Source organism: Heterodontus francisci, chromosome 40 (genome assembly GCF_036365525.1).
Source record: "Heterodontus francisci isolate sHetFra1 chromosome 40, sHetFra1.hap1, whole genome shotgun sequence".
In the NCBI taxonomy this organism is placed as follows: domain Eukaryota; kingdom Metazoa; phylum Chordata; class Chondrichthyes; order Heterodontiformes; family Heterodontidae; genus Heterodontus; species Heterodontus francisci.
In genome coordinates this window covers 36,445,003-36,517,091 of record NC_090410.1, presented here as the reverse complement: position 1 = coordinate 36,517,091, position 72,089 = coordinate 36,445,003, and the positions used below count along the sequence as shown (strand labels likewise).

The 72,089-nt window shown below is 45.4% G+C and overlaps 1 protein-coding gene across 1 annotated transcript; it reads right to left on the bottom strand.

Moving 5' to 3' along the window:
* Positions 1–60,742: 60,742 nt before the first annotated feature.
* Positions 60,743–63,396, bottom strand: LOC137353190 (probable G-protein coupled receptor 139). The gene is made up of 2 exons (XM_068019238.1): positions 63,282–63,396; positions 60,743–61,647 (listed from the first exon to the last, which is right to left on the bottom strand). Exons 1-2 carry the CDS (start codon positions 63,349–63,351, stop codon positions 60,743–60,745), a joined length of 975 nt encoding a protein of 324 aa, XP_067875339.1. The 5' UTR covers positions 63,352–63,396.
* Between the last annotated feature and the right edge of the window lie 8,693 nt (positions 63,397–72,089).

Sequence of the window (72,089 nt, the reverse complement as noted above, 5' to 3'; positions counted from 1 at the left end):
TCAACCTCTCTTTAAAAGACTCCCACGTATCAAATGTGGATTTACCTTCAAACAGCTGCTCCCAATCTACATTCCCCAGCTCCTGCCGAATTTTGGTATGGTTGGCCTTCCCCCAATTTAGCACTCTTCCTTTCGGACCACTCTCGTCTTTGTCCATGAGTATTTTAAAGCTTACGGAATTGTGATCACTATTCCCAAAGTAGTCCCCTACTGAAACTTCAAACACCTGGCCGAGCTCATTCCCCAACACCAGGTCCAGTATGGCCCCTTCCCGAGTTGGACTATTTACATACTGCTCTAGAAAACCCTCCTGGATGCTCCTGACAAATTCTCCTCCATCTAGACCTCTAACACTAAGTGTTGGGAAAATTAAAATCTCCTATCACCACCACCCTGTTGCTCCTACATCTTTCCATAATCTGTTTACATATTTGTACCTCTATCTCACGCTCGCTGTTGGGAGGCCTGTAGTACAGCCCCAACATTGTTACCGCACCCTTCCTATTTCTGAGATCTGTCCATATTGCCTCACTGCTCGAGTCCTCCATAGTGCCCTCCTTCAGCACAGCTGTGATATCCTCTTTGACCAGTAATGCAACTCCTCCACCCCTTTTACCTCCCTCTCTATCCCGCCTGAAGCATCGATATCCTGGGATATTTAGTTGCCAATCATGCCCTTCCCTCAACCAAGTCTCAGTAATAGCAATAACATCATACTCCCAGGTACTAATCCAAGCCCTAAGTTCATCTGCCTTACCTACTACACTTCTTGCATTAAAACAAATGCACCTCAGACCACCAGTCCCTTTACATTCATCATCTGCTCCCTGCCTGCTCTTCCCCTTAGTCACACTGACTTCTTTATCTAGTTCCTTACAAAGATTCATCAGATGTGTTACTGAGATGATGGGACTGTCCTATGAAAAGAGATTGGGGAAACTGGGCTTGTATTCGACAGAGTTTGCAAAAATGAGAGGTGATCTCATTGAAACCTTAAAAATACTTCGAAGGATAGACAGGGTAGATGCAGCTAAGATGTTTCCCCTGGTTGGGGAGTATAGAACCAGGGGACACAAATTTCAAAATAAGGGGGAAGCCACTTAGGACAGAGATGAGGAGAAGTCTCTTCACTTAGAGGGTTGTGAATCTTTGGAATTCTCTACCCCAGAGGGCTGTGGAAGCTCAGTCATTGAGTATGTTTAAAGCAGAGATTGACAGATTTCTAAATACTAATGATATAAAAGGATATGGGTATAGTGTGGGAAAACGGCATTGAAGTGGATGATCAGCCTTGATCATGTTGAATTGCGGAGCAGGCTCATTGGGCTGAATGGACTACTCCTGCTCCTACGTTCCTATATAAAGAAAGAGTAGAATTTATCCAGGTTCAGGTCTTGGCTAAATGTTGGAAGAGTGTCAGGGTTTGAAATCTAATCACACTCGCACTGTGTGCAGTGCAATGAGGAAGTGGTACAGTCACAGGTGAAACAGACGGTAGCTCAAAGTGAACCGATCCAGCAGCAGCAGAAACTGCTGGAAATGTTACAAAATCAGCTAGCATCCTCTACTGCCACTCTGAGGAACAGGCGCTTAATGCCGTACAGGCTGGGGCAGCTCAGCAGTGGTTGGAGCTGGCGGAGAGGCATATTGTCACTCTCATGCAGGAAAACACCCAGTTAACCCAGAAGTTAGAGGAATCATGGGGAGTCCTTAGAGAGCTACAGGAATGACCCCACCGAGAGACAGACCAATGCACAGTGCAGGTCCACCATTCAGTGACTGCGGAACCAGATGGGGAAGCAGCAGACGGTTGTAGCAGCCGTCACGAAAGCAGAGTATCACATGGGATATACTGAGACAGGACAGGAGTCCTCAGTGGAGGATGATGATGGGGAAGGAGAGCCTTTCCCTGTCTGTCCTGCTAAGTTAACGACAATACGGAGGAGGCGGGGTAGACCCGAGAGAAGGGGAGAAGGGGAACCAGGATCACCCGTCCCTCCTGAGGAGGAGGTTACTGAGGCTACTTCCATGTTATGGAGATTTCAAAGCATTAACTGATCAATTGGCCCCAATCACAATTACAACTTTCCTCTTAGAGTTCGCACAGCGTTTAATGTCCTTTAAAATTTATAATCCCTAGTTGACTGAAAATACCATGCTATTGACTGGCAATGATTAGATAGATAAGAATGGAACCAGGTGAGTTCAGTCCCAACCAGCTGGACAACAGTGGAGAGACATTGAAGGAGTCCGGTGTGTTCAAAAGTGTCAAAGGGTGCAGGCAGATCGAGAAGGACGAGGAGGGATAGTTTACCATTGTCACAGTCACATGGGATGTTTTTGTGATGTTGATGAGGTCCATTTTGTTACTGTGCAAGAGGAGGAATCCTGATTGGTTGGATTCAAACATGGCGTTCCAGAAAGACGGGCACGGATTTGGGAGGTGACAAAACGTTCAAAGACTTTGGAGAGGAAAGGGAGTTTGGAAATGGGGTGGCAGTTTGCAAAGAAGGAGGGGGCAAGACTTGTGTTTTTGAGGAGAGGGTTGACGACGGCAGATTTAGAGGAGAGACAGAGATAGAACCTGAAGAGAAGGAACTGTTAACAATGTCAGCTAACATGGGGAGCAGGAGGGGAAGTTGGGTGATCAGCAGCTTAGTGGGAATAGATTTGAAGGAAAACAGGTGGGCCCCATCTTCAAGATGAGCTCAGTGAGGGCATGACGGGAGCTAGGATAGACATGAGAGAAAGATGTGAGATCAGAGTTATGAGGGGGGAAGCTGTAGACCAAGTTTGGGCCAGTGGAATTGGTCGAGGCATCTGATCGGATCGTTTCATCTTTGTGACAAAGAAATCCATGAGCTCCTCACACTTACTGTTGGAGATGAGGGTGGAGAGACAGTGGTGTGAAGTTTAAGAAGCCGGTGTGCGGTAGAGAAAAGAAGACAGAGGTTATCTTCTCATTGCAGGATGATACAGGAATAGTCAGCAGTTTCAGCAAATGAGAATAGGACCCAATAGAGCTTTATGTGACCTGGCCGTGTTGCTAAACAAGTTGTCTGTCATATCCTATCAATTCTGCATCCCTCGGAATTATGGGAGCTGAGATAAGGGCTATACCAGGGGAAATGACCAGAGTGAGAGAGAGAAATGGATTTATTTGGAGCGAGGTTTTCAAAGATTGATGTGAGGGTGCAGTTGAGCAAATCGGTAGCTGTGGAAATGTTATGGAAAATGAAGTGAATTTGGGATGGTCCTTTTTCCGGGGCGGAGAAAGAAGGAGGTAGGGTTGGGGTGCAGGAGGGGGATGTGGGTGGAGAGTGATACAAGGTTGCAGCCATGAAGATGATTTGGGAAGTTTACATGGAGAGAGAGATTTAAGGAAGATTGGAGGGCAATGAACTCAGAGGAGGGAGAGAATGATGAGTTGAGATGGAGATTGAAATCACCGAGAATGAGATGTCATTCAATGCAGAGGCTGAGGGAGTAAAGCAATGAAGATATCTCAGTGAGAATATTTTCATCGTCCATGGGAGGACTGAAGAGAATGAGGATTTTGATTGAGAGGTGAGAGGGGTGGAGCAACGGGAGTTGGTGAAAGGAGAAGAAAGTGCAAGAGGAGGAGGGGGTCAGGCCAAGGTGTGATCTGGTGAAAAGTGCCACACTGCCACCACGTCAATCTCGATGGGAATTGTGGTGGAAGGTAGAGCTAGGTGGGGGTGCTTCATTTAGAGTCATCGAGTTATACAGCACAGAAACAGGCCCATCGGCCCATTTTGTCTGTGCCAGCCATTAAGCACCTATCTATTCTAATCCCATTTTCCATCACGTGGCCCATAGCCTGATATGCTTTGGCATTTCAAGTGATCTTTGTAAATATTTTAGTTTAGTTTTGTTTAGTTTAGGGATACCGCACTGAAACAGGCCCTTTGGCCCACCGAGTCTGTGCTGATCATCAACCACCCATTCATACTAATCCTACACTAATTCCATATTCCTACCACATCCCCACCTGTCCCTATATTTCCCTACCACCTACCTACACCAGGGGCAATTTATAATGGCCAATTAACCTATCAACCAGCAAGTCTTCTGGCCCGGAGGAAACCCACGCAGACGCAGGGAGCACTTGCAAACTCCACACAGGCAGTACCCAGTATTGAACCTGGGTCGCTGGAGCTGTGAGGCTGCGGTGCTAACCATTGCGCCACTGTGAGGGTTCCTGCCTCTACCACCTCTTCAGGCAGTGTGTTCCAGATTCCAACCACCCTCTGGGTGAAAAAAGTTTTCCCCTCTAAACCTCCTGCTCCTAACTTAAATCTTTGCCTCTTGGTTATAGATCCCTCCGCTAAGGGAAGAAGTTTCTTTCCATCTATCCTTTCAATGCCCCTCATATTTTTGTATACCTCAATCAGGTCACCCCTCAGCCTTCCCTGTTCTGCGGGAAACAAACCTAGCCTATCCAGTCACTCTTCATAGCTGAAATGCTCCAGCCCAAGCAACATCCTTCTCAATCTCCTCTGCAACCTCTCCAGTGCAACCACATCCTTCCTATAGTGTGGCAACCAGAAGTGTACCCAGTACTCCAGCTGTGGCCTAACTAACACTTTATGCAGCTCCATCATAACCTCCCTGCTCTGAACTTCTCTGCCTCAGCTAATAAAGAGAAGTATCCCATATGCCTTCCTCACCACCTTATCTACCTGTGCTGCTGCCTTCAGTGATCTATAGACAAGTGCACCAAGGTCCCTCTGACCCCTCTGTACTTCCTGGGATCCTACCATCCGTTGTATGTTCCCTTGCCTTGTTCGTTCCCCAAAAATGCATCACCTCACACTTCTCAGGATTAAATTCCATTTGCCACTGTTCCAGCCATCTTACCAGCCCATCTATATCGTCCTGGAATCTAAGGCTTTCCTCCTTACTATTTACGACACCACCAATTTTCGTGTCATCTGCAAACTTACTGAACATACTTCCTATATTCACGACTAAATCATTAATGTACACAGCAAACAGCAAGGGTCCCAGCACCGATTCCTGTGGTACACCACTGGTCACAGTCTTCCACTTGCAAAAACAATCCTGGACCATTACCCTCTGCCTCCTGCCACTAAGCCAATTTTGGATCCAATTTGCCAAATTACCCTGGATCCCATGGGCTCTTACCTTCTTAACTAATCTCCCATGCGGAACTTATCAAAAGCCTTACTGAAGTGCATGTCGACTACGGCCTTACCCTCATCTACACATCAAGTCACATCCTCAAAAAATTCAATTAAATTTGTTGGACACAATTTCCCCTGACAAAGCCATGCTGACTAGCCCTGATTAATCCCTGCCTTTCCAAGTGGAGATTAATCCTGTCCCTCAGAATTTTTCCAATAGTTTCCCTACCACTGATGTTAGACTCACTGCCCTTTAATTACCTGGTTTGTCCCTGCTTCCCTTCTTGAATAATGGTCCCACATTCGCTGTCCTCAAATCCTCTGGTATGTCTCTTATGGCCAGAGAGGATTTGAAAATTTGTGTCAGAGCCCCTGCTATCTCCTCCCTTGCTTCACATAACAGCCTGGGATACATCTTATCTGGGCCTGGGGATTTATCCAGTTTTAAGCCCGCAAAAACATCTCATACTTCCTCTCTTTCAATGCTGATTTGTTTAAGTATATCACAATCCCCCTCCCTGCTCTCTACCCTACATCATTCTTCTCCACAGTGAACACCAGGGGATGTGTTTGGCCAGGATGTCAATGAAATCATCCACAATAACGTCATGGATGGAAAGGGCCTTGATATTTTGGTGGGAGATGTGTAGCGGGATGGTGAGAGCTTATCCGCTGGCTGAGTCTATAGTGGGAGGGGTGAGTTGGATGATAAAGATATTGGATGATTCGCCCTCAGCGGGTGCACTGGGTGGGAAATTCAGTGAATGATTAGAATGGGTCAATTGGGATTGTTGCTCGACAGGGGCGAGAGTAACAGGGTAGTTGTTATGGGGGAATTTATCTTTCCAAATATCGACTGGAAATACTATAGTTCGAGTCCTTTAGATGGGTCAGTTTTTGTCCAGTGTGTGCAGGAGGGTTTTCTGACACAGTATGTAGACAGGCCAACCAGGGGCGATGCCACATTGGATTTGGTACTGGGTAATGAACCAGGTGTTAGATTTAGATGTAGGTGAGCACTTTGGTGATAGTGATCACAATTCGGTTAGGTTTACCTTAGCGATGGGCAGGGACAGGTATATACCGCAGGGCAAGAATTATAGCTGGGGGAAAGGAAATTATGAAGCGATTAGGCAAGATTTAGGATGCGTAGGATGGGGAAGGAAACTGCAGGGGATGGGAACAATCGAAATGTGGAGCTTATTCAAGGAGCAGCTACTGCGTGTCCTTGATAAGTATGTACCTGTCAGGCAGGGAGGAAGTTGTCGAGCGAGGGAGCCGTGGTTTACTAAAGAAGTTGAAGCGCTTGTCAAGAGGAAGAAGAAGGCTTATGTTAGGATGAGACGTGAAGGCTCAGTTAGGGCGCTTGAGAGTTACAAGCTAGCCAGGAAGGATCTAAAGGGAGAGCTAAGACGAGCAAGGAGAGGACACGAGAAGTCATTGGCGGATAGGATCAGGGAAAACCCTAAGGCTTTCCATAGGTATATCAGGAATAAAAGAATGACTAGAGTTAGATTAGGGCCAATCAAGGATAGTAGTGGGAAGTTGTGTGTGGAATCAGAGGAGGTAGGGGAAGTGTTAAATGAATATTTTGCGTCAGTATTTACAGTAGAGAAAGAAAATGTTGTCGAGGAGAATACTGCGATTCAGGCTACTAGGCTAGATGGGATTGAGGTTCACAAGGCGGAGGTGTTATCTATTTTGGAAAGTGTGAAAATAGATAAGTCCCCTGGGCCAGATGGGATTTATCCTAGGATTCTCTGGGAAGTTAGGGAGGAGATTGCAGAGCCTTTGTCCTTGATCTTTATGTCGTCATTGTTGACAGGACTAGTGCCGGAAGACTGGAGGATAGTCAATGTTGTCCCCTTGTTCAAGAAGGGGAGTAGAGACAGCCCTGGTAATTATAGACCTGTGAGCCTTACTTCAGTTGTAGGTAAAATGTTGGAAAAGGTTATAAGAGACAGGATTTATAATGATCTTGAAAAGAATAAGTTCATTCGCGATAGTCAGCACGGTTTTGTGAAGGGTAGGTCGTGCCTCACAAACCTTATTGAGTTTTTCGAGAAGGTGACCAAACAGGTGGATGAGGGTAAAGCAGTGGATGTGGTGTATATGGATTTCAGTAAGGCGTTTGATAAGGTTCCCCATGGTAGGCTATTGCAGAAAATACGGAAGTATGGGGTTGAAGGTGATTTAGAGCTTTGGATCAGAAATTGGCTAGCTGAAAGAAGACAGAGGGTGGTGGTTGATGGCAAATGTTCATCCTGGAGTTTAGTTACTAGTGGTGTACCGCAAGGATCTGTTTTGGGGCCACTGCTGTTTGTCATTTTTATAAATGACCTGCAAGAGGGTGTAGAAGGGTGGGTTAGTAAATTTGCGGATGACACGAAGGTCGGTGGAGTTGTGGATAGTGCCGAAGGATGTTGTAGGGTACAGAGGGACATAGATAGGCTGCAGAGCTGGGCTGAGAGATGGCAAATGGAGTTTAATGCGGAAATGTGCGAGGTGATTCACTTTGGAAGGAGTAACAGGAATGCAGAGTACTGGGCTAATGGGAAGATTCTTGGAAGTGCAGATGAACAGAGAGATCTTGGTGTCCAGGTGCATAAATCCCTGAAGGTTGCTACCCAGGTTAATAGGGCTGTTAAGAAGGCATATGGTGTGTTAGCTTTTATTAGTAGGGGGATCGAGTTTCGGAGCCACGAGGTCATGCTGCAGCTGCACAAAACTCTGGTGAGACCGCACCTGGAGTATTGCGTGCAGTTCTGGTCACTGCATTATAGGAAGGATGTGGAAGCTATGGAAAGGGTGCAGAGGAGATTTACTAGGATGTTGCCTGGTATGGAGGGAAGGTCTTATGAGGAAAGGCTGAGGGACTTGAGGTTGTTTTCGTTGGAGAGAAGGAGGAGGAGAGGTGACTTAATAGAGACATATAAGATAATCAGAGGGTTAGATAGGGTGGATAGTGAAAGTCTTTTTCCTTGGATGGTGATGGCAAACACGAGGGGACATAGCTTGAAGTTGAGGGGTGATAGATATAGGACAGATGTCAGAGGTAGTTTCTTTACTCAGAGAGTAGTAGGGGCGTGGAACACCCTGCCTGCAACAGTAGCAGACTCGCCAACTTTAAGGGCATTTAAGTGGTCATTGGATAGACATATGGATGAAATGGAATAGTGTTGGTCAGATGGTTTCACAGGTCGGCGCAACATCGAGGGCCGAAGGGCCTGTACTGCGCTGTAATGTTCTAATTCTAATTCTAATTCTAATGAGCGATCGCCGAGTACCTCGATGTCCACTGTGGAGGATGCTGAGAGAGATAAAGTGGGAAGCTGTAGGTTTATCCAATAAAACAGAGACATGGGGGAAGTGATCAGGGGACATGTTGCATATTAGTTTAATTTTATTCCATATGTATGATTAGCGTAAAGGAATTTCTGCATATGGCAGTTGTTCTACTTTTACAAAAGGTACCTTAAATTAAATGCAAGCTCAATCAAATCAAATCAGTTTGTCTTTAAAACAATGTGATTACAGAGACTGAGTGGAGAGAGGCTGGGTTCACATGTGTTCTATATGTAAAAATGTTCCATTTTCCTCATTATTTGAAATCTTAAAAAGTACAGTGAAGGGATATTTCACCCCATTCTTCAGTTCCTCTCTAAACTTACTCAGGGTCACAGAGTAAATAAAAGTGTTTGTGCAGCAACTCAGGAGCTGAAGCACAACCGCAAGGTGATTGACAATGGGTGACATGTCTTTTGAAGCATTCCGGTACAGCAGACTAATTCTAACAGACATCATATTCACCAGTAACAGAACCCATAGAAGGATAAAATTCCCCGATATCATAAAAAGTGAAGTGATTGATTTTCTTCTGTTAACTGTTTCTGGATCACTGTGACTCTCCTCACTGACCCGGTCCCGAAGTCTCTTGCGAATTCTGATGGTCACTAGAATGTGTCTGACAGTTAAAACATTGAGCATCAGAATTAGAATAAATGGTACACACGGGGTGAAAATATAATGTCGAAATTCAATTGCTACCCATACTGGTGAAAGCAGAACACTCCAGGGAAGAATGCAGAACCAGGGGCCTCGAAAACGGGTATAGCTGCTTGAAAGCATAAAGTACCAGAAAATATTCTTTACACAGAACAGCACAGACATTGTTCCAATAATCACAGCCGCCAATTTCTCAGTGCAATATTTAGTTTTCAGTTTCTGGCAGCAAATGGCCACAAATCGATCAAAGGTGAAAGCGACAGTGAACCAGATAGAACAGTCCGTTGCTGCATAAAGTAGGACAGCGTGGATATTACACAATGGAATATCAAGCAGAAATTGGAACTTTCTGTGATAACTAATGGGAATTTGCCTCAGTATCAGATCGAAGATAATGACCAGTAGATCTGCCGCTGCCATGGCCACCAAGTAACGGGTGACACAGTTGGAGAGACCACACTTTCCCCGAGACAGGATCACAATCGTCACTAAGTTAACTGTAAGGAAGAGGAAAAACAGGAACATTATACATCAGGATGGGAGCAGGAATATCAATATGGTGGATACATGGGTATAATAAATTGAAAGCTCACTACATAACACGATGGAATACCTTGTATTTGAAATTTATGATAAAAATAAGGCTTCGCACCAACTATCAGTAATGATTTGAGAAGTTCATATCTGAAGAGTTCAATAAATAAACACAAAAACAAAATGCTTATGTTCATTCATAAATGTGCAGTGTTAAAATATGGTCTCCCTTGGTGCGCACAGAGTAAACACACAGGTGCCTTGCAAAACCAAAGAGATCAATTCTCAGCCTGATCAGTCACAATAGGAACTCACACCGGTGATATGTGGGAAATCAGGGACGATTCCAGTGTCCCTGACAACCATGTGTGCAGGAAGTGTATCCATCTGCAGCTCCTGGCTACATGCATTACGGAGCTGGAGCTGCGAGTGGATTCACTGTGGAGCATCCGCAATGCCGAGGGCATCGTTAAATGAATATTTTTCGTCAGTATTTACAGTAGAGAAAGAAAATGTTGCCGAGGAGATTACTGAGTTACAGCCTACTAGGCTAGATGGGATTGAGATTCACAAGGAGGAGGTGTTAGCAATTTTGGAAAGAGTGAAAATAGATAAGTCCCCTGGGCCAGATGGGATTTATCCTAGGATTCTCTGGGAAGCCAGGGAGGAGATTGCAGAGCCGTTGTTGTTGATCTTTAAGTCGTCATTGTCGACAGGAGTAGTGCCGGAGGACTGCAGGATAGCAAATGTTGTCCCCTTGTTCAAGAAGGGGAGTAGAGACAGCCCTGGTAATTATAGACCTGTGAGCCTTACTTCGGTTGTGGGTAAAATGTTGGAAAAGGTTATAAGAGACAGGATTTATAATCATCTTGAAAAGAATAAGTTCATTTGCGATAGTCAGCACGGTTTTGTGAAAGGTAGGTCGTGCCTCACAAACCTTATTGAGTTTTTCGAGAAGGTGACCAAACAGGTGGATGAGGGTAAAGCCGTGGATGTGGTGTATATGGATTTCAGTAAGGCGTTTGATAAGGTTCCCCACGGTAGGCTATTGCAGAAAATACGCAAGTATGGGGTTGAAGGTGATTTAGAGCTTTGGATCAGAAATTGGCTAGCTGAAAGAAGACAGAGGGTGGTGGTTGATGGCAAATGTTCATCCTGGAGTTTAGTTACTAGTGGTGTACCGCAAGGTTCTGTTTTAGGGCCACTGCTGTTTGTCATTTTTATAAACGACCTGGATGAGGGTGTAGAAGGGTGGGTTAGTAAATTTGCGGATGACACGAAGGTCGGTGGAGTTGTGGATAGTGTCGAAGGGTGTTGTAGGGTACAGAGGGACATAGATAGGCTGCAGAGCTGGGCTGAGAGATGGCAAATGGAGTTTAATGCGGAGAAGTGTGAGGTGATTCACTTTGGAAGGAGTAACAGCAATGCAGAGTACTGGGCTAATGGGAAGATTCTTGGTAGTGTAGATGAGCAGAGAGATCTTGGTATCCAGGTACATAAATCCCTGAAAGTTGCTACCCAGGTTAATAGGGCTGTTAAGAAGGCATATGGTGTGTTAGCCTTTATTAGTAGGGGGATCGTGTTTCAGAGCCACGGGGTCATGATGCAGCTGTACAAAACTCTGGTGAGGCCGCACCTGGAGTATTGCGTGCAGTTCTGGTCACCGCATTATAGGAAGGATGTCGAAGCTTTGGAAAGGGTGCAGAGGAGATTTACTAGGATGTTGCCTGGTATGGAAGGAAGGTCTTACGAGGAAAGGCTGAGGGACTTGGGGTTGTTTTCGTTAGAGAGAAGGAGGAGGAGAGGTGACTTAATAGAGACATACAAGATAATCAGAGGGTTAGATAGGGTGGATAGTGAGAGTCTTTTTCCTCGGATGAGGATGGCAAACACGAGGGGACATAGCTTTAAGTTGAGGGGTGAAAGATATAGGACAGATGTCAGAGGTAGTTTCTTTACGCAGAGAGTAGTAGGGGCGTGGAACGCCCTGCCTGCAACAGTAGTAGACTCGCCAACTTTAAGGGCATTTAAGTGGTCATTGGATAGACATATGGATGTAAATGGAATAGTGTAGGTCAGATGATCGGCGCAACATCGAGGGCCGAAGGGCCTGTACTGCACTGTAATATTCTAATTCTAATTCTAATTCTAATCGTGGATTGCACGTTTAACGAGGTGGTCACACTGCAGGTAATGGCCGTACAAGCAGTAAAGGGATGGGTGATCACCAGATGGAGTAGTAGGTGCAGGCAGGTTGTGCAGGGGTCCCCTGTGGCCATCCCCCTCTTAAACAGATATATCACTTTGGATACTGCTCGGGTGGGGGTGGGTGCATGGCATCCCTGGGAAGGCAGCAACAGCCAAGCTCGTGGCACCATGGATGGCTCTGCTGCACAGGCGAGGTGGAAGAAGAGTGGCAGGGCTGTAGTGATAGGGGATTCAATCGTAAGGGGAACAGACAGGCATTTATGTGGCCGCAAATGAGACTCCAGGATGGCATGTTGCCTCCCTGGTGCTAGGGTCAAGGATGTCTCGGACTGGCTGCAGGATATTCTGAAAGGGGAGGGTGAACAGCCAGTGGTGGTGGGACATATTGGCATCAACAACACAGGTAGTAACAGGGATGAGGTCTTGCAAAATGAATTTAGGGAGTTAGGAGCTAAATTAAAAAGCAGGACCTCAAAGGTAGTAATCTCAGAATTACTTCCTGTACCACATGCTAGTGAGTATCGGAACAGGAGAATAGACCAGATGAATGCATGGCTGGAGAAATGGTGCAGGAGGGAGGGATTTAGATTCCTGGGACATCGGGACCAGTTCTGGGGAAGGTGGGACCTGCACAAGTGGGATGTGTTACACCCAGGCAGGACCAGAACCAATGTCCTCGCGGTGGCGTTTGCTCGTGCTGTTGGGGATGATTTAAACTAGAATGGCAGGGGGATGGAAACCTGAGTGCGGAGGCTGTGGAGGAAACAAGGATGGAAAGGAAAGACAGAAAACTAAAAAGCAGAAGTGGAAAACATAGAAATCAAGGGCAAGACACAAATAGGGCTACAGTGCAAAACAATGCTCAGGTGACTAAGAATGTTAAAAAGACAAGCCTAAAGGTATTGTGTCTCAATGCGCTGATTATTCGCAATAATGTAGGTGAATTAAGTGTGCAAATAGATGTAAATGGATACAATATAGTTGCGAATATGGAGACATGGTTGCAGGGTGACCAAGGATAGGAACTGAACATCGAGGGATATTCAATATTTGGGAAGGTCAGGCAAAAAAGGAAAGGAGGTGGAGTAGCATAATTAGTAAAAGAGAAGATCAATACAATAGTGAGGAAGGATATTAGCTCAGAGAATCCTGATGTGGAATCTGTATGGGTGGAGCTCAGAAACACCAAGGGGCAGAAAACGTTGGTGGGGGTTGTTTTCAGACCACCAAACAGCAATGGTGATGTAGAGGATGGCATTAAACAGGAAATTAGAGGAGCATGCAACAAGGGACCAACTGTATTTCTGGATGACTTTCATTTCCGGACAGATTGGGCAAACCAAATGAACAATAATGCTGGAGAGGAGGAATTCCTGGAGTGTGTACGTGATGGTCACTTGGACCAAAGGTTGAGCAACCTACGAGAGAACAGGCCATCCAAGAGTGATATTGTGTAATGAGAAAGGATTAATTAACAATCTTGTTGTGCGGGGTCCCTAGGGGAAGAGCGACGATAACATGGGAGAATTCTTCATTTAGATGGAGAGTGACAGAGCTGATTCTGAGACTAAGATCCTGAATCTAAATAAAGGAAACTATGATGGTATGAGACACGACACGAGTTGGGTCTGATAGTTTGGGGAACGCTACTTAAAGGGTTGACAGTGGACAGCCAATGGCTAGCATTTAAAGAGTGCATGGATGAATTACAACAATTGTTCATTCCTGTTTGGCGCAAAAATAAAACAGGAAGGGTGGCTCATCCGTGGCTTACAAAAGAAATTCGGGATAGTATTAGATCCAAGGAGGAGAAATATAAAATGGCCAGAACAAGCAGCAAACCTGAAGATTGGGAGCAGTTTGGAATTCAGCAAAGGCGACAAAGGGATTGATTAAAAAGGGGAAAATAGAGTATGAGAATAAGCTTGCAGAGAACATAAAAACTGACTGTAAAAGCTTCTAAATGTGAAGAGAAAAATAGTGAAGACAAATGTGGGTCCCTGACAGTCAGAAACGGGGGAATTTATGATGGGCAACAAATAAACGGCAGAACAATTAAATACATACTTTGGGTCTGTTTTCAAAAAGGACACAAATGACTTCCCAGAATTGTTGGGGAACATAGGGTCTAGTGAGAAGGAGGAACTATATGAAATCAGTATTAGCAGGGAAATGGTGTCAGGGAAATGAATGGGATTGAAGGCCGAAAAATCCCCAGGGCCTGATAATCTACATTCCAGAGTACTTCGGGAAGTGGCCCTTGAAATAGTAGAAGCATTGCTGGTCATTTTTCAAAATTCTGTAGACTCTGAAACAGTTCCAATGGATTGGACGGTACCTAATGTAACCTCACTATTTAAAAAAGGAGGCAGAGAGAAAACAGGGAATTATAGACCGGTTAGCCTGACATCAGTAGTGGGGGAAATGCGAGAGTCCATTATAAAAGATGTAATAGCAGAGCACTTGGAAAGCAATGAAAGGATCGGACAAAGTCAACATGGATTTACGAAAGGGAAATCATGCTTGACAAATCTACTGGAATTTTTTAAGGATGTAACTGATAGAATAGATAAGGGAGAACCAGTGGATGTAGTGTATTTGGACTTTCAGAAGGCTTTCGATAAGGTCCCACACTGGAGATTAACATGCAAAATTAAAGCACATGGGATTGGGGGTAGGGTACTGAAATGGAGAGAGAACTGTTTGGAAGACAGAAAACAAACGGTAGGAATAAACGGGTCTTTTTCCGAGTGGGAGGCAGTGACTAGTGGGGTAGCGCAGGGATCGGTGCTCGGCCCCCAGCTATTCACAATATATATTAATGAAATGGATGAGGGAATTAAATGTAATATATCCAAGTTTGCAGATGACACGAAGCTGGATGGGAGTGTGAGCTGTGAGGAGGATGCAGAGAAGCTCCAGTGTGATTTGGACAGGTTGAGTGAATGGGCAAATACATGGAAGATGCAGTATAATGTGGATAAATGTGAGGTTCTCTATTTTGGTGGCAAAAGCAGAAAGGCAGATTATTATCTGGATGGCAATAGATTGGGAAAGCGGAAGGTGCAGCGAGACCTGGGTGTCCTTGTGCACCAGTCGCTGAAAGTAAGCATGCAGGTGCAGCAGGCAGTTCAGAAGGCAAATTATATGTTGGCCTTCACAGCGAAAGGATTCGAGTACAGGAGCAAGGATGTCTTGCTGCAATGATACAAGGTGTTGGTGACACCACATCTGGAGCATTGTGTGCAGTTTTGGTCTCCTTATCTGAGGAAGGACGTTCTTGCTATGGAGGGAGTGCAGCGAATGTTCACCAGACTGATTCCTGGGATTGACGTATGAAGAGAGATTGGGTCGATTAGGCTTGTATCCGCTGGCGTTTAGAAGAATGAGAGAGGATCTCATAAAAACCTGCAAAATTTTAACAGGACTGGACAGACTAGATGCAGGAAGGATGTTCCCGATGGTGGGGGAGTCCAGGATGAGGGGTCACAATCTAAGGATAAGGGATAAGCCATTTCGGACTGAGATGAGGGGGGATTTCTTCACCCAGTGAGTGGTGAACCTGTGGAATTCTCTACCACAGAAAGCAGAGGCCAAATCATGAAATATATTCAAGAAAGAGTTCGATATAGTTCTTCAGGCTAAAGGAATCAAGGGATAAGGGGAGAAAGCGGGAACAGAGTACTGAGTTTGGACAATCAGCCATCATTGCATTGAATGGCGCTGCAGGCTCGAAGGGCCCGAATGGCCTACTCCTGCTCGTAGTTTCTATGTTGTCACCATTTGAATTATCTCCTCAAAAAAATCAGTTAGATTTGTTAGATTTTACCTATTCGTTAAAAATTCCATGCCGTTTCTTCCCAATTTCCTCAAATTGCTCTTAATGCTCAGTTACTCTGTCCTTCATTTCTGTGGTGGCAAACGAGACTCCAGGATGGCATGTTGTCTCCCTGGTGCTCGGGTCAAGGATGTCTCAGAGCGGCTGCAGGACATTCTGAAAGGGGAGGGTGAGCAGCCAGAGGTCGTGGTTCAGATTGGTACTAATGACATAGGCATGAAAAGAGATGAGGTCCTGCAAAGTGAATATAGGGAGTTAGGCAGAAGGTTAAAAAGCAGGAGATCTGGGGTTGTAATCTCAGGATTACTCCCTGTGTCACGTGCTAATGAGGATAGGAATAGGAGGATTAGGCAAATGAATGCATGCTGAAGAGCTGGTGTAGGCAGGAGAGCTTCAGCTATTTGGATCATTGGGATCACTTCTGCTGCCGAGTGACCTGTCCAAGAAGGACGGGTTGCATCTAAACTGAAGGGAGACCAATATCCTTGCGGGGAGGTTTGCGAGCACTACTCGGGAGGGTTTAAACTGGTCTTGCAGTGGGGTGGGACCCAAAGGAGTAGTCTCTCAGATGAGATAGTTGAGGCAAATGTAGAAGTTGAAGCAAGCAAGTCCAGTAGGCAGGCCGGGAAGAGGCAGGACAGGGAGCGTGGAAGGTCTGGTAGGCTGAACAGCATTTACTTTAATGCAAGAAGAATTCCAGGTAAGGCAGATGAACTCAGAGCATGGATTGGTACATGGGATTGTGATATTATAGCTATTACAGAAACGTGGTTGAGGGATGGGCAGCTCAATGTTCCGGGGAACCGATCTTTCCGGTGTGACAGAGGTGGAGGTAAGAGAGGAGGGGGAGTTGCACTATTGATTAGGGAGGACATCACAGCAGTACTTAGAGAGGATATTCCGGGGGGAATGTCCAGCGAGGCCATTTGGGTAGAACGTAGAAATAAGAAAGGGTTGATCACTTTGATGGGATTATACTATAGGCCCCAAAATAGTCAGAGGGAAGTGGAGGAGCATATATGGAGGGAAATCACAGATAGGTGCAGGAATTATAGGGTTGTAATAGTAGGTGATTTTAACCCCTAATATTGACTGGGACTGCCTTAGTGCTAAGGGATCAGATGGGGAAGAATTTGTTAAGTGTGTCCAGGATAGTTTTCTGAAGCAGCGGCTAAAGAAGGGGCTATACTCGAACGCCTCTCAGGAAATGAGGATGGGCAGGTGGTTGATGCGTCAGTGGGGGAGCATTTTGAACCAGTAACCATAACTCTATTAGCTTCAAGATAGTTATGGAAAAGGATAGGACTGGTCCTCAGGTTGAAGTCCTAAATTGGGGGAAGGCTAATTTCGATGGCATCAGACAGGAACTCTCAAAAGTTGAATGGGAGAGCCTGTTTGCAGGTAAAGGGATGTCTGGCAAGTGAGAGGCTTTTAGTAGTGAGATAGGAGGAGCTCAGTGCCGGCATTTTCATGTTAGATGGAAGGGCAAGACAGGCAAGTTTAGGGAACCTTGGTTGACGAGAGATATTGAGGGTCTGGTCAGGGCAAAGAAGGAGGCATATGTCAGGTATAGGCAGCTGGGATCGAGCAAGTCCCTCGAGGAGTATCGGGGATGTAGGACTCAACTTAAAAAGGAAATTAGGAGGGCAAAAAGGGGCCATGAGGTTTTCCAGGCTGCAGAGATAAAGGAGAATCCTAAAAGATTCTGTAAGTATATTAAGAGTAAAAGGGTAGTTCGGGAGAGAGTAGGTCCCCTGAAGGACCAGTGTGGCATTTATATGTGGAGCCACGGGAAATGGGCGAGTTCTCAAATGAATATTTCTCATGCGTATTTACCGTGGAGAATGTCATGGAAGCTGATGGGTTCAAGGGAGGGAACACCGACATCCTGGAGCATATCAACATTACAAAGGAGGAGGTGTGGGAGGTTTTGAAGCGCATTAAGGTGGATAAATCCCCAGGGCCTGACCAGGTGTATCTTAGGATGCTATGGGAAGCAAGTGAGGAGATTGCTGGGGTCCTGGCAGAGATTTTTGTATCATCGTTAGCTACGAGTGAGGTATCGGAAGACTGGAGGATAGCTAATGTTGTGCCTTTATTTAATAAGGGCAGCAGGGATAAGCCAGGGAACTGCAGGCCGGTGAGCCTTATATCAATGGTGAGAAAGTTATTGGAAGGGGTTCTGAGAGACAGGATTAATATGCATCTGGAAAGGCATGGTCTGATTAGGGATAGTCATCATGGCTTTGGTGCGTGGGAAATCATGTCTCATGAATTTGATTGTGTTTTTCGAGGAGGTCACCAAGAGGATTGATGAGGGCAGGGCGATAGACGTTGTCTACATGGACATTAGCAAGGCCTTTGACAAGATCCCGCATGGTAGGCTGGTCCAGAAGGTTCGAACACATGGGATCCAGGGTGAGCTGGCAAATTGGATAGAAAATTGGCTCGGTGATAGGAGGCAGATGGTGGTAGTGGAGGGTTGTTTTTCAGATTGGAGGCGGGTGACCAGTGCTGTGCCGCAGGGACCGGTGCTGGGCCCTCTGTTGTTCGTCATATATATTAATGACTTGGATGTGAATGTAAGGGGCATGATTTGTAAGTTTGCAGATGACACCAAAATTGGTGGCATAGTAGACAGTGAAGAAGGTTGTCTCAGGTTACAACAGGATATAGATCGACTGGGAAAGTAGGCAAGGGAGTGGCAAATGGAATTTAATGCAGGCAAGTGTGAAGTGATGTATTTTGGGAAGTTAAACCAGGGCAGGACATATACAGTGAATGGCAGGGCCCGGGGGAGTGTTCTTGAGCAGAGAGACCTTGGGGTGCAAGTACATAGTTCCCTGAAAGTGGCAACAAGGGGAGACAGGGTGGTGAAGAAGGCATATGGCATGCTTGCCTTCATCGGCCGAGGCACTGAGCACAAGAGTTGGGATGTCATGTTACAGTTGTACATAACGTTGTTTCGGCTGCATTTGGAGTCCTGTGTGCAGTTCTGGTCGCCACAGTACAGGAAAGCTGTGATTAAGCTAGAGAGGGTGCAGAAAAGATTCACAAGGATGTTGCCTGGTTTGGAGGGCTTGAGTTAGAAAGAGAGATTGGATAGGCTTGGTTTGTTTTCACAGGAGTGAAGGAGGCTGAGAGGGGACATGATGGAGGTATATAAAATTCTGAGAGGCATAGATAGGGCAGATAGCCAGAGTCTGTTTCTCATGGTCGGAGTGACTGAAACTAGAGGGCATAGATTTTAGGTGAGAGGGAGGAGCTTTAAAGGGGATCAAAGGGGTAAATGTTTGACACAAAGAATAGTGGGTATCTGGAATGAGCTGCCTGAGGAGGTGGTGAAGGCAGGAACAATAGCGACATTTAAGAGACATCTGGACAGGTATTAGAATGAGAAAGGCATAGAGGGATATGGAATTAATGCAGGCAGGTGGGATTAGTATAGATAGGCATTATAGTCGGTATCGACACGGTGGGCCGAAGGGCCTGTTTCTATGCTTTCCGACTCTATGACTATTATTGTTTTCTAATATACTTCTCTTGCTTCTGTTAATTTTAGTGAGTTCCAGTCCTTGATTCATTGTGGAATGTGAGCTATATTATCCTCTTGCTCTGCTGTGAAGACTGACACAAGGCAATTATGCAACAAGCCTGGAATTTCCTTCCTTTCATTGTCTTTCACATCAGCTTTTTTCAGCTTTTACTTATCTTTTTTTTTACCGTTTTTGTTGTTCTTCATCTTTCTGACTGTTTCCTCGACCTACTCTATTCTTTAAATTTTTGTGTGTTCTTTCCTTTAGCTTTATGTTGTCTGTGACCTCTTTTGTCGACCATTGTGACCCTGGCTCCTGCTCCTGATCAGTGACACTGGGATACAGGGCACAATTTAGTGCAGCCATTTGGAGCGGGCATGGAGGTGGTGGTGGGGGAGTGGGTGGGTGGTAGAATAGTATTGGACAAGTCTCCCCCGAAATCTGACATTGCAACATCGGTTCTGCATCGAGTCAGTGTTGGGAAAGCATCAAGGCAGCATCACCGCCCCGATGCAACAAGAATGTACAACATGTTGTTTCAATGCATTTGCCTGTAATTTTTATGATTCAATGTGGGGCTTGGGATTAAATGGACCATGGATGGCCCTGACTGGCCTTCAGGACACAGGCCAAGATGGGGACTCTGTGCCGCAATGGATAGGCAGCCATGATCAGCACTGCACAGGGGATGAATGGGAAGTGGAGCCCATTGCTAACTTACAGTGCTGTACACTCTGCATGGTGGGGCAGAGTCTCGGGTGTTGAGCATGGGTTGGCACGGTGTCAGGTGATCTGCAAGAGGGTGCTGGGTATTGGATGTTCAGCAAGTGGATGGTGGGTGTTGGTGGCCTGCAAGTGGGGCTTGGTTTTGGGTGGCAGTATAGGGTGCTCAAACTGCTGGGTGAGAGGGTCGGCTACCATCAAGGGTGGGCACTGAGGCCCATTAGGCAGTCTGCCAGGAGAAGTAGCAAAGGGAAAACTGCCAAAGCAGCGGCGTCTCTGCAAGGACAGCGCTCTGGAGGTCTACTTATCACCTGGTCTGGGTCTCATACACCCTGTCTTTTTGGACCCCTGTGTTATGATGAAATGCCTCTGATGGAAGGAGGGCCAAGAAGCAGCTTCACCTGCCTGTGAAGCTCCACGAAGAGAGCAGGAGCAGCCGACGATGCCAAGAAGGAGTAACCTGCGCTAGAGAGTGTACTGCAATCGAGTCAGCAACCTCCCAATGACCAAGCGGCATTGTCAGTGACGACTACGACTCTCCAGGGAGGCAGGCACCATCTTATGCACCCTCTTGTCAGACGAGTTACGACCTGTGGGATTTGGTGGGCAGCTTTTGCATCTCGCATTGAAAATCACCACCGCACTTAACTTTTACTCATCTGGATCATTCTCCAAGGCTCCACTGGGGACATCTCCCAGGCAATATCCCACCACTACATCAAGGAGGTGACCAATGCCCTGTTCAAGAGATCCGGTGACTGTGTGGGTTACTGAACCACCCTGACAGTCAGGCAGAGAGATCTATTGGATTCAAAGACATTGCTGGATTCCCTCAGGTACGAAGTGTGATCGACTGCACACATGTGGTCATTAAGGCTCCAACTGACCAGCCAGCCTCCTCCTTCAACAGGAAAAGCTTCTATTTGATCAACATTCAACTGGTCTGTGACCACCGAAAACAGATCTTTCAGGTGGGTGACCACTTCCCGAAAAGCACCCACGATGCCTACATATTTCAACAGTCACAGGTACCACAGCATTTCAGGCCCCTGCTCACCTTCAGGGATGGATTCTAGGGGACAAGAGCGACCCATTCAAGATATAGATTTTCAGCGCCTGTGAGGAAACCTCGCACTGCAGCAGAGGAGAGGTACAACAGTTACCACCACTCCACCCGAGTGACCACCGAGCAGCTCCTTGGGCTGCTGAAGATGAGATTCCTTTGCCTGGATCGATCTGGTGGAGCCCTGCAGTATGTCCCAGTGAGGGTCTCGCATATCGTGGTGGTCTGCTGTGCTCTGCACATTCCAGCAGTGAGGAGGAGGGAGGCCTTGCATGACGAGGGCACATGAACGCCATTCCTCCACTGACGAAGAGGACGTGGAGGAGGGTGATGGACAGGCAGCACTGGATGTTGAATCTCTTGTACCGGAGGCCAGGAACATTGAGCGATGCATCAAGGAGGCAAAGGACAATCTCATACTTACCCAGTTCCAGCCACCATGATGGTCACTCACAGAGAGAACAATAAAGACTGACCTCAATGCATGTAGTCTGTCGCCTCCTTTCCATTGGTGTTCCGTGCCTAGTGCCCAGCTGAAACACACACTAGTGCCCATGGGAGATCATATTTAAATGAGGCTGTGCTTACATTGGCATTTCACTGAGGGGGAAGGGGGAAGTCAGCAGCTCACAATTAGGGAATGATAGAATGATCACTTTTACACAATGAATGTTAATGAATTGAACAAAAGAACTTTATCTGAAGCATCACATGTCAGATATCAAACACCCGTGAACCCCCCATGTGAGTCGAAGTGCTCTGCTTTTTACGATTGCGAGTGCTTCTACGAGGTGTGAACCCATCGTCAGTAGCTGGGCTGGAGACAGGCTGCTGATCAGGCTGCCCCTTGGCCTGTGATGACTTTAGCAGCCGTCCTCTGTTTACCTGAGGCTTGGAAGGTCCCGGCTGCTCCAATCCCGACCCGACCTGAGCCCGCCCCGACTCGGCCCGACCCGAGTCCGACCCGTCCATCTGTTTACTTACCTCCCAACACGGAACCTCCACGAAGCTGCCGCGCGTGCGTGATGATGTCTTGGTGACGTCACTCACTCACTGCGCAGACTCAGTTTCATCCCAGATTCCCAGCTCAGGTAAATTTTTTATTTTTAATACTTACCTGCACAGCACTGACCCTGCGTGTCCGGCCGGACCCGACCCGACTCGCCTGAATTGAAGAGAGTGTGTTAATAAACGCTACTTCTTTGATTTAAAATTTACAACTGTGTTGTTGTGACTGTCCTTTACTTGTCAGGGTTTCAGGGAGGGAAAAATTCAATCACGAATCTGTTTAAGGACAGGTGGTTGGAACAACAGAGAAATTTGTTCAGGAAAAAAAGATTAACTACCTGTTCATAACATGAGTAACAAAAACCCAACAGGAAAGGTGCATCAACCATGACAAACAAAAGAAGTTAAATATTGCATTCGGTCAAATGAAGTGGCTTATAAGGTCACCAGAAAAAATGGTCAGCCCGAGGATTGGGAGCAATGTAGAATCGAACAAAGGAGGACCAAGAAACTGATAAAGGGAAAAGAGATTATGAATGCAAGCTGGCTCGAAACATAATGGAGGATTGTAAAAGCTTCTTTAGCTACGTGAAATGAAAAAGATAAGAAACGCCGACTGTGGGTCCATTGTAGACGGAGACAGGAGAGTTTGTGGTGGAGAATGAGGAAATGGCGGAGAGACTAAACAATTGATATGTGTCTGTTTTCAGAGAGAAAGACACAGAAAATTTCCCAGAAATATTAGGGAACCAAGGGACTTGTAAAAATGAGGAAATACAAGAAATTAGTATCAATCAAGAGGTAGTACTTGAAAAATTAACAGGATTGAGAGTTGATAAATCCCCTGGACCAGATGGGTGACATCCCAGAGTGTTGAAGGAGGTGGCCATATAGATAATGGATGCATTGGAGGTTATTCTTCAAAATTCTATAGATTTTGGGTCTGGTTTCATTCCTTGTTGAAAGTAGCAAATGTAACCCCACTAATTACAAAGGGAGCAAGAGTATAAACATAGATCTGCAAATCAATTAGTTTGACGTCAGGAGAAGGGAAAAGGTTAGAATCTGTTGTAAAGGATGAGATAACTGGACACTTGGAAAATAATGATTTTTTATTCATTCTTTCTTGCGATACGATGTCACTGGCTAGCCCGGCATTTATTACCCATCCCTAATTGCCCATGAGAAGGTGATGGTGAGCTGCATTCTTGAACTGCCACAATCATTGGGCTGCAGGTACACCTACATTGGGCGGCACAGTGGTGCAGTGGTTAGCACTACAGCCTCACAGTTCCAGGGACCTGGGTTCGATTCTGGGCACTGCCTGTGTGGAGTTTGCACGTTCTCCCTGTGTCTGCGTGGGTTTTCTCCGGGTGCTCCGGTTTCCTCCCACAAGCCAAAAGACTTGCAGGTTGGTAGGTAAATTGGCCATTATAAATTGTCACTAGCATAGGTAGGTGGTCGGGAAATATAGGGACAGGTGGGGATGTTTGGTAGGAATATGGGATTAGTGTAGGAGTAGTATAAATGGGTGGTTGATGGTCGGCACAGAATCGGTGGGCCGAAGGGCCTGTTTCAGTGCTGTATCTCTAATCTAATCAAAAGTGCTCTTCGGAAGGGAATTCCAGGATCTTGACCCAGCGACAGTGAAGGAACGGCGATATAGTTCCAAGTTTGGATCGTGTGTGGCTTGGAGGGGAACTTGTAGGTGGTGGTGTTCCCATGCATCTGCTGCCCTTGTTCTTCTCGTTGGTAGAGGTCACAGGTTTGGAAGGTGCTGTTGAAGGAGCTGTCGTGCATTACTGTAGTGCATCTTGTAAATGGTACACACTGCTGCCAGTGTGCGTCGGTGGTGGAGGGAGTGAATGTTAGTGAATGGGGTGCCAATCAAGCAGGCTGCTTTATCCTGGATGGTGTCGAGCTTCTTGCATGTTGTTGGAGCTGCACCCATCCAGGCAAGTGGAGAGTATTCCATTACACTTCTGACATGTGCCTTGTGGATGGTAGACTGGCTTTGGGGAGTCAGGAGGTGATTTACTTGCCACAGGATTCCGAGCTTCTGACCTGCTCTTGTAGCCATAGTATTTATATTGCTATTCCAGTTCATTTTCTGGTCAATGGTAATCCCCAGGATGCTGATAGTGAGGAATTCAGTAATTGTAATGCCATTGAATATCAAGGGGAGATGGTTAGATACTGTTTCATTTGAGATCGTCATTGCCTGGTATTGGTGTGGTGCGAATGTTACTTGCCACTTATCAGCCCAAGCCTGTATATTGTCCAGGACTTGCTGCATTTCTACATGGACTGCTTCAGTATCTGAGGAGCCACAAATGTGCTTAACGTTTTGCAACCCTCAGTGAACAGCCCCACTTCTGACCTAATGATGGAGGAAAGGTCATTGATGAAGCAGCTGAAGATGTTTGGGCCTTGGACACTACCCTGAGGAACTCTTGCATTGATGTCCTGGGGTTGAGATGACTGACTTCCAACAACCATTGATTTCCCCCCAATTGCCATTTTCTCCAGTTTTTCTCGGGCTCTTTGATGCTGCACTCAGTCAAATGCTGCCTTGATGTCAAGGGCAGTCACTGTCACCTCACTTCTTTTGTCCATGTTTGAACCAAGGCTCTAATGAGACCAGGAGTTGAGTGGCCCTGGCCAAACCCAAACTGAGCAGGATATTGCTAAGCAAGTACTGTTTGATAGCACTGTCAACAACACCTTCCATCACTTTCCTGACAATTGAGAGTAGCCTCTTGCCGTGATGGAGCTCGGACTAGAAGGCTTGTTTTGGGAATCTTCTTTCAGGAATGCAGACAATGTGACCGTTGTTACCCTCAGTGCTTCCTTCAAGTGGAGTCGTACTGATTCAGCAGCTGACGGGGTATGGGGGGCGCTAGATGATAATCAGCAGGTGGTTTCCTTGCCTGTGCTTGACTAGACTTCCTGGGGTCCAGAGTTGATGTTGAGGACACCCAGGGAAACTCCCTCCCGACTGTATACCACTGTGCTGCCACCTCTGCTGGGACAGGACATACTCGGGGATAGTGATGGTGGTGTCTGGGACCTACAATTCCATGAGTATGACCAAGACAGGCTGCTGCTTGACTAGTGTCTGTGGGACAGCTGTACCAATTTTGGCACAAGCCCCCAGATGTTAGTCAGGGGAACTTGGCAGGGTCGACAGGGCTGGGTTTACTGTTGTTATTTCCGGTGCCTCGGTCGATGCTGGGTGGTCTGGTCTGGTTTCATTCCTTATTGACTTTGTAGCAGTTTGATACACTGAGTGACTTGTTCGACCATTTCAGAGGGCATTTAAAAGTCAACCACATTTCTCACTTTTAATTATAGATTTTTATTAATTGAATTCAAATTCTATCTTCTGCTGTGGTGGAATTTGAACATATGTCCCCAAAGCAATACCCTGGGTGTCTGGGTTATGTGTCCAGTGACAATAACATTACGCCACTGCCTCCCCTTTATGCATGGGATATATTTGGGCAGAGTCAACATGGATTTATAAAAAGGGAAATCATGTTTGATAAACCTGTTGGAGTTTTTGAAGGATGTTACTTGGAGAACAGATAAAGGAGTTGCAGTATGCTGATGACACTTGCGCATGTGCACACTCAGAGGCTGAACTTCAAACCCTCGTCGATGAATTCACACAGGCAAATGAAAGAATGGGCCTTAAGCTAAACATCCAGAAGACAAAGGTCCTCTACCAGCCTGCTCCCACAGTGCAACACCACCCCCGACTATCAAGATACACGGCGAATCACTAGATAATGTGGATCACTTCTCATACCTTGGGAATCTCCTCTCAGTAATGGCAGACATCGATGATGAAACTCAGCATCGCCTCCAGTGTGCCAGCGCAGCCTTCTGCCATCTGAGGAAAGGAGTGTTTGACGACAAAGACTTCAAATCCGGCACCAAGCTCGTGGTCTACAGGGTCACAGTGTTACCTGCCCTCCTGTCTGCATCGGAAACATGGACACTGTACAGCACACATCTCAAAGACCTGGAGAGATATTACCAGCAATGCCTCTGCAAAATCCTACAAACTCAGTGGCAGGACAGGCACTGCAATGTCAGTGTCCTCTCTTCGGTCAACATTCCCAGTATTGAGACACTGGTCAATGACTATTCAGTTACATTGGGTGAGCCATGTTGTCTGCATATCTGACACAAAGAACTCCCAAAACAAGCTTTCCAATTCGAGCTCCGTCATGGCAAGAGGCTACCAGGAGGGCAGAGGAAACGCTACAAGGATGTCTTTAAAGCCTCTCTGAAAAAATGTGACATCTCCACTGATTCGTGGGTATCTCCTGCCCAAGACTGCCCAAAATCGCGAAGAAACATCCGAGAAGGTGCCAGCCAGTTCGAACAACCCGACATGCCCAGGCAGCGACCAAGTGCAAACAGCGGAAGGAACGTTGGGAAATTTGAGCATCTCATTCACTCGCCTCACCAAACACCACCTGCCCCACATGTGGCACAGTGTGTGGATCCAGAATTGGACTATTCAGTCACCTTAGGGCCCACAACCCTGGAGTGGAGGAAATTACCCTCATTCCTGAGGGATTGCTTAAGAAGGCAGTAAAGGAGAACCAGTGGATGTGGTGTATTTGGATTTTCAGAAGGCTTCTGATAAGGTCCCACACAGGATGTTAGTAAATAAAATTAGAGTGCATGGGAATTGGGGGTAATATACTGGCATGGATTGAGAATTGGTTAATTGACAGAAATATTCCATCTGCCACATTCTTGCCCATTCACTCAACCTGTCCAAATTCCCTTGCAGCCTCGTTGCATCCTCCTCACAACATACATTTAGGGAAATAGGGAAGGGTGTAGGTCTGGAGAAAGTAAAAGAGATAGGGTGGGGTTGTAGGGGATGGAGGAGGTTACGGAGATAGGGAGGGATGTAGGGGCTGGAGGAGATTACAGAGAGAGCGAGGAGCATAGAGGCTGGAGGAGGTTAGAGTGATAGGGAGGAGCGGAGCGGCTGGAGGAGGTTACAAAGATAGGGAGGGATGCAGGGGCTGGAGGAGGTTACAGAGATAGGGAGGGGTGCAGGGGCTGGAGGAGTTTACAGAGATAGGGAGGGATGCAGGGGCTGGAGGAAGTTACAGAGATAGGAAGGAGGTTACAAACATTACATACTGGCAAAGGTTACATTTCAAGCAAAAAAAGCATGCTTTGTCTTTCACCACACAATTATCAGACCCTCTTTGCCTTTGCCCCATGACCTCGTTGTCAGTTAATATCTCCGGCCCCCTGTCAGATCACACATCCCTTTTTTTCTCTTTTCCCCCACTTTCTCTTTATTTGCCTAAAACCTATTACATTTCTGAGCTTTGCCAGTTCAGATGAAATGTCACTGACCAGAAACATTAACTGTGCTTCTCTCCACACAGATCCTGTCTGACCTGCTGAGTATTTCTAGTACCTTCTGTTTTTAAATCAGATTTCCAGCAGCCACAATACTTTGCTTTTATTCTGCAAGGTGGGTGAGTAGGAACTCATTTCAATTCACATTCTGAGCATCATGTGATAGAACTCACAAAGTAAAGGTACAGAGACTCCCGATAACATTTAAAGAAATGGCTATCTGACACCCTGACTATGGAATTACCTATAACAACTTCATTTCTGCCCTTTTCTGCTCCCTCCTGTACAGTCCCACGCCCATTGGTTCCATGGTCTGAATTGCACTCCTTCAAGATGTTGTCACTCCCAGTAGTCTCCAAAGCTGAGTACTAGTTTGTGAGTAGCTCACACCCTGAAGACTCCTGAACTTTCTGCCTCTTTCTAATCTTCTGGATGGCCACCCATCCTGAACTCCTACTGCCTGTGGGGTGACCAGATCCTGGACCATACAATACAGGAAACTGTCCTGCTCCCTGATGCTCCGCACTGATTCCAGCTGTCCCTCAAGCTCTCAACTCCTGAGCTTGAGCTAAAGCTATACATGAAGTTGCCCAAGGCGCATGAAGTGTCCTGAAGTTCCCACATGGAACAGGAATTGCAAGCAACAGGTCACAGCTGCCCATCCATGATCTAAACAAAAACCCGCTATTCCCTTTTTGAACAAACTATTTCGTAGCCTGTTTAAATTATCAATTGTAATTAATACCTCTCGTCCTGCTCTGTGCTTAAAATCATATTGCAACACTTACTTAATTTTCCAGCTCCTAATTTGAACCAATAACCACCCCAAACCCCCTCTGCTTGTCTCTGTCTCTCTCACTCTGTCTCTTGACTGCAAATCTTTTAAGCTCCCCTTATATTACAAAGCTGTTCTGATGAACAGTCACTATCAAGGGGCTGATGCCGTAACTGATGCTGAGATCTGCTCCCTCGGGTTTGAGAATGTATCAGGATGGAAGTGGGACAATATTAATCTGGTGCTTTCCACCTGTGAGTGAGAACTGAATAGATTGCACTGAGTTTAAGAGGAGGATAGTCAGGCAGGTTTTATTGAATAGATTTTCACTTGCTTGAGAGAATATGAATCAGAAAATGAGAAACAAATGTACTTCACACCTTATTCCATTTACAATCTATTGAAAGTAAAATCAGTTGGAATGATTTATCACCAATTGCAAAGTTATATCGTTAATCTTACCCAGCAAACCTTAAATGATCTTAAAAGCCATATTTGCACCATATATCAATGAATCAGCTCCTGTGAGGCATACACAGTGATAAATGTGGTGGGAGAACATACCCTCCACCAGGAATAAAACCCACCTGATTATCCTCGCCTTAAACTCAATGCAATGAATATCAGGCTGGTTCTGTAAAGGACGTGCAATCCTCCTTCATCACTTTTTATTGCACTGCCCTCTTCAGGTGCTGTTTAACACCCAGATGGCAAAGAGTAAAATCTACTCCCAGGACTCAATGCAGAGAGCAGACTGTTCATCAAATAAATCACCCAGTAACATTGTCGAGGGAACAATGTAATTTCAGTCACACAGCAAGGAAAATAAAGTGAATACATAGACTTGTTGGATGTGGAAACTTGCATAATGAAGACAATGCTTACAGTTAAATATCATCTACAAAATGAAATAGAAATATAGTTACTTACAAGGAACCGAACAGCACTGACAGTCAGGAACAGAGTTAACGCAGTTACAGTATTAATATCTGGGCATAAAACTTACCAGCGACACCAATAATGGCGAGGGTGAGATAATAAATATCCTGAAAATCCTGAAGAATCCTCATGACCACATGTTCTGGTGTATGAATCCGATTCATTCTTTCCATTTCTGTGGAATATTGAGCCCGGTTTGTGCTGAAGACCAAACTCTTACTGATTCTGTAACTGAGCGAAGATCCTTATGTAAGGCAGGAGAAATCCCCATTGACATAATTACGAGGCAAGGAGGCTGACATTACTTACAGTGACTGAACAAAAAGATTCAATTAATTTCTTTTGCACAACACATTGAAATAGCATAAATTATATTTCGCCAGATATTGCACAATGGAAAGTGAATCTCCCCAGAGTCCAGGGAAGAACAGACTGGGTGAAATCCACAGTCTGACAGCATTGGGTGTAGTGAGAACAGGTTTATTTACATGTTTTCCGATATTCCTGTGATGTAATGTGTTCTGCAATTTCAGTGAATTTCTATCCAATTCACAGTGTGGACTTTAAACTCAGCCAGTGAGACCAAACCATATGGTACAGCCCCCGAGAATATTCTTTACTCATTTCTGGAGATCCAGTTCAAACATCATTTCATTTTCATAGCCCTTAAAATTCTGTCATACTCCCACACCCTAAAGATTGTACATATGGGATCCGGAATTGCACCAAGAAATACACAATCATTGACCCTACACATAGTCATATATGGCCATGTAGCTGCTCCCAACATTGAAACATTCCCGAGGATTCCCCACAAGTACTGATTCCCATCCAGAGACCATGTGATTAGATTCCAAGAGCCCAATCTCTATAAATGGTGATGCAATCACTGGTAACAGAATAAATCCTTACAATTACATCGGACTTACTCAAAATGGTGGCACAATTCCTGGGAAACAATCCACAATTACTAACTGTTCCTGTAAACGCTTGTAAAGATCTCACTGTCAAGTGTTTCTTATACTTATTCTCTCATTTCCAGAGGCAGAGTGCAAATAATTCACATTTCCAGAGATCTCCACCAGACAAAGTCCTAATTCCTGAATTTTAACCAGTTAGAGAAACTGGGATGGTTTTCAATGGAACAGAGAATGGTTAGTGTAGATTTAACAGAGATGCTCACAATCATGAAGGATTTTGACAGAATCGAGAGGGAGAAACTGTTTCCACTGGCAGGAGGGTCAATAACCAGATGACACAGATTTAGAACAATTGGCAAAAAATCCAGGGAGGATATGAGAAGAAATTTGATGCAGTGATTTGTTGTGAGCTGGACTGCAGTATCTGAGAAAGTAGGAAGCAGATCCAAAAATAACTTTCCAAAGGAAGTGGATATATATTGAAAAGGAGATATTTGTTTGGCTATGGGGGAATAGCAGCAGAGAGGTAATAATTGAATCTCTCTTTCAAAAAAATGGCACAGACTCCTTCTGTACGGAATGATAAAATGACTGCCTGTAAACAATTTACATTTGTATGGCACCTTAATCACAATGAAACATCCCAAGGCGCCGCACAGGAGCATTCAAAACAACATTTGACACCGAGTCACATAAGGAGATATTAGGTCAAATGACAATAATCTTGGACAAAGAGGTGGGTTTTAACAAGTGGCTGAAAGGAGGAATATGAGGTGGCGAGGCAGATTGATTTAGGGAGGCAATTCCAGAGCTTAGGCCCTGGCGACTGAATGCATGGTCACCAATGGTGGAGTGATTAAAATGGGGGATTCTCAAGAGGCCAGATAGCACAGATATCTTGGAGGTTTTGTGGGATGGATGACATTACAGAGATAGTGAGGGGTGAGGCAGTGAAGGGATTTGAAAACAAGAATGAGAATTTTAAAATCAAGGTATTGCTTGACTGGGAGCCAATGTAGATCAGCGAGAACAGGGGTGATCGGGGAACGAGACCTGGTGCGAGTTACGATACAGGCAGCAGGGTTTTGGATGAACTCAAGTTTAAGGGGAGTAAAATGTAGTAGACCTGCCAGGAATGCATTGCAATGGTCAGTTCTAGAGGGAACAAAGGCATGAATGAGGGTTTCAGTGGCAGATGAGCTGAGACAGGGGTGAAATCAGGTGATGTCACAGAAGTGGAAATAGCCACGGGTCCTCGCGATGCCTGCATTTTGGTGGAATATGTGGAACATTCCTTGTTTCAGTCTAACTTGGGCCCCCTCACTCACCTCTTTTTCTGGGACATTGATAATATTCTGGGAGCGGAGCCAACCTGCGGGGAGAACTCTGAGCGTGAAAAGTGGATAAATAGAGCTCGAGGATTACGGCCTGGACACATACTGTCCGGGAGCAGAGTGGAGAGGAGTGAACCTGTGGGGAGAACGCCGAGCGAGAGAAGAGGATAAATAGAGCCCGAGGATCATGGCCTGGACACTTACCTTCCGGCAGCGGAGAGCAGTCCAGACGCACCGGAGTTTTGAAAAAAAGAAGGAAAAAAGTCAACAGTGACATCACATGAAAGTTGCAAGATGATTGGTTGGTGAGCAACTGCTGTTAGGGAATCACTCGAAATAGCTGGGTAAGTAACCAAAGTAAAGAGAAAGGTCTACAGTTTTTTATATATATAGGAGGTAGTTTTTTTTTGGGATTCAAGGTCCCTAGTATAAATAATCTAATTTTTGGGTAATTTAAAGGAGTAAATTAAGGGTAAGTCATAGAGTCATACAGTTCTACAGCACCGAAGCAGGACCTTCAGCCCATCGTGTCTGTGCCAGCCATCAAGCACCTATCTATTCTCATCCCATTTTCCAGCACTTGGCCTGGAGCCTTGTTTCATGGCACGGCAGCTCGTCAGCGTGGAATGCTCCTCTTGTGCAATGTGGGAAGTAAGGGGCACTGCCAGTCTCCAGGGCAAACACCTGGAAGTGTCTTCAGCTGCAGCGACTTGAAATCCACATTTCAGATCTGCAGCGGTGGCTGGAGACACTATGGAGCATCCGCGAGGTGGAGATCATCGTGGATAGCACGTACAGGGAGGTGGTCACAGCACAGGTAAAGACTTCTCAGGCAGAAAGTGAATGGGTGACTACCAGGCTGAGTAGTAGGCGCAGGCAGGTAGTACAGGAGCCCCCTGTGGTCATCCCCCTCTCAAACAGATATACCGTTTTGGATACTGTTGGGGGAGATAGTTTCTCAGGGGAGTGTAGCAAGACCCAAGTCTGTTGGCACCACGGGTGGCTCAGCTGTACAGCAGGGGAGGAAAAGGAGTGGGAGAGCTTTAGTGATGGGGGTTCTATTGTAAGGGGAACAGATAGGCATTTCTGTGGCCGCAAACGTGACTCCAGGATGGTATGTTGCCTCCCTGGTGCGAGGGTCAAGGATGTCATGGAGCTGATGCAGGACATTCTGAAGGGGGTGGCTGAACAGTCAGAGGTCATGGTACACATTGGTATTAACAACAGAGGTAGAAAGAGGGATGAGGTCCTGAAACCAAATAAAAGCACACAGAAAGATAGAAACGGAGGCGCAACACGGGTCCATGTTCGCGGCCGCAGACGCAAAAGAAGCAGCAGAAAAGGCCCAAGACGCAGTGATGGGGCCAGAGGAGATGAATATACAGAAAGTGCAGGCAGAAGCAAGTGTAGATGAAAGAAAGAAATGGGAACAGGAAGGGGCAAGCCAGAACGATGATGGGGTGTGGAGAAAGGGATCATTAGTTGTAGCACCAGAGTGTATACGAAATTCCCTCCTGAAACTGTACCATGAACCAGATCACAATGGGTGAGACAGTATGCTTGGCCGCCTCCTCTGAGATTGGTGGTTGCCCAGAATTGGCAGGGATGTGGCCAAGCACTGCCAACGATGTATTATTTGTGCACAGCACAACCCAGGTAAACCAATAAAGGTCTGAATGGTACATCAGCCACGTCCCAAGGGACCCTGGGAGAACATTCAGATAGACTTCACCGGACCCCTGCCCCACAGCTGGGGAAAGAGATCCTGCCTGGTGATCATTGATCAGTTTACCCCATGGGTTGAAGCATTCCTGACCAGTGCACACACTGCAGAGCTTCGATCTGATCCGTTGGTTATGGGATCGCTTAGCTCTGTCTATCACCTGCTGCTTAAGCAGTTTGGCATGCGAGTAGTCCTATGTTGTAGCTTCACCAGGTTGACACCTCATTTTGAGGTATGCCTGGTGCTGCTCCTGACATGCCACCCTGCACTCTTCATTGAACCAGTGTTGGTCTCCTGGCTTGATGGTAATGGTAGAGTAGGGGGGGGTATGCCGGGCTTTGATGTCACTGATTGTGGTTGAGTACAATTCTGCTGCTGCTGATGGCCCACAGTGCCTCTTGGATGCCCAGTTTTGCATTGCTAGATCTGTTCGAAATCTATCCCATTTAGCACGGTGATCGTGCCACACAACACGATGGATGGTATCCTCAATGTGAAGGCAGGACTTCATCTCCATAAGGACTGTGTGGTGGTCACCCCTACCAATACAGTCATGCACAGATGCATCTGCGGCAGACTGATTGGTGAGGACGAGGTCAAGTATGATTTTCCCTCTGGTTGGTTCCCTCTCCACCTGCCTCAGACACAGTCTAGCAGCTATGTCCTTTAGGACTCGGCCAGTAGTGGTGCCACCAAGCCACTCTTGGTGATGGACATTGAAGTCCCCCACCCAGACTACATTCTGCGTCCTTGTCACCTTCAGTACTTGCTCCAAGTGGTGTTCAACATGGAGGAGTACAGAGTCATCAGCTGTGAGAGAGCAGTGGGTGGTAATCAGCAGGAGGTTTCCTTATCCATGTTTGACCTGATGCCATGAGACTTCATGAGGGCCAGAGTCGATATTGAAGACTCCGAGGGCATCTCCCTCCCTACTTTATACCACTGTGCCGCCACCTCTGCTGGGTCAGGACCAACCCGGGGATAGTGATGGCAGTGTCTGGGACATTGTCTGTAATGTATGATTCCGTGAGTATGACTATCTCAGGCTTGACTAGTCTGGAGGACAGCTCTCCCAACTTTGGCACAAGCCCCCAGATGTTAGTAAGGAGGACTTTGCCGGGTCGACGTGGCTGGGTTTCCCGTAGTCGTTTCCGGTGCCTAAGTCGATGCCGGCTGGTCCATCCGGTTTCATTACTTTTTATTGACTTTGTAGCGGTTAGATACAACTGAGTAGCTTGCTAGGCGATCACAGAGGGCATTTAAGAGTCAAACACATTGCTGTGGGTCTGGAGTCACATGTAGGCTAGATCAAGCAAGGACAGCAGATTTCCTTCCCAAAAGGACATTAGTAAACCAGATGGATTTTTACAACAATCGACAATGGCCATCATTAGACTAGAATTCCAGATTTTTTATTAATCGAATGCAAATTCCACCTTCTGCTGTGGTGGGATTCGAACTCAAGTCCCCAGCGCAATACCCTGGGTCTCTGGGTTAATAGTCCAGTGACAGTACCACTATGCCACTGACTGCCCTTTCTCAACTACACTTCCTCACACCCAACTTCCTGTAAGGACTCCATTCCATTCTCCCAGTTTTACTGTCTCTGTTACATTGGTTCTGATGATGTAACTGTCCATACCAGTGCTTCTGATATGTTGTCCTTTTCTGCCAACCGAGGATTTCTCCCACTGTGATTGACAGGGCTCTTGATCATGTCCACCCCACTTCTCACACTTCTGTTCTCAGCCCTTCACCTCCTTCCCAGAGACATGACAGGATTCCCCTTGTCCTCACCTTCTACCCCACCAGCCTCCATATTCAATGGATCATCCTTCACCATTTCCTCCAATTCCAGCGTGATGCCTCCACCGAAGATATCTTCCCCTCCCCTTTCAGCATTTCGAGGGGACTGTTTTCTCTGCTACACCCTGGTCCGTTCCTCAATCACCCCCAACACCACCTCCCCACCCACTACGCAAGCACAGGAGATTAACATCTGCCCTTTAACCTCAACTCTCCTCAATGTCCAAGGCCCTAAAACACTCCATCCAGGTGAGACAGTGATTTAAAAACAAGAAATGCTGGGAATACTCAGCAGGTCTGGCAGCATCTGTGGAGAGAGAAGCAGAGTTAACATTTCAGGTCAGTGAGCCTTCTTCAGAACTGGCAAATATTAGAAATGTAAAAGGTTATAAGCAAGTAAAGCGGGGGTGGGGCAAGAGATAACAAAGGAGAAGGTGTAGATAGGACAAGGTCACAAAATAGCTGACCAGAAGGTCGTGGAGCAAAGGCAAACAATATGTTAATGGTGTGTTGAAAGACAACGCATTAGTACAGATAAGGTGTTAATGGACTGAAAATTGAACAGCCGCAAGTACAAACATGAAAAAAAGTGGGTAAGCAAACTGAACAAACTAAGACGAAATAAAATAAAACAAACACAAAAACATAAAAAAAAGGAAAAAGAAAAAATAACAAAAATAAAAGTAAAATGGGGGGCCCGTCATGCTCTGAAATTATTGAACTCGGTGTTCAGTCCAGCAGGCAGTAGTGTGCCTCGCAGTAAATGAGATTCTGTTCCTCGAGCTTGCATTGATGTTCACTGGAACATTGCAGCAATCCCAGGACAGAGATGTGAGCATCAGAGCAGGGGAGAGTGTTGAAATGGCCAGCAACCGGAAGCTCAGGGTCCTGCTTGCGGACTGTGCGGAGATGTTCCGCGAAGCGGTCACCCAGTCTGCGTTTGGTCTCCCCAATGTAGAGGCGACCGCGTTGTGAGCAGCGAATACGGTATACTACATTGAAAGAGGTACAAGTAAATCGCTGCTTCACCTGAAAGGAGTGTTTGGGGTCTGGGATAGTGAGGAGAGAGGAGGTAAATAGGCAGGTATTATACTTCCTGCGACTGCAGGGGAAGATGCAGTGGGAAGGGGATGAGGTAATGAGGTAATGTAGGAGTGGACCAGGATGTCACGGAGGGAATGATCCCTTCCCTGACAGGGAAAGGGAGGGGAAGATGAGTTTGGTAGTGGCATCACACTGGAAGTGGCGGAAATGGCAGAGGATGATCCTTTGGATGGGGTGGAAAGTGAGGACGAGGGGAAACCTGTCGCGGTTCTGGGAGGGAGGGAAAGGGGTGAGGGTAGAGGTGTGGGAAATGGGCCAGACATGGTTGAGGGCCCTGTCAACCAAATTGGGGGGAATCCTCGGTTGAGGAAAAAGGAAGACATATCAGAACTGTCATGGAAAGTAGCATCACCAGAGCAGATGCCTTGGAGACAGAGAAACTGGAAGAATGGAATGAATTCCTTACAGGAGGCAGGGTGTGAAAAAGTGTCGTTGAGGTAGCTGTGGGAGTCGTAGGGCTTATAATGGATATTAGTAGACAACCTATGCCAGAGATGTGGAGAAGTCGAGGAAGGGAAGGGAAGTGTCGGAGATCGACCATGTGAAGGTGAGAGAAGGGTGGAAATTAGAAGCAAAGTTGATAAAGTTTTGCAGTTCTGGGCGAGAGCAGGAAATGGCACCGATACAGTCATCAATGTACTTGAAAAAGTGTTGGGGGAGGGGGCCTGAGTAGGACTGACACAAAGAATGTTCGACATATCCCACAAAAAGACAGGCATAACTAGGACTCATGTGGGTACCCATCGCAACACCTTTTACTTGAAGGAAGTGAGTGGAGTTGAAGGAGAAGTTGTTCAATGTGAGAACAAGTTGAGCCAGGCGGAAGAGGGTGGTGGTGGATGGGGACTGGTTGGGCTGCTGTTCAATGAAGAATTGTCAAAATGACTTAGGACGTCAGAAGAGTCACGGATGTAGGTGGAAAGAGACTGGACCAGCGGAGAAAAGATAGGAAGAAATAAGCTCAGAGGGGCAGGAGCAGGCTGACACAATGGGTCTGCCGGGACAGTCCTGTTTGTGGATTTTGGGAAGGAGGTAGAAGTGGGCTGTCTGGGGTTGCAGGACTATGAGGTTGGAAGCTGTAGAGGGAAGATCTGCAGAGGAGATGAGGTCAGTGACAGTCCTGTGGACAGTAACTTGATGTTCGGTGGTGCGGTGATGGTCCAGAGGGAGCTAGGAAGAAGTGGCTGAGAGTTGGCGCTGAGCCTCTGCAAGGTAGAGGTCAGTACGCCATACAACAACAGCACCACCTTTGTCTGCAGGTTTGATCACCATGTAGGGGTTAAACCTGAGAGAACGGAGTGCCTCAAGTTCAGAGGGGGACAGGTTAGAGTGAGTGAGGGGGGCAGAGAAATTGAAATGACCAATGTCTCACTGACTGTTTTCAATGAAGAGATCAAGAGTGGGTAAGAGGCCAGGGGTAGGTTTCCAGGTAGAGGGAGAATGCTGGAGGCGGATGAATGGGTCTGCTGACCGGGGGGGAGGACTCCTGGTCAAAGAATTGAGCCCAGAGACAGAGGCGACGGAAGAAGAGCTCAACGTCATGCCGAGCGCGAAATTCATTGAGGTGGGGGAGTAAGGGGATAAAACTGAGACCTTTGCTGAGTACAGAACATTCAGCGTCAGAGAGGGGGAGGTCAGAGGGTATAGTGAATACATGGCCAGGGGTCAGATCAGAAGGGGTGGGATCATAAGGAAGTGAAGGGGAAGAAGGATTGGAGGGCCATTAGTCCCCATCAACTACTGGAGCTTGCATTCGTTAACAACTGAAAGGAAAGAAAAAGGTTTTTTGTTAATGCGTCAGATGCGACAAAGGATGAAATAAAACTGTGGAGTAGAACAGCTTTGAGATAAGGTGAGACGGTGCTGCTGGGGAGAGAGGTTCAATGTGTGCATGTGGCGGTGCATAGCACTGAGTGTGGATCTCAGGATGCAGCGAGAATAGCAGTCCGAGGAACATTGCATTTCTCGGAGATACCGGTAATCCTGGGTGGATTCAAAACATGACGGGTGAAACTGCAGTTGGAATCCACGTGGAATAAGTCGGAGCTGGAGACAGTACTGAGGAAGATGTGGCTGTGAAAACGAGTTTTGGTAGACACTTCATCAAACACCAGGAGGAAATACAAAGCAATGAAGGTGAACAAGGTAAAAGAGACAAATGAAAATCCCTTCGGAGAGAAGAGCAGAACTTCTTCAAGGTAAGCATTCCTGAAAGAGAAGTGGCAGTGAATTAAACACTAAGATAAAAGCAAAATACTGTGGACGCTGGAAACAGTGATTTATGTGTACTTCTTTCAATTTAGTATACTGTGTTCACTGCTCACAATGCTGTCTGCTCTACACTGGGGAGACCGATGACAGATTGGGTGATTGCTTTGCAGGACACCTCCATTCTGTCTGCAAGTGTGACTCCGAGCTTCCGGTCGCCTACCATTTTAATTCTCCACCTTGTTCTCACACTGACCTCTCTGTCCTTGGCCTACTGCAGTGTTCCTGTGAAACTCAATGGAAGCTCGAGGAACAGCATTTCATCTTTTGTTTAGGCACTTTACAGCCTTCCAGACTCAACAGTGAGTTCAACAATTTCAGACCATAATCTCTGCCCTATTTCTTTTGATTTTTCTTTGCATGTTTCGGTCTTACTTTTGTTTATCTCTTTTTTTTGCTTTCTGATGCAGCTGTTCATCATTCTGACATTCAAACCTCCGCTAGACACATGTTTTGTTTCTTTACTGGTCCCATTACCACTCTCTTTGGCTCTGCTCCACCAAGTGTTTATCATTTAATCTCTCATCTTCGACCTTATCACAGACCATGCAATTTGTTCTTTTTCAATCTTCCCCATTTCACCTGCTTAAAACCTATTACATTTCTAACTTTTCCCAGTTCTGATGACAGTGGTGAGGTGTTGGAGGAGGATGCTGTGGTCAACCATGTCAAAGACTGCAGACAGTCAAGAAGGACGATTAGAGAGAGAAAATCTTTGTCACAGTCACACAGGATATCACTTGTGACTTTGAGAAGAGTTGTGTTGACACTGTTGGAGGGGTGGAGGCCTGATTGGTGGAAGTCAAACATGGAGTTCCAGGAAAGATAGGCATAGATTTGGGAGATGACAATCCTTCAAGGACTTTGGAGAGGAAAGGTGGTTGGACATGGGGTGGCAGTTTGCAAGGTCTGTGGGGCCAAGGGTTGTTTTTTGAGGAGAGAACAAGAAAGAACAAAGAACCGTACAGCACAGGAACAGGCCATTCGGCCCTCCAAGCCTGCGTCGTTCATGATGCCTGTCTGAACTAAAACCTTCTGCACTTCCTTGGTCCATATCCCTCTATTCCCATCCTAGTCAAGTATTTGTCAAGATGCCTCTGAAACATCGCTATCGTACCTGCTTCCACCACCTACCCCGGCAGCAAGTTTCAGGCACTCACCACCCTCTGTGTAAAAAAACCTGCCTCACACATCCCCTATAAACTTTGCCCCTCGCACCTTAAAGCTATGTCACCTAGTAACTGACTCTTCTACCCTGGGAAAAAGCTTCTGACTATCCGCTCTGTCCATGCCACTCATAGCTTTGTAAACCTCCATCAGATCGCCCCTCCACCTCCGTCGTTCCAGTGAAAACAATCCCAGTTTATCCAACCTCTCCTCATACGCAATATTCCAAATGTGGCCTAACTAAGGTTCTGTACAGCTGCAGCATGACTTTCCAATTTTTATACTCTATGCCCCGACCGATGAAGGCAAGCATGCCGTATGCCTTCTTGACTACCTTATCCACCTGCGTTGCCACTTTCAGTGACCTGTGGACCTGTACGCCCAGATCTCTCTGCCTGTCAATACTCCTCAGGGTTCTGCCATTTACTGTATACCTCCCACCTGTATTAGACCTTCCAAAATGCATTACCTCACATTTGTCCGGATTAAACTCCATCTGCCATTTCTCCGCCCAAGTCTCCAACCGATCTATATCCTGCTGTATCCTCTGACAATCCTCATCACTATCCGCAACTCCACCAACCTTTGTGTCGTCCGCAAACTTACTAATCAGACCAGCTACATTTTCCTCCAAATCATTTATATATACTACAAACAGCAAAGGTCCCAGCACTGATCCGTGTGGATACCACTAGTCACAGCCCTCCATTCAGAAAAGCACCCTTCCACTGCTACCCTCTGTCTTCTATGACCGAGTCAGTTCTGTATCCATCTTGCCAGCTCATCTCTGATCCCGTGTGACCACCTTTTGTACCAGTCTGTCATGAGGGACCTTGTCAAAGTCTTTACTGAAGTCTATGTTGGCAACATCCACTGCCCTTCCTTCATCAATCATCTTCGTCACTTCCTCAAAAAACTCAATCAAGTTTGTGAGACACAATGTCCCCTTCACAAAACCATGCTGCCTCTCGCTAATAAGTCCATTTGTTTCCAAATGGGAGTAAATCCTGTCCCGAAGAATCATCTCCAATAATTTCCCTACCACTGACGTAGGGCTCACCGGCCTGTAATTTCCTGGATTCTCCTTGCTACCCTTCTTCAACAAAGGAACAACACTGGCTATTCTCCAGTCCTCTAGGACCTCACCTTTAGCCAATGAGGATACAAAGACTTCTGTCATGGCCCCAGCAATTTCCTCCCTTGCCTCCCTCAGTATTCTGGGGTAGATCCCATCAGGATGGTAAAAGCAGATTTAAAGGAGCGAGGGACAGCACGGGAAGAGAGAGAACCGTTAACGATATCGACTAATATGAGGACCAGGAGGGTTCTCAATCTCAGTGATAAAGAAGTCCATGAATTCCCTGCACATATTGTTGGAGGTAAGGGTGGATGAGACAGGGGAGAGGGGTTTAAGCAGATAGTGTCCAATACGCAAGAGACTGAAAAGACTAGGGTTGTTTTCCTTAGAACTGAGAATGCTGAGGGGGACATGATTGAGGTATACAAAATTATGAGGGGCATTGATAGGTTAGATAAGAAAAAATGTTTTCCCTTAGCTGAGGGGTCAATAACCAGGGGGCATAGATTTAAGGTAAGGAAGGAAGTTTGGAGGGGATTTGAAGAAGACTTTTTTCACCTAGAGGGTGGTTGGAATATGCAACGCACTGCCTGAAGGGGTGGTAGAGACAGGAACCCGCACAACATTTAAGAAGTATTTAGATGAGCATTTGAAACGTCATAGCATACAAGGCTACGGGCCAAGTGCTGGAAAACAGGATTAGAACAGTTCGGTGCTTGAAGGCCGGCACAGACATGATGGGCCGAAGGGCATGTTTCTGTACTTTATAACTCTATGACTCTATGACAAAAGTACCTGCTGTTATTTTTGTAATGCAGTCTGAACCTGCAATAACGAGTAGTTTTAGCAAATGAGGGCAGGACCCAATATTGTTTTTTGTGGTTTCATATTCTGATGAAAGGTTACAGACCTGAAATGCTAACTTGGCTTCTCTCTCCACAGATTCTGCCTGACCTGCTGAGTATTTCCAGCACTTTCTGTTTTTATTTTATTGATTTATGTGGTCCAGCCAGATCTGGCGGTGGCAGTTCTCTGCCATATCCTCTCAAGTCTGTGTTCCTTGGAGTTAAGGGATTGCAGATGAGGATTGTACCGGGGGAATGGCCAGGGTGAGAGAGAGGAATTTATTTATTGGGGACTAGAGCATCAAAGGTGGAGGTGAGGGTGTGGTCGAGCAAATCGGTAGCTACAGAAATGTTGTTGCAAATGGAAGACCAAAGGCTAGAGAGTTGGGAATTTAAAGTGCTGTTGTAGTGAACTGGGGGATAGTTTTTCCCAGGGACAGTTACAGAAGGAGGTAGGGGTTGGGGTGTGGAAGGTGATGTGGGTGGAGGTTGATATAAGGAATTGATCAGAGCTGGCCTTATCTGTGCTTGATCGGATGAGATTAGCAAGATGACAAGATCAAGGTGGTGGTTCTGAATATAGGTTGGGGATTTTACATGGAAGGAGAGATTTAGGGAGGATAAGAGCCCAGTGAACTCAGAGGAGAGAGAGAATGATGAGTTGAGAGGGAGGTTTATTTCACTGAGGATGAGAAATCGTTCAGTGCAGAGGCTGAGGGAGAAAAGCCATGAAGATATCTCAGTGAGAAAATGTTCATTGTACTTGGGAGGGCGGGAGAGAAGGAGGATTTTGAATGAGGTGAGAGGGATGGAACAAAGTGAGATGCCCAAAGGAGGAGAAAGTGCCAGAAGAGTAGGGGGTCAGACCACAGTGTGATCTGGTGATAAGTGCCACATTGTCACCACGATAGTCTCAGTGGGGCAGGTGGTGGAAGGTATAGCCAGGCGGGGAGGCTTCAGTTAGCGGGAAGGTGTCATTACCCCTCAGCCAGGTTTCCGTTCAGACCATTATGTTGATGCAGTCGTACACAATAAGTTCATGGATGGAAAGCGTCTTGTTCACAAGTGAACAGACGTTCTGGAGGGAGAAGCATACAGGGGCTGTGAGAGCTGATCCACTAGCAAAGTCCAGAGGGTCAGCAGAGGGAGGGGTGAGATGGACAGGAAGGAGATTTGTCCTTTAGGGAAGGAAATCTGCCATCCTCACCTGGTCTGGCCTACATGTGTCTCCAGACACACAGCAATGTGATGGTTTCTTAAATGCTCTCTAAAAGGCCTAGCAATCTACTGAGTTGAATCAAACTGCTTTGAAGCTTAAGAGAAGGAATGAAACCAAATGGATCACCCAGCATTGATGTACGCACTGGAAACGACAACAGCAAACCCAGCCCTGTCGACCCTGCAAATTCCTCCTGACTAACATATGGGGGCTTGTGCCAAAATTGGGAGAACTGTCCCATAGACTAGTCAAGCAACAACCTGACATAGTCATATTCACCGAATCATACCTCACCCAGACAGCACCATCACCATCCCTGCGTATGTTCTGTCCCAGCGGAAGGGCAGACCTATCAGAGGTGGCTGCACAGCAGTAAACAGTTGGGAGGGAGTTGCCCTGAGAGTCCTCAACATTGACTCTCAATATTGGAGGGCTGCCTTCAGTCCTCCTATGACCTTGAGTTTCATTCCTCCCGGTCCATATATTTGTTTGCTTGATGACTGAAGAACGCTCCTCTCTAACCATGGTTCAGCACCAGAAAGAACCGAAACTGCTGCTCCAGTCTCGAACTTAAAGTGCATCTTGTTTCCCTCGACAAGGATCTCTGCATTTCAGCAACTTCCTCACTTGGTTCCTGGATCTCGCCAAAGAAAGGTATCTCAACATTGTGGATATCTTCAACTTCATGGACCTTGCCTCCTTTCTAAGATTTCCTGTTTTGTGAATTCTGTACTGGTTTTTTGCTATGGCATACCGCCTGGAAGTGGCACAAATGGCACTTGGCCCCTTTGGTGGGACAATTTTCCCGCCTGTGTCGGTTTCTCAAGACGGGACTTTCCCTCTCACCTGATCAAGTCTGTTTCCTGACCTCCGCTTGTCTGCTCAGTTGTATTGCGTTTGCTTCGATTGAATCATCTCTTGACTGCAAGTGGTCAGATAAAGCATAATCAAACAGTCCAACAACAATTCTGTCTCTGATCAGCTCGTCCTTCAAGCTGTCATAATCATAGTTTTCTGCAAGTTTAGAATGGTCATTTATAAATGCATTAATGCTTTCCCCTTGACGTTGGGTACGTTTGCTAAATTTGGCGCACTGGACAATGATAGTCTTTCCTAAATTAAGATATGTATCGAGTTTTTTAATTACTTCGTCGTATGTGCCTTTCTCCTCGTTGATACTCTGTGATGAGAATATCATCTGCACAGTTACCCATCACATAAAACTGCGTACTGACCTGCTCACTGCTCGACTTCACAGCGAGGTCTGATGCAGTGCAGTACCTGGCAAATCTCCGATACCACTTCGGCCATGCCTCAGCTGATTTAGGCTCAAGACTTTCTTGAAGCTTTCTGGTAAAGATGGAGAATTTTCCAGCATTGTTTTTCTCCACTGTCGCTGTACAATATTTTGCGTTCTGTTAGTTTAGTCCAGAATATGGAAAGAGTCTGATTGGTTAGAAGAAACAGGAGCTTTATTGAAACATGTCTTACTGCTGTGGGTTACATCTTCCAAGATCCTACATGAGGGATTCATACTACATGTGTCACATCACTTCCTGTGATAATGATTAAAACAACCTCCCCCCACCTTTTTGATTGTAACATCTTAATATTGTCTGTTTCTGTAAATCTACAGAATGTTTAATCTGATCACTTCCACATCCTGGGTCAGCGAATAGTCTATTATCAGACAAGGAAATGTCCTCATTCTGTTTGATGTTTTAACCATTAGCACACAGAGGTGTTTTGATTGGGAAAATTCTGGGTGTATCAGCATCATCTGGTTGGTGAATAGGTTTTACCCTCTGTAACAATTTTGAGAAAAACATTTTCAAGGAATATGGGAGCTGATCCAAACACAGTGGAACCATGGTCGTTATTTTGTAAGTCCGGTGAACAGCTTGGCCACAGGAGTTCAATGGTCAGGAAAGTCACTTAAATTCAAACGGACACGTACTATTGTGTGGTCTGGTTACTCCAGCTACTTCCTGCGTTGGCAAATACACAAAGTCAATCCATCGTGTCTCTGTCTCTGTATATTTCCCTGCAAGCTCACAGCTTGCTTTAAAAGTTCAATTAAACATGCTGTTTGTTCCTTGTCTCTTTACTTAAAGTTAAATGTGTTCTTGCTGCAGGACTGGCTACAGAACTCCAGTCCCAATTGATTGATGCCCTGATTCCACAGGGAATCAGTGACCTTTAAACCAACTTCTCCTGTTCTTGCTGAACCAAGACCTCACACATTAACTTTTTCTGTCTCTCCTTCTTCTTCTGCCGAGTTTTCTCCGCCATCGTCAGACATGACAAATAGATCACAATGATCATTTGATTATGACCAATACGTGAAACACGATTCTTATCCAAGGATTTATCTCAACTGTAGTTCCCCAAATCCATAATTGTCCCCACCACGGGATAAGTGTAATGTTTTTTATTTCTTTCCCGACTTCACTTTGCCTTTCTTTTAATTCACACAATACATCTATCAGTTTCTGGGTGTCTCTTTTACACAGATTAGCCATCTTGCCTCAGTCAAATTAAAAATACTGGAATTATCTTTGATATAAAATCTGATTGGTTGGCACCAATACCAGGCCATTTTGGATCCTGGTATTTGCTTTGAACACTCTGGAGATTATTGTTGTTTTAATTCGGGTGTTTTATTTGGTGTCGTTTTTAACTGATACATTATTATAGTTTGATAATTTACTTCTTCTTTAGTTACACTCTTTCCTGCTGCATTATTTCCAAATGCCCTTCATATTGCTTATTTCAATTCAGTCAGCAGTGGACTATACCATCACTCACAGAATGATTGATTTTGTACAATCTTACAGATCCAGCCGGTTCTGCGTTGAACCTTTCCACACGGTTTTCCCAGTTCAGGTGTGAGCAGTATTACATCTGTGGCATGATGTAATTTAGATATTGTTCACTTGTCACCATCACTGGGTGACTCAAAGCTACATCACAGAATTGTTACAATGCAGAAAGAGGCCATTCAGCCCATCGTGTCTGCACTGGCTCTCTGAAAGAGCAATTCACTCAGTTCCATTCCCCTGCCTTCTCCCCATAACCCTGCACATTCTTCCTTTTCAGATTACTCTCTAATTCCCTTTTGAATGCCTCAATTGAACCTGCCTCCACCACGTTCTCAGGCAGCGCATTCCAGACCTTAACCACTCGATGTGTGAAAAGAATTTTTTCCTCATGTCACTTTTGCTTCTCTTACTAAATATATTAAATCTGTTCTGTCTCATTCTCAATCCTTTCACGAGCAGGAGCAGTTTCTCTCTATCTACTCTGTCCAGACCCCTCATGATTTTGAAAACCTCTGTCAAATCACATCTCAGCCTTCTCTTCAACATTTTACACAAATTTGTCTCCCCTCCTTTACCACATCCCAATTTATTAATATGCATACTTACTTTATTTCAAGTGGCCCCACTTATATGTGACGAGGTTTAGATACCATGCCAGCCAGTGTATTTCCTGTAAATCTTCCCAAAATGCAGGCTTTACCGCAGGACCAATTGGATCTCCACTCAATCTTCGCATAGACCACAGTATGTGACACCCCTGTATTTACCAGTTATTCCCCTTTCTTTCCTTCTCCCATAAATCCACAGTGGGTCTTCTGTGGCTGTCATACCTGAATGGGCACGGGGATGATAACTGGCTGTTACGGCCCCTTCATTGCTTGAAGGGTGTAAAGGTCTCCAGCTTAGGGTCCCCTACATTTCCTCCCTTGGTGAAGTTACATTTAGCTCCAGCCTGGCTTACTGCCTTCTCCAAGGCATGGGCCAGTATCATGACCCCTACAATCCCCAGGATTATTTCTCAGTCCTTCCCTTTTCCTCAGACACAGAATTCCCATTCTACATGGCTGTGCTTTCAACTGCTATAGCATTCTCTGCTCATTCTACCGGCCTGTTTTCTATCCTCACTTTTCCCACAGGTGACCTCCTCGGCTTTGCTCCTTCCTATCTCCAGATTGGTCTCAAGTTACCTGGGGTTTTATTTCTTGCTCTTTTCCTTTCTTTCTCCCTTCTACCTTGTTCCGAACCTGCTTGTCCAGCTTATCCTCCCTAAACATCATTAACTTCCTCAACACTCGAGCTTCTGTCATGTCTGGGTCTCCCAAATCAATCCCTGACAGGACTGTATTATTAGCGGGTTCCATACGAGCTCCAACAGCTCTTTACCATCGGCAGAGACTGTTTCCTGCCAATTGATGCCGATCCAATCCTCATTACTCTGCTTCATTATAAACAGGCCACAATCTGCCAACAAACACTTCTGGGTGTTCCTCCTCTCCCTGCATAGTTTGTGCCATGATCTTAAATGGAAAACCCCTTTCGTAACTGTAAGCTTCTCTAACCTGTCACTTAGTATCATCCCAAGTCACTGTGGGTCAAGCATGTTTGGTGTCTTGGGGTAGCCCAGCCAGAGCCTCCCCATCCAGATTAAAACAAACAGCTCTTTTTCTATATTCATTGAAACTCTGCAGCCACTGTTTCTAGGCGGAAAAAAAACTGCCTGTCCACATCTCCTCCCCGTCCGAGAGTTCCTAAATCCTTTACTGCTTCCCTGAATTGTCAGGGAGTATGAGTTTCATCACAAATTGACACTACCAGGTCTCCGCTGTCCACTGGTGTTGCTTTCGTGTGCCGTATTGGACACATTATTCCTCGCCCAATACTATTACCACCTTTCTTTTAACCTTCCACAACTTCCTTTTCTGCCTTCTTCCACCACCTGTTCAATGTATTCCCTTCCTCCACAACCCCTTGCATAGCACAGGCTCGACCTCTCTGCCTCTGTAGCTTGTGCTGGAGCTGTTCAATTTCCTCTTTGCACATTGAATGATCATCAGACGTTTCAAGGTCCTTGTGTTGCTCTCGCAGCATCTGAACGCTGCCATACCTGGAACGCTGCTACACCAGGAACGTCGCCATACCTGGAACGCTGCTTCACCAGGAACGCCGCCATACCTGGAACGCTGCCATATCTGGAACGCTGCCTTTAATTCGCTGCACTCCTGAGGCACTTGATTATTTTCTTCCCATTCGCGATCTACTTAGTTTTTATTTATTCGTTCATGGGATGTGGGCGTCACTGGCCAGGCCAGCATTTATTGCCCATCTCTAATTGCCCTTGAGATGGTGGTGGCGAGCCATCTTCTTGAACCGCTGTCGTCCATGTTGGGTAGGTACACCCACAGTGCTGTTCGGAAGGGAGTTCCAGGATTTTGACCCAGCAACAGTAAAAGAACAGCGATACACTTCCAAGTCAGGGTGGTGTGTGACTTGGAGGGGAACTTGCAGGTGGTGGTATTCCCATGCATTTGCTGCCCTTGTCCTTCTAGTTGGTAGAGGTCACGGGTTTGGAAGGTGCTGTCAAAGTAGCCTTGGTGCGTTGCTGCAGTGCATCTTGTCGATGGTACACACTGCCAATGTTGCTATTTATGCCGTGACAGACACATGAAGAATGTTCACCTTCTCTGTGATTTAGGTCCCATAATGACAGACAGCACGGTGTGCAAGAGTGATAGAGAGAGGGAGGCAGAGTAACAGCTTGCTGTTTGTGGGAGCTTTCTGTGCTCAATTGGATGCTATATTTCCTACATTACAACAGTTTCACAGCTGTATTCATACAATATAGACAGCAAAGTATATTATCTGATGGGATGCTGCAAATTCTGTTACACTCAGTATGCTTTGTATCTTAATGTTGTAATAAGATTTTATAATATCTATTCAGACAACTGTCATCCCACAAGGGCAAAATTTCTCTGGGTTAACATTCTCACCAAACACTAAAGCCTTCCACAAGGCAAGGCTCACAAATTCAACACAAGCTTCCTTTCTTGAGTATCCCAGGTGTGTTCTGATTCTCTGATAGATTAATGATACTTATCCTCAACATGAGCACTCATCCTAATCCCATGTGCCTGACCTGCTCTCAAACATGTCATTCATTTACATTAAGGCAAGTAGTGCAGGAGTGTCTCAGTGACTGTGTAGTGGGCTCTTACAAATATGAACTGATTTAAACATGGCAGATCAATTAACTGGGTCACTGGACATGTTAAAGTGTCCAGTTGTTCTCTCTCTGATCTATGCCTGCTACGTTGTGGAATTTGTGTTTCCAAAAGGTCTTGTGATGCCATGTCCAGCCAAACTCTCTCAGTTACAGCAAATCCTTTGTTTGGATATTTGTTCTCAGTATCTGGAGATGGGAGATGTGTTTTCCAACCAAGCGTTCCAACAGCATGCCAGACACCTAGGATTACCAGTAATGGTTAAAATAATCACCAGTAATTGTTAGAGTATTTGTCCTCATCACAGACATCCTGTATGCATGCATATCAAAATATTTACAGGATGGGCCCCATTATGAGTTCTTGTAACAGCCAGAGGCGGGGGCAGTGGGGGGGGAGGGGAGGGGGCGGGGTTTGTCCTATTGTGTAAGTGTCAGCCTGGGAATGGGACCCTTAGTGTGAGGGGTGATATCATATCTGAGCATTCACAAGCCGATCATGCAGGGGGGATACCAATCATTGATCGCTCCAAGGTCTGTGCACGAGGAAAGCTGTGCACAGAAGTGGCTAAAAGGGCCTTTTCCCTTTGTTTCATTGCTGTGCAGCCGGACCATTGGCCAACATGCCAAGCAACAATTCCCCTGAGTGTCTGATCAGCACATGGAACTGGAATTGGAACAAAGACTAAAGTGTCCAAGCTGGACTGGGTAAGAGAAAAGCTTGTGGAATCAGACCAAGCAACTGGGTGAGAAAACCTTTTCATCTCTGTGGTTTAATCAGTAAATAGAGAGTTAGGTGGGAGAGGGAAAAAAGAACAAAGAATAGTACAGCACAGGAACAGGCCATTCGGCCCTCCAAGCCTGCACCGATCTTGATGCCTGCCTAAACTAAAACCTTCTGCACTTCCGGGGTCCGTATGCATCTATTCCCATCCTATTCATGTATCTGTCAAGATGCCTCTTAAATGTCGCTATCGTATCTGCTTCCACCACCTCCCCTGGCAGCAATTTCCAGGCACTCACCACCCTCTATGTAAAGAACTTGCCTCGCACATCCCCTCTAAACTTTGCCCCTCTCATCTTAAACCTATGTCCCCGAGTAACTGACTCTTCCACCCGAGGAAAAAGCTTCTGACTATCCACTCTGTCCATGCCACTCATAACTTTGTAAACCTCTATCATGTCACCCCTCCACCTCCAGTGAAAACAATCCGAGTTTATCCAACCTCTCCTCATAGCTAATGCCCTCCACCCCAGGCAACATCCTGGTAAACCTCTTCTGTACCCTCTCCAAAGCCCCCACATCCTTCTGGTAGTGTGGCGACCAGAATTGCACACAATATTCCAAGTGTGGCCTAACTAAAGTTCTGTACAGCTGCAGCATGACTTTCCAATTTTTATACTCTGTGCCCCGACCGATGAAGGCAAGCATGCCGTATGCCTTCTTGACTACCTTATCCACCTGCGTTGCCACTTTCAGTGACCTGTGGACCTGTACGCCCAGATCTCTCTGCCTGTCAATACTCCTAAGGGTTCTGCCATTTACTGTATACTTCCCACCTGTATTAGACCTTCCAAAATGCATTACTTCACATTTGTCTGGATTAAACTCCATCTGCCATTTCTCCGCCCAAGTTTCCAACCGATCTATATCCTGCTGTATCCTCTGACAATCCTCATCACTATCCGCGACTCCACCAACCTTTGTGTCGTCCGCAAACTTACTAATCAGACCAGCTACATTTTCCTCCAAATCATTTATATATACTACAAACAGCAAAGGTCCCAGCACTGATCCCTGTGGAACACCACTAGTCACAACACTCCATTCAGAAAAGCACCCTTCCACTGCTACCCTCTGTCTTCTATGACTGAGCCAGTTCTGTATCCATCTTGCCAGCTCACCTCTGATCACATGTGACTTCACCTTTTGTACCAATCTGCTATGAGGGACCTTGTCAAAGGCTTTACTGAAGTCCATATGGACAGCATTCACTGCCTTTCCTTCATCAATTAACTTTGTCACTTCCTCAAAAAACTCAATCAAGTTAGTGAGACACGACCTGCCCTTCATAAAACCATGCTGCCTCTCACTAATAAGTTTGTTTGTTTTCAAATGGGAGTAAATCCTGTCCCGAAGAATCCTCTCTAATAGTTTCCCTACCACTGACGTAGGGCTCACCGACCTATAATTTCCTGCAATATCCTTGCTATCCTTCATAAACAAAGGAACAACATTGGCTATTCTCCAGTCCTCTGGGACCTCACCTGTAGCCAATGAGGATGCAAAGATATCTGTCAAGGCCCCAGCAATTTCTTCCCTTGCCTCCCTCAGTATTCTAGGGTAGATCCGATCAGACCCTTGGGACTTATCTACCTTAATGCTTTGCAAGACACCCAACACATCCTCCTTTTTGATAATGAGATGACTGAGACTATCTACACTCCCTTCCCTCGGCTCATCATCCACCAAATCCTTCTCTTTGGTGAATACTGATGCAAAGTACTCATTCAGTAACTCACCCATTTCCCCTGGCTCCACACATAGATTACCTCCTCTGACCTTGAGTGGGCCAACCCTTTCCCTATTTACCCTCTTGCTCTTTATATATGTATAAAAAGCCTTGGGATTTTCCTTAATCCTCTTTGCCAATGACTTTTCATGACCCCTTTTAGCCCTCCTGACTCCTTGCTTAATTCCCTTCCTACTGTCTTTATCTTCCTCAAGGGATTCGTCTGTTCCTAGCCTTCCTGCCCTTATGAATGCTTCCTTTTTCTTTTTGACTAGGCCTTCAATATCCCGCGTTATCTAAGGTTCCCGAAACTTGCCAAACTTATCCTTCTTCCTCACAGGAACCTGCTGGTCCTGGATTCTAATCAACTGATGTTTGAAAGACTCCCACATGTCAGATGTTGATTTACCCTCAAACAGCTGCCCCCAATCTAAATTCTTCAGTTCCTGCCTAATATTGTTATAATTAAGAATTTTCCTCCACACAAGATCAGCTGGCAGGTTGTTCAATCTTGCCCGTCTAAGAGCGAAGACCAAAGTACAGAAAGCCCTCATCAGAGAACTCCACTTTGCTGACGATGCTGCTTTAACATCTCACACTGAAGAGTGTCTGCAGAGTCTCATCGACAGGTTTGCGGCTGCATGCAACGATTTTGGCATAACCATCAGCCTCAAGAAAACAAACGCCATGGGGCTGGACAATGAGGTCAGTTTCGGGGGTAATAACAAAGTAAAGACGCGGACTGGGTGAGACAGATCAGTCTGTATCATTGATAAATTCTGTGCCGTCATATTCGCCTGTTCATCGGTTACGAGTACGAGTTAGACGTGTTACAACTAACGCAGGTGAATCTTGAGCCTGATCCTGCACAGGGAGTGACTCAGGTTAATCCCACAATCCCAAGTGGAGTTTCTAGTTGCAACTTTCCGTGTCCCACCCGACAGTCACATGACTGTCCCCAATGCGTTTCCAATCCTTCCAAATCAATAGTGAGAAAATGAATCCTTCCTGTCCACTCTATCTCGGCCCCTCATAACTTTATACACCTCAATCAAATCACCCCTCAGCCTCCTCTGTCCCAAAGCAAATGACCCAGACCTATCTAATCTTTCCTCTCAGTTAAAATTCTCCAGTCCGGGCAACCTTGTAAATATCCCCTGCACCCTCTCTAGTGGGATCACATCCTTCCTGTAATATAGTGACCAGAACTGCACACAGTAATCTAGCTGCAGTCTAGCTAGGGTTTTCTACAGTTCTTGCATATCTTCCCTGCTCTGATGTTCTGTACATTGGCCAATAAAGGAAAGTGTCCCATATGCCTTCTTAACCATCTTATCTACCTGCATTGTTACCTTCAGGGATCTGTGGACATAAACTCCAAGGTGCCTCTGTTCACAGACTGAGTGACAGAGTTGGAGAGAGAGAAAGAGAGATTGTTAGGTTAGATTGCAAGGGAAAATGTAAAATATAATCTTAATTTGATGTAATCTTTACTCCTGTCGACACAGACAGGAGATATTTATGGTGAGTGAAACATCAGGAGAAAGGAAGAAATATATATGGACAGAGAGAAAGGGAGTGATAGGCCTGGAGACAGAAGTAGAGAGCTACTCGAGTTGGTAATCTCTCTCCATGGCGATCTCTCTTCTTCTCCCTTTTAATCTCTCCATCCCTATTCCCCTCTCTGTTGCTCTCTCTCCACATCTAGCTCTCCCCTTTTCCCTCTCCATCTCTTCCTCTGTTACCCTCTCTATCCCAATCTCTCCCTTATACTCTGGATGGAGAGAGGGAGAGAGACAGAGACAGGGTGTCATAGATAGTGAGAGATGGGGCGAGACAGAGGAAAAACAAGGTTTGGCATAGGTAGATGGAGCTTTACTCTGCACATAACCTCACACTTTACTTGACTTGGGAGTGATTAATGGGACAGTGTAGATGGAGCTTCACTCTGTATCCTGGAATTTAGAAGGTTAGGGTAAATTGATCTAAATTTTCCAGATATTGTGAGGAATTGATAGGATAGATAGAGAAAAAAACTATTTCCACTGGTTGGGGAGTCCAGGTCTAGGGGGCATAGTCAAAAAATCTCTTTTCTCTCTTATCTCTCCTATTCAGCGTTGTTCATTTTCTGTCTCGGTGTTTAATGTTTGCCTTCTCTTTTCCTGTTTGTACCTTTTGTCTGTGTATTTATTACACATTGTATTTCTCTCTTGTTTTTATATTAGCTTTTGTGTCACTCTCTGTGTCCCCCCTTGCTTTTTCCCTCTTTCTGTCTATTTCTATTCCTTTATCTTTCAGATCACATTATTTGTTTCTCCATATACATGCTTTACACTCTGCTTCCGACCTCCTAGACCCACAACCCCGGACAGCCCACTTCGACCTCCTTCCCAAAATCTACAAACAGGACTGTCCTGGCTGACCCATTGTGTCAGCCTGCTCCTGCCCCACTGAACTTATTTCTTCCAATCTTGACTCTATCTTTTCTCCGCTGGTCCAGTCTCTTCCCACCTACATCCGTGACTCTACTGACGCCCTACGTCATTTTGACAATTTGCAGTTTCCTGGCCCCAACCGCCTCCTCTTCACTATGGACGTCCAATCTCTCTCTTCCTCCACCCCCCACCAGGATGGTTTGAGGGCTCTCTGCTTCTTCCTTGAACAGAGGCCCAACCAGTCCCCATCCACCACCACCCTCCTCTGCCTGGCTGAACTTGTTCTCACATTGAACAACTTCTCCTTCAACTCCACTCACTTCCTCCAAGTAAAAGGTGTTGCTGTGGGTACCTGCATGGGTCCTAGTTATGCCTATCTTTTTCTGGGATATGTCGAACATTCCTTGTTCCAGTCCTACTCCGGCACCATCCCCCAACTCTTTTTCTGGTACATTGATGACTGTATCAGTGCCGTTTCCTGCTCCCGCTCCGAACTGGAAAATTTTATCAACTTTGCTTCTAATTTCCACCCTTCTCTCACCTTTACATGGTCCAACTCCAACACATCCCTTCCCTTCCTCGACTTCTCTGTCTCCATCTCTGGGGATAGGCTGTCTACTAATATCCGTTATAAGCCCACCGACTCCCACAACTACCTCGACTACACTTCTTCACACCTTGCCTCCTGTAAGGACTCCATTCCATTCTCCCAGTTTCTCCATCTCCGACGCATCTGCTCTGATGATGCTACCTTCCATGACAGCGCTTCTGATATGTCTTCCTTTTTCCTCAACCGAGGATTCCCCCCAATGTGGTTGACAGGGCCCTCAACCATGTCCGGCCCATTTACCGCACCTCTACCCTCACCCCTTCCCCTCCCTCCCAGAACTGCGACTGTGTTCCCCTTGTCCTCACTTTCCACCCCATCAGCCTCCATATTCAAAGGATCATCCTCCTCCATTTCCGCCACCTCCAGCGTGATGCCACTACGAAACGCATCTGCCCCTCCCTTCCCCTGTCAGCATTCCGAAGGGATCATTCCCTCTGTGACACCCTGGTCCACTCCTCCATTATCCCCACCACTTCGTCCCCTTCCCACGGCACTTTCCCCTGCAATCGCAGGAGGTACCCATTTACCTCCTCTCTCCTCACTATCCAAGGCACCAAACACTTCTTTCAGGTGAAGCAGCGATTTACTTGTACTTCTTTCAATGTACTTTACTGTATTTGCTGATCACAACATGGTCGCCTCTACATTGGGGAGACCAAACGCAGACTGGGTGACCGCTTTGCGGAACACCTACGCTCAGTCCGAAAGCAGGACCATGAGCTTCCGGTTGCTTGCCATTTCAACACTCCCCCCTGCTCTCATGCTCACATCTCTGCCCTGGGATTGCTGCAGTGTTCCAGTGAACATCAACGCAAGCTCGAGGAACAGCATCTCATTTACCGATTAGGCACAGTACAGCCTTCCGGACTGAACAATGAGTTCAATAATTTCAGAGCCTGACATGCCCCCCATTTTACTTTTACTTTTAGTTATTTTTTTCTTTTTCCTTTTTTTATAATTTTTTTGTGTTTGTTTTATTTTATTTCATCTTAGTTTGTTCAGTTTGCTTATCCACTGTTTTTTCCATGTTTGTACTTGTGGCTGTTCAATTTTTAGTCCGTTAACACCCTATCTGTACTAATGCTTTGTCTTTCAACACACCATTAACATATTGTTTGCCTTTGCTTCACGACCTTCTGGTCAGCTATTTTGTGACCTTGTCCTATCTACACCTTCTCCTTTGTTATCTCTTGCCCCACCCCCGCTTTACTTGCTTATAATCTTTTACATTTCTAATATTTGCCAGTTCTGAAGAAGGGTCACTGAGCAGAAACATTAACTCTGCTTCTCTCTCCACAGATGCTGCCGGACCTGCTGAGTATTTCCAGCATTTCTTGTTTTTATTTCAGATTTCCAGCATCTGCAGTATTTTGCCTTTATTAATCTTCTTCCTTCTGCCTTCCTTTGGCTTGCTTGCTGCCCTTTTTCCTGCCCCGTTCCAGTTTTGCTCACTGTTTCACTCTCCCTTCCTTTTGATCTCTCTCTTCCCTCTGTTTTTCTGAATTATCTGTTTTTCACTCTTTTTCGGGCTCTGTGTCTCTCTATTTATACCTGAATCTACAGGGACAGGAATGGATGTTGCAGGTTCCGGGATTTAGATGTTTCAGTAAGAACAGAGAAGATGGTAAAAGAGGGGGGGGTGTGGCATTGTTAATCAAGGAGGGTATTACGGCGGCAGAAAGGACGTTTGAGGACACGTCTACTGAGGTAGTATGGGCCGAGGTTAGGAACAGGAGAGGAGAGGTCACCCTGTTGGGAGTTTTCTATAGACCTCTGAATAGTTCCAGAGATGTAGAGGAAAGGATAGCGAAGATGATTCTCGACAGGAGCGAGAGTAACAGGGTAGTTGTTATGGGGGACTTTAACTTTCCAAATATTGACTGGAAATACTATAGTTCGAGTACTTTAGATGGGTCAGTTTTTGTCCAGTGTGTGCAGGAGGGTTTTCTGACACAGTATGTAGACAGACCAACCAGGGGCGATGCCACATTAGATTTGGTACTGGGTAATGAACCTGGCCAGGTGTTAGATTTAGATGTAGGTGAGCACTTTGGTGATAGTGATCACAATTCGGTTAGGTTTACCTTAGCGATGGGCAGGAACAGGTATATACCGCAGGGCAAGAATTATAGATGGGGGAAAGGAAATTATGATGCGATTAGGCAAGATTTAGGATGTGTAGGATGGGGAAGGAAACTGCAGGGGATGGGCACAATCGAAATGTGGAGCGTATTCAAGGAGCAGCTACTGCGTGTCCTTGATAAGTATGTACCTGTCAGGCAGGGAGGAAGTTGTCGAGCGAGGGAGCCGTGGTTTACGAAAGAAGTTGAAGCGCTTGTCAAGAGGAAGAAGAAGGCTTATGTTAGGATGAGACGTGAAGGCTCAGTTAGGGCGCTTGAGAGTTACAAGCTAGCCAGGAAGGATCTAAAGGGAGAGCTAAGAAGAGCGAGGAGAGGACATGAGAAGTCATTGGCGGATAGGATCAAGGAAAACCCTAAGGCTTTCTATAGGTATATCAGGAATAAAAGAATGACTAGAGTTAGATTAGGGCCAATCAAGGATTGTAGTGGGAAGTTGTGTGTGGAATCAGAGGAGATACGGAAAGCGTTAAATGAATATTTTTCGTCAGTATTTACAGTAGAGAAAGAAAATGTTGTCGAGGAGAATACTGAGATACAGCCTACTAGGCTAGATGGGATTGAGGTTCACAAGGAGGAGCTGTTAGCAATTTTGGAAAGTGTGAAAATAGATAAGTCCCCTGGACCAGATGGGATTTATCCTAGGATTCTCTGGGAAGCTAGGGAGGAGATTGCAGAGCCTTTGTCCTTGATCTTTATGTCGTCATTGTCGACAGGAATAGTGCCGGAAGACTGGAGGATACCAAATGTTGTCCCTTTGTTCAAGAAGGGGAGTAGAGACAGCCCTGGTAATTATTGAACTGTGAGCCTTACTTCGGTTGTGGGTAAAATGTTGGAAAAGGTAATAAGAGATAGGATTTATAATCATCTTGAAAAGAATAAGTTCATTAGCGATAGTCAGCACGGTTTTGTGAAGGGTAGGTCGTGCCTCACAAACCTTATTGAGTTTTTCGAGAAGGTGACCAAACAGGTGGATGAGGGTAAAGCCGTGGATGTGGTGTATATGGATTTCAGTAAGGCGTTTGATAAGGTTCCCCATGGTAGGCTATTGCAGAAAATACGGAAGTATGGGATTGAAGGTGATTTAATGCTTTGGATCAGAAATTGGCTAGCTGAAAGAAGACAGAAGGTGGTGGTTGATGGCAAATGTTCATCCTGGAGTTTAGTTACTCGTGGTGTACCGCAAGGATCTGTTTTGGGGCCACTTCTGTTTGTCATTTTTATAAATGACCTGGATGAGGGTGTAGAAGGGTGAGTTAGTAAATTTGCGGATGACACGAAGGTCGGTGAAGTTGTGGATAGTGCCGAAGGATGTTGTAGGTTACAGAGGGACATAGATAGGCTGCAGAACTGGGCTGAGAGATGGCAAATGGAGTTTAATGCGGAAAAGTGTGAGGTGATTCACTTTGGAAGGAGTAACAGGAATGCAGAGTACTGGGCTAATGGGAAGATTCTTGGCAGTGTAGATGAGCAGAGAGATCTTGGTGTCCAGGTACATAAATCCCTGAAAGTTGCCACCCAGGTTAATAGGGCTGTTAAGAAGGCATATGGTGTGTTAGCTTTTATTAGTAGGGGGATCGGGTTTCGGAGCCACGAGGTCATGCTGCAGCTGTACAAAACTCTGGTGCGGCCGCACCTCTAGTATTGCGTGCAGTTCTGGTCACCGCATTATAGGAAGGATGTGGAAGCTTTGGAAAGGGTGCAGAGGAGATTTACTAGGATGTTGCCTGGTATGGAGGGAAGGTCTTACGAGGAAAGGCTGAGGGACTTGAGGTTGTTTTCGTTAGAGAGAAGGAGGAGGAGAAGTGACTTAATAGAGACATATAAGATCATCAGAGGGTTAGATAGGGTAGATAGTGAGAGTCTTTTTCCTCGGATGGTGATGGCAAACACGAGGGGACATAGCTTTTCGTTGAGGGGTGATAGATATAGGACAGATGTCAGAGGTAGTTTCTTTACTCAGAGAGTAGTAGGGGCGTGGAACGCCCTGCGTGCAACAGTAGTAGACTCGCCAGCTTTAAGGGCATTTAAATGGTCATTGGATAGACATATGGATGAAAATGGAATAGTTTAGGTCAGATGGTTTCACAGGTCGGTGCAACATCGAGGGCCGAAAGGCCTGTACTGCGCTGTAATGTTCTCTGTTCTATGTTCTATGTATCTTTATTCCTCTGTATAATTCTGTCTCTTCGTGTCCTTGCATTTCTCTCTGTCTCTCTCTCTCTCTCAGACTGTCACACACACTCTCTGTCAATCTCTCTATTATTGATCTAACAATCATGCTCGAATTTTATAAATCACCGGTTAGGTCTCAACTGGAGTATTGTGGACAATTCTGGCACTACACGTCAGGAAAAACGTGTGCCTTAGAAAGATTACAGAGGGGTTTACGAGATGTTATGAGGGATGAGGTGTGCGTTATGAGGGGAAGTTGGTAAAGTTAGGACTGTTCTACTTGGAGCAGGGAAGGTTAAGAGGTGATCTCAGAGGATTATAAGATGATGAGAAGTTTGGATAGAGTAGATAAAGAAAAAACTATTCCCTCTGGGTCTGGAACCAGTGGTCAGAGATGCTCAATCATTGGAGAAAGATCGAGTCAGGGATGGGGGTGATGAGGAGAAATATTTTCACTCAGAGTTGTTGGGATCTGGAACATGATACCTGAGAATGTGATGGAAGCTGATTCCATCAATAATTGTAAAAGGGAGCTGGATGGGTATTTGAGGATCAGGAACTTACAGGGTTATGGGGACCAAAAAGCAGGGATATGGGACTGAGCACGACTGCTCTTTCAGTGAGCCAGTACAGCCATAATGGGCTAAATTGTTCGAAATTAGAAATATGCCTAATATGCATATATAATCAGCTTGGAATAGCTACAGGATGAGGTTAGTGCTGTAAGTTTTTGTTTTACTGAAAGCTGCTTAAATTTCCTTTCTCCAGAAATGAATGATTATTTTTAGCGAAGGATGGTTAGCCCAAATAAGGAGCCAAATTGTGTAGCTGCATTACTAAATAGCCCTAATTCAAAGCTGTGCTTGAATCTCCATTTAACCTTTACTGTGTGAGAGCAGAAGTTCTCTCTCGTGAACCATCTTGTGTTCCAATATTCTGATCAGGAATTGGAACAGTGAGACTGGATGGCTGGCCTTCTGAACAGCTCTGAGTATAAATAAATCATAACAGACAGATATCAACAATAAAGCCCTGAAAGTTAGTTTGAAGGACAAAAATGGCACTTAAGGAAGTTGTGGGACTGATCATGGAGACAGGGCAGGAAGAGGTAAGGAAGGCAGTTCTGAAGCTAATGTAAAGACCTGGTTGATCAAGGATGGAAGGTATGTGCAAAGGCTACAACAGGTCACGGAACATAGAAGGTAACTTAAGGGCGGGCTTTTACTCCATATTTCAAAAAAGGAACTTGACATGTCATTGGATACCTTGTATGAAGGGGAACTTTTATAGATCAATGAGATCTTGTCAATAATGAACCCCAGGTTCACCCCTGAAAACAACATAAAGTGAAGGGTTTTGCAAGGCATCAGTGCAGTTAACGGTGAAGAGGGACTCTCAAGGGCAGATCCTTGCTGACTTTGGTCTAATACTCCTGGGCAGTTCGAGCAGAAATTGTGAGAAGAAGCAAGGCACTGAGAAAAGAGAAAGCAGGAAAAGAAAAGTCATCCTGGTCTACATGGATCAGTATTCACTGCTTGTCATTGTCATTATGTTTGTGCTGTATAACTAGTATATTATATTCTGCCTCAACTCCAATTAAACTCACAATATTCACCATATTGGTTGCAGTTGAACCCGAATCATTGATTAGATAATTGATAACAGCAACAAAGTGTGCTTCAATTAAAATCTAACAAAATGGCGTCCTTCTCTGCTGTAAGTTTCTATGATAGATGGATATTTATCTATCTTCTCCCTATCAAATTATCTATTTATTTATCATCCACCTAATGCTTTTATCGTCTATACAAGCACCCTTCATCCTTCTCTCCATTGATGTGAAGAGCCCTCATTCTGATCAGATCTACGGAAACCACTGTGGTTGGCAGCTTTGCCCATTCTGCTATGGGTCCAGGGCAGGTTTAATTGAAGTCCAGCTGAGCTCTTTAGTGATGCCTTTTTGGAGAAACAATTCATTAATTATCTGCAGAATAAGTTCTGCCTCAATGGTTCAGAGTATCAATAAAATATAATCTCAGAATCAGATTTAAGATCATTACAGGGCTCTGTATTGATAATATAAAATGTGCTTTCTCTCCTATGGTGAGTGTAGGGGATGGAATATGAAATGGGTTTTAGTTCCAGTGTTGGAAATCCTTCAGCTTCTTCTATGATTTAATTAAATTAACAATGAGATTGAAAGGGTATTTGACTGCACTCTTCAGCTCTTCTCTGAATCTAGTCTGGGTTACAGCGTAAATACACGTGTTGGTGCAGGAACTGAGAACCTGCAGCATCAATGATGTGTGATCTGTGATGAAATGAGGGTCAGTGTAGGAGGAATATTGCCAAGTATCGGTAATTCGTGCATAAATGCTGTACACAAGCCGGATCACCCATAACAGGAGAAAAATGCCGGATATACTGAAGAGTAAAATGATTGATTTCCTTCGGCTCTCCATCTCTGGATCCTTGTGATTCTCTCCTTTGCTGCGGCCTTGGAGTCCTCTCCGGACTCTTCTGCTCACTAAAATACGTCTGACTGTCAGAACATTGAGCAGCAAAATCAGAAAAAACGGGGCACAAGGGGTTAAAATGTAGTGAAATAATTCAAATACAGCCCATGTTGGGGAAGTGTAGAAGCTCAGTTTAACAACACAACCCCAGGGAACGTTATCAATTATATATTCAGGTTCATACTTAAAGTACCAAGGGAGAGACTCGAAACAGCCCAGCACACTCACTGTTCCCAGAACCACGGCCGCTGTTTTCTCAGTGCAATATTTTGTTTTCAGCTTCTCACAACAAATGGCCACAAATCGATCAAAGGTGAAAGCAACTGTGAGCCAGACAGAAACCACCGTGGCTACAAACTTCAAGGTGATAATGAGACTCGACACTGGAGTAATGTTCAGGAATGAATCTGGGAAATAAATTGGAAGAGTCCATCTCAATATAGGATCAGTGATAACAACCAGGAGATCAGCCACTGCCATTCCCACCAGGTAGAGAGTGATACATTTGGAGAGACCGCACTTTCCTCGGGACAGGATCACAATCGCCACCAAGTTAACTGGAAGAGAGAGAAAAGGAAGCAGAGAAATTACTGGTCAGACATGAACCAAAGCAGCAGTTTGACATGATCTGGGGTGAAATTTCCATCTTTGTTGCTGCATTGAATGGTAAAATCTGACCCATTGACCTGGGCAGCACTTACCCACAGAGAAATTACTCAAACACAATTATCAATAATGAATTGGGAAATCGATACAGAAAGTGAATAAAGTCAGCACTGGATCCACTGAAAGGGCTGAGTGAGGGGGCAGTGCCAATGTGGAAATGCGAAGGTGTTTTACTGAGTAGGATCCCAATGGGTTAAATCAAGTTTTGGGGCACCAGGCTGACAGCCAGGAAGTTTTGGGGAAGGGGCAATGGTTTGATGCTCTGGGTTAAGAGAGCTGCCAGGGGCTTATACAGGGGCTGATACAGCATGGGAAAGTGCTGAGAGCCACGCCAGGGAGTTTGAGGGTCCAGATTGGGTTAGACGAGGCTGCTAGAGACTGAGCCGGTGAGTGAGATTGGAAGGGAGACAAGGAAAAGGACATGTAGGAGCTGGAGGGGAGACAGGAGCAAACTGATAAAAACATCACCAACACATTTCATACGAGCACACGAATATACGAATTAGGAGCAGGAGTAGGTCACTCGGCCCCTCGAGCCTGCTCCACCATTCAATAAGTTCATGGCTGAACTGATTACTCAACATTTCCAACTAGCCTGATAACTTTTCACCCCTTTGCTGATCAAGAATCTATCTACCTCTTCCTTAAAAACAATTTCTTTTTACAATATAGCCCAATGACAGTGAACATATCCACAGTGAACAGAGAAGGAGATGTGAAAGAGTCTGCAACAAACTCAGTTCAGTTGCTCGGCTTCTGAAGCAGCATCAGACACACACAGAATGAAATAATATTTCACAATAGTGATAACCAAGAAATACATTGAAATCCCAGTTAAACTGAACCATGTTATGGGTTGTGAAGACATTGTGCTACCTCCTTGTGACACAGAGACTGTGAGCAGTCTCATTATCCATCACTGAAAACACATTCAAAAAAATAATCCAGGACAGGTTAGTTCCACACCGTGAAACTGCTCACAGCTCCTGATGCTCTGATTCCTGCTCTTAGCCCATAAACCTGGGTCCAATACATTCTGTGCAGAGAATAATCCAGTAACAATGCCAGGGTTGCATAAAAAAGATAATTACAAATATAATGAAAATCGTACAAGAATGAAATAGAAGAGACTGAGGACCTTCCATCACAGAAACATAGAAACACAAAAATTCCATGGCACAGAAAGAAGCCATTGAGTCTATACCAACTGAAATGAGCTATCCAGCTTCGTCCCACTTTCCAGCTCTTGATCCATTGCCCTGCAGGTTTCAGCACTTCAAGTACATATCCATGTATTTATGAGGGCTTCTGCCACTACCACATTTTCAGATGGTGAGTTTGAGATGCTCAGTTCTCCTCAACTCCCCTCTAATTTTTCTACCAATTACTTTAAATTCATGCCCCCATCATTCAACTGCTGGAACAAAACAGGCAGATATATTAATGATGCAGCAAGAAATAATACCAAGTACAACAGAACAGTTATCATTAATTTGTGCCATTTACAGCTGAGATAAGAGCTTACCAGGAACTCCAACAGCTGCAAGAATAGGATAGTAAATGCGTTCTATCTGAAACATTACTGGATATTCCATTTCTGTGAGATGCAATGACTTCTGTTGATCAGCAACCCACAGCTGCAGCAGGCACTCTGAGCTGATCCATTCCAATGGGTCCTGATTTATACAGAGAAAAAGTCTCCACTGAGATGTTTATACCCCAGATCATTGTGATTCGTTACATTCACTTGAACAAACACATGACATCAGCAGCTTTGACTCTGATGTAAACAATGTGATTGATAAAACACAAACATCTCCAAGTCCAGGAGACTAATTTAGTTAGACCTCTCTCAGGAATAAACCTATGTTCATACAGGACTGATCCCACAATAATGAGTGGCTTTATTTACAGTCTCCATATAACTGTACTGACCATGTTTACTCCTGTTGATTCAGTTATAAATGTTACTCTTTTGTCCACAGTATAAACTGAATTCAGGGACACAAGCAAACACATTTTTCTTTGTTCCTCCAGTTTCCCAGTGAAGGTATGAACTATGAGTCTCTGACATGGAGGCAGTTAAAGGTCACATTCGGGATTGCAGCCTAGAAATTACTGTGGGTGATATTAAGGGAAAGACAGTGAATATGTCCTATTGACATTCTTCTCTTTGTTATTTCACTGCAGACATTTACCTGTTTATTCTACATTGGTTAATGGCTCCAGTAAAATGAGAACGGTGTCACCTCCTAACTCCATTCCTCCAGTTCATTCCTGCCCAGACACCCATCTTCTACCTTCCATTGATGGAAACTGATCCAAAGCTCTGCCGTCCATGTCCAGCCCTCACCAAATCCTGCTCATGCTCACCCTCACTGATCCACATTGGCTCCCAGCAACCCAACACCGTAGATTTCAAATTCTTATCTGTCGGTTAAAATCCCTCCATGTCCTCACTCACCCCATTTCCAGCCTCTCCTTGAAACCTACCAGAAACCCACCTGTGAGCTCTCCATACAGAATCACAGAATCACAGAATAAAACAGTGCAGAAGAGGCCCTTCAGCCCATCGAGTCTGCACCGATGCATTAAAACATCTGACCTGACTATCTAATCCCATTTGCCAGCACTTGGCCCATAGCCTTGAATGTTATGACGTGCCAAGAGCTCATCCAGGTACTTTTTCAAGGATGTGAGGTAACCTGCCTCTACCACCCTCCCAGGCAGGGCATTCCAGACCGTCACCACCCTCTGGGTAAAAAAGTTCTTCCTCAAATCCCCCCTAAACCTCCCGCCCCTCACCTTAAACTTGTGACCGCCTCGTAACTGATCCTTCAACCAAGGGGAACAGCTGCTCCCTAGCTACCCTATCCATGCCCCTCATAATCTTGTACACCTCGATCAGGTCACCCCTCAGTCTTCTCTGTTCCAGCGAAAACAACCCAAGCCTATCCAACCTCTCTTCATAGCTTAAATGTTCCATCCCAGGCAACATCCTGGTGAATCGCCTCTGCACCCCCTCCAATGCAATCACATCCTTCCTATAATGTGGCGACCAGAATTGCACACAGTACTGCAGCTGTGGCCTTACCAAAGTTCTGTACAACTCCAACATGACCTCCCAGCTTTTTTAATCTCTGCCTCGATTGATAAAGGCAATTGTCCCATATGCCTTTTTCACCACCCTTATAACCTGCCCTGCTGCCTTCAGAGATCTATAGACAAACACGCCCAGGTCCCATTGTTGCTCGGAACTTCCCAGTGTCAGGCCATTCATTGAATACTTCCATGTCACATTACTCCTTCCAAAGTATATCACCTCACACTTTTCAGCGTTAAATTCCATCTGCCACTTTTCTGCCCATTTGACCATCCCGTCTATATCTTCCTGTAACCTAAGACACTCCACCTCACTGTTAACCACTCGGCCAAACTTTGTGTCATCCGCGGACTTACTGATCCTACCCCCCACATAGTCATCTATGTCATTTATATAAATGACAAACAAGAGGGGACCCAGCACAGATCCCTGTGGTATGCAACTGGGCACTGGCTTCCAGTCACTAAAACAGCCGTCTGTCATCACTCTCTGTCTCCTACAGCTAAGCCAATTTTGAATCCACCTTATCAAGTTACCTTGCATTTCATGTGCATTTGCTTTGTTGATAAGTCTCCCATGTGGGAACTTGTCAAAGGCTTTGCTGAAATCCATGTAAACTACATCAACTGCACTACCCTCATCTACACACCTGGTCACATGCTCAAAAAATGCAATCAAATTTGTTACGCATCACCTCCCTCTGACAAAGCCATGCTGACTATTCCTAATCAAATTTTGCCTCTCCAAGTGGAGATAGATTCTCTCCTTTAGAATTTTCTCCAATAGTTTCCCTACCACTGACGTGAGACTCACTGGTCTGTAGTTCCCTGGCTTATCTCTACGACCCTTCTTAAATCGTGGGACCACATTAGCTGTTCTCCAGTCCTCTGGCACCTCCCCCGTCGCCAGAGAGGAATTAAAAATTAGGGTCAAAGCACCTGAAATCTCCACCCTCGCCTCCCACAGCAGCCTGGGACACAAATCGTCCGGACCTGGAGATTTGTCCACTTTTAAGCCTTCCAAAACCTCCAATACCTTGTCACTCTCTGTGTAAATTTGCTCAAGAACCTCACAGTCTCTCTCTCTAAGTTCCATATCAACATCCTCATTCTCTTGGGTGAAGACAGATGTGAAGTATTCGTTCAACACCCTACCAATGTCCTCTGGCTCCACCCACAAATTTCCCCCTTGATCCCTAATGGGTCCTACTCTTTCCCTGGTTATCCTCTTCCCATTGATATACTTATAGAATATCTTGGGATTTTCCTACTTTTATCAGACAGAGCTTTCTCATATCCCCTCTTTGCTCTCCTAATTGCTTTCTTAAGCTCCATCCTACATTTTCTGTACTCCACTAATGCTTCCATTGATTTGCTCTCCTTGTATATGCTAAAAACCTCTCTTTTCCTTTTCATCGTACCCTGAAAGTTTCTGGTCATCCATGGTTCTCTGGGCTTGTTGCTGTAACCTATTACCCTGGAGGGAACATGTTGGACCTGTACCCTCCCCATTTCCTTTTTGAATTCCCTCCACTGCTCTTCTGTAGATTTCCCGACAAGTAACTCTTTATAGTCTACCTTGGCCAGATCTGCCTTATTTTACTAAAATTTGCTCTCCCCAATCCAAAACCTTTTTTTGCAACTTGTCTATTTCCTTCTCCATAACAAGCTTAAATTGTACCATGTTGTGGTCACTATCACCAAAATGTGCCCCCACCAACACATCAACCACCTGTCCGGCTTCATTCCTCAGAATTAGGTCCAGCACTGCACCCTTCCTTGTTGGATCCTCTACATATTGAACTAAAAAGTTCTCCTGTATACATTTTAGAAACTCCACTCCATCTAAGCCCTTAATAAGATGACTATCCCAATTAATGTTGGGAAAGTTAAAATCACCTCATATAATTACCCTGTTATTTTTACACAGTTCTGCAATTTGTGCACGTATTTGCTTCTCAATTTCCCGCTGATTATCTGGGGGTCTATAATAAACACCTAGCAATGTGGCTGTCCCTTTTTTATTCCTAAACTCTCCCCATAAAGCTTCATTTGATGCCCCCTCCAAGACATCATCTCTCCTTACTGCAGTAACTGACTCCTTAACTAATATTGCAATGCCCCCTCCTCTTTTACCCCCTCCTCTGCCTCGTCTGAAGATTCTATATCCTGGGATATTGTGCTGCCAATCCTGCCCCTCCCTCAACCATTGGTGCTCCCATCCACAGATATGGAATCAGCTGTTAAATGTATACTAATAACACCAGCTTTACCTCACCCCTAAATATCTCCGTGTTGTCCATCCTTATCTAAAAATTTCGTACCCTTACCCAACCTTCCTCCAGTGTACAATCCTCCTCTCCTACATCCTTCAATCTTTCTGTTCTTTGTACTGTGGCTGTTTCTGTATCCTCCTTCCATTTGCCCCAAACTTATCAACTGTGCCTTCAGTCAGCCTCCAGAATTTTCTCCTTAATCCCCTGCACCTACCAGCCCTGTCCTGCTTTAAATTGGTCCAAAAATCCTCTTCTTTTTGACTGAGCTGATGGTTGCTCCTCTGAATACCGCCTTCCTTGGTTGCCGGTCAATTTTTCTCTGATTTCTTTTATTCATTGATGGGATCTGAGCGTCACGGGCAAGGCCAGCATTTGCTACCCATTCTTCCACCTTCTTGAACCAGTACAGTTGTGTAGGCATACCCACAGTGCTGTTCGGGAGGGAGTTCCAGGATTTTGACCTGGCGACAGTGAAGGAACAGTGATATAGTTTCAAGTCAGCATCGTATGTGACCTGGAGGGGAACTTGCAGGTGGGTCGTGTTCCCATGAACCCGCTGCCCTTGTTCCTCTGGGTGGTAGAGGTTGCCGGTTTGGAATATGTTGTTTAAGAAGCCTTGGTGAGTTGCTGCAGTGCATCTGCATGCCAGTTGTGGAGGTACTGGGTGCTTAAGGTGGTGGATGGGGTGACGATCAAGCATACTGCTTTGACCTGAATGGTGTCGAAATTCTTAAGTGTTGTTGGAGCTGCACTCATTTGTGCCTTGTAGATAGTGGACGGGCTTTATTCAGTCAGGACGTAAGTTACTGACCACAGCAATCCCAGCCTCTCACCTGCTCTTGTAGCCATGGTAGTTATATGGCTGGTCTTGTTAGGTTTCTGGTCAATGGTAACCCCCAAGATTTTGATGGAGGGGGATTCAGTGATGGTAATGGGGAGATGATTATCTTCTCTTTGTTGGGCATGGTCTTTACTTGTCATTTGTGTGGCGTGAATGTTACTTGCCACTGATCAGAAGCCTGAATGTTGTACAGGTCTTGGTTGCGGGCAGACACGATCTGCTTCAGTATTGAGGACTTGTGAATGGTACTGCACACTGTGCAAGCATCAGCTAACATCCCCACTTCTGACATTATGATGGAGGGAATGTCATTGGTGAAGCAACTGAAGGTGGTTGGGCCGAGGACACTGTCTTGAAGAACTCTTGCAACCAAACCATGTCCTGGGGCTGAGATAATTGGTCTCCAACAAACACAGCTATCTTCCTTTGTACTAGCTCTGTGAAATGGCCTGGGATCTTTTACTATGGCAAGGGAGCTATATAAATGCGCATTACCATTGTTGTATTTTGCTATCCTGCACTCTCCTCATTTCACAATTAGTGACCTTGTCTTTAACGACTGAGGTTTACTCCTAATCCCCCATCTCTATCCCCTCATTAAACCCCATTTTTTGATCAAGCATTTGGTCTCTTCTCCTCGGCTGGAATTTTATGACCCCCCGCCCACACCACCCCCTGCGAGTGGGCTAAGAAGTGGGGTAAGCGTACAGTCCATTGAGATGGTGGGGTTGCTGTGCCCATTGCCTGCCCACCCCACTGCTATTTCACCAGTGACAGGGGATGTGACTGGCAGCTCACCTGCTCTGAGACCAGTTGAGGTCCTTAAGTGACCAAGTAATTACAATAACAGCGGCGGACGGGTATTTTGGCACCTGAGGAGGCTGCTTCGTAATACCTGGCTGGCTCCTTCTGGGCTGGGTAGGTGTGGGGGCTCCTGATTGGGCAGCTTGTGCCTGACAGAAGGTTCCCCCAGCAGCACAGACCACCCCGCTAAAACAAAGCCCCTGCCTAACACTATGACTGCCCCCCTCACCGGGGCCTAGCCGATTGTCCTGGGGAGGCTTGACCCCGCTTTCCTTCTCGGAGGCCGACCTCCATGTTCGTCTTCTTGCTTGGTGCAGTCCCATCAGTGGCCACCACTCCTCGTGACACTGCTGGGACTGAAGAGCTGCCGGCCTTCTGATTGGCTGGCAGCTCGTTGAGGCCGGACTTCCTGCCTCAGAGGGGCGGAGGTTCTGACTGCAGCCAATGAAAGGCTTGAGCCACGCAAAATAGCATCATGACTTTCAGGTCATCCCCAGCATTCCAGCTGGTGGGCGGGGCTAGTGCCTCACCATTATATTCTGGCCCTGATATTTTCGTCGTTCCTTTGTGCCTGTTCGTCCTACATCTCAGTGATACTTCTAGGAATGAATATTATGGTAAAGATTCTCTCTCAGTGCAAGTTGTTGCTAACATACATGGCAATGTGTCCATTAATTGTCCACTGTATGAGCAACAACACACATTTCAAAAGGAATCATTTTATTGGACAAACCTCATAGAATTCTTTAGGAAGCTAACAGACATGTCAGATGGAGAAATGCAATAGATGTAGTGTAAATGGACTTTTGAAAAGCTTTTGTCAGGGTACTACATGGGTGAGTATGAGAGTAGTTTAAGGGTATGTTTGAGGTATGTTCTTATGAATCATTCCTCAAATCAATCGGCTTCGCAACATTGAATGTCAGATGTCAAAGATTTGCCAAGCATACAATTATTAAACATATGATTAACAGCAGCACTTCTGACAAAAATCATTGTGAGTTACAGCTGGAAAACTCAAACACAGTCGAGTTTTGAGCTTGGTGTACAGATTAATTAGATATTAATCAAATTCCAAATCATCTGTACCAACGTCCATTTCTTAAAATATTATTCTTATCTCTTCTACGTTGTTACGGTACAGAGTTACATGAAGAAACGTCTTTGATTCTGCATCATTAAACATTGGTTTGATTATACTCTGTCTTTGCAGTTACAGATCCTAGTTACAATAATCGACATGAGTGAAAATATCAACATGTACAATATCTCAGTTTCTAACCCCCTTTTACTTGTTGCGCAGTCACTGTTTTCCAGCCCCAGGTTGTGCTCTTTCTCAGGCAGCTTCTTATCCTAAATAAGAATTCACAGCCTCCCTTGTAATGAATTAAATCTTTCTCTCATTTTCTGACACAAAGGGGAGTTCTGCTGGTCTGTGTTTGTGCTGCTAACTTTAGTAACTCTTTCTTACCCATGTCTCCTATTAATGTTTCTCATTAAGAAGGTGGTTATCACTTTAGAACTGGCACATACTTCTATCTTAAGAAATAACTATTTAAGAATCATGCATCTCGATCGAATTAACAATGAATGTAAGCTAATATCACTTCAAAGAAATAAATATCATTAACTGTAATACAATAGCATATTTCAAATCAATCAGATGAATTCTCTCTTTCCAATACAACCTTTCTTAGCTTTCAAGTATTTAAGTTCAACTCTGCAGATTCTTTCATCATTGTCGTATATCTCTAACCATTGGTTGTACAGAACATATCAAAGATATTGTGAATGTCATGATGCATTGTACAGTAAGCATGGGTCAATACCTATTCCTTCATGTATTTCCATGTATCTAAACAATAGCTTCTGTGTTGAAATGATCCTCCAGTACACTTTTACTGCTCTCCATACAGTGGATAATTCAAGTTCAGTTCTGGGGGATCAGTGTGAATTTTGAGTTTCCATTTTTATATCTTTCTCTAAGTGAATGTCCTTCCCTCTGGTACGTCCCAGTGTGTTTAAATCTGTCCTTTCTGTTTTATTAAGTTTAATGAGATTTGAGTAAAACTTTACTATGCCTATTGGTCTAGTATATGTTCACACTCTCCTGTGCTACATTAACCATTTCATGTAATGGTGCTGTCAGCGTGACTGACCATGTGTGAGATCCAGTCTTCAGTGCATCTTCAGCCTGCATTCGACATACTAGTTGCCTTGCAGATAACTGATCACACTTACACTCACTGCAGCGTCCAAAGATCAGGCCACAGGTGACATCAGGGCACAAGCCATTCCTGTAATTCCAGGCTGTATCATCAAAAGATCAGGATGTCTGTAGATCTTTGCTTCCCCCCTGCATGATCGTGGCCAGGTTATAAAATACATCTTCCCACTGTTCAGTGTAGACAAGGGCACAACCATCTCCAAGAGAAAACTATCAATGAACAATTTATCACTATACTTTCCTGAATTTCACTGGATTGTGTATTGATACCACATTGAGATATTTTGATATATTTTGGTTCAGGTTCCAGAAATTCACCCAGGATCTTTTAGGGTGATTACTTTAGAAAAATATAAACAGAGAAAATAGGAGTAGGAGTAGGCCATTCGGCCTTTCGAGCCTGCTCCGCCATTCATTATGATCATGGCTGATCATCCAACTCAGTAACCTGTTCCCACTTTCGCCCCATACCCTTTGATCCCTTTAAACCCAAGAGCTATATCTAACTCTTCCTTGAAAACATACGATGTTTTGGCCTCAACTGCTTTCTGTGGTAAAGAATTCCACAGGTTCACCACTCTCTGGGTGAAGAAATTTCTCCTCATTACAGTCTAGAATTGTTTACCCCGTATCCTTAGACTATGACCCCTGGTTCTGGACTCCCTCACTATCAGGAACATCCTTCCTGCATCTAGTCTGTCAAGTCCTGTTAGAATTTTATAGGTTTCTATGAGATCCCCCGCTCACTCTTCTGAACTCCAGCACATATAATCCAAACCGACTCAATCTCTCCTCATACGTCAGTCCCGCCATCCCAGGAATCAGTCTGGTAAACCTTTGCTGCACTCCCTCTATAGCAAGAACATCCTTCCTCAGATAAGGAGACCAAAACTGCACACAATACTCCAGGTGTGGCCTCACCAAGGCCTTGTATAATTGCAGCAAGACATCCCTGCTTCTGTACTCAAATCCTCTCGCTACAAAGGCCAATGTACCATTTGCCTTTTTTACCGCCTGTTGGACCTGCATGCTTACCTTCAGCGACTGATGTACGAGAACACCCAGGTCTCACTGCATATTCCC

Coding starts and splice junctions, on each gene's coding strand:
- LOC137353190 (XM_068019238.1), bottom strand. CDS start 63,351: ATGGAATATCCAGTAATGTTTCAGATAGAACGCATTTACTATCCTATT. Junction 61,648..63,281: donor TGCAGCTGTTGGAGTTCCTG/GTAAGCTCTTAT, acceptor TCTCTCTTCCAG/TTAACTTGGTGGCGATTGTG.